This window comes from Numenius arquata, chromosome Z (genome assembly GCF_964106895.1).
Source record: "Numenius arquata chromosome Z, bNumArq3.hap1.1, whole genome shotgun sequence".
In the NCBI taxonomy this organism is placed as follows: domain Eukaryota; kingdom Metazoa; phylum Chordata; class Aves; order Charadriiformes; family Scolopacidae; genus Numenius; species Numenius arquata.
This window is the reverse complement of record NC_133616.1, coordinates 40,083,853-40,155,941: the sequence shown is the minus strand read 5'-3', so window position 1 is coordinate 40,155,941 and position 72,089 is coordinate 40,083,853. Positions and strand designations below refer to the sequence as shown.

The following is a 72,089-nucleotide window of genomic DNA, read 5'->3' as shown; positions in this document are numbered from 1 at the left end:
TTGAGCCTCATCATTTTCCTTTTCTTATTCACATGTCAAAGCAGTGGCTTTCATCAGTTCTGCAGCTGATTAGGTTAGATTAGCTGATTAGCAGAATGCTAGCACTCGAGGGCCACTCCTTTGCAGTACTTGTCTGTTGCAAGTACCTGCACAATCTGCAATCCAACACTTTCGTCTGTAGGTCAGCTTTTAGGCATATTAATTCACTCTTCTGTAGAAGTTTATTTTGTGTCTAGGTCTTTTACAAAACAAGGAGAAAGGAACAACAACAAAAGTAAAAGACAAATTCTGCAGAGAATCAAAATAAAGGAGGAAAAGAAGAAAAATTATTTGTTCCGTAAGTTTCCCAGAAGTAAATCGTGATAAGAAAAAATTCAATTACTCATGAAGTCCAATATAAACAGGGAAAGTTGGATAGTGACATGCATGGTTAACTTGAATAGCTTGAAGTTATTTGATGAAAAAATAAATCTTACTTCAAAAGATTTTTTCCCCAAAATCTCCATTCAAGGTTTATTTACTTGTTGCAGAGCTATGTGACAGAAAAGTTTATTTTCAGGAAAAGAAGTTTCCTCATCAATATGATGTGTGATAACTCCAGATTGAACAAACAGAGAAAAGCCTTCTGCAGCAACAAGGGGATGAAAACAGAGTTTGGATACAAAAGCTTTTATGTCATTATCTCCCATGTAAGGGAGATAATTTCATGAATCTGATCATACTTCAGATTGAGCAAATGAGGGCCCAAAAGAGCAGGTGTAGTGCATGCTGCATATGAGCACTGAGAGCCAAAGTTACCAGCAGGATGCTGCAAGTATTTGTATCTTTAAAGATATGTCTATTTGCATCCATTTTTACTCTGTCTTGTGGACAGTATCTCAGTATCTGAACAGTACCTCTTGCCTGCAGAAAATAACATGTTTAAAAATATTTGTATTGTAATAACTACCTGTCTAACAGTTCTCTCCTGGTAAAAGCAACCATCAAAACTCTTGCCATAATATGTAACCAGCAATTATGAAGCATGAACACCTAATTGAGAAATAGAGTTGCTATATATGCCAAAATAAATGCCTTTCCCACAGTAAAGCTTTTTCAAAATGTCGTCACTTCATCAGATCCTGCTAGTACTAAACAGGGTCACTGGAACATGCTCCCCAGTTCCCAGTCCCCAGGGGAGTGGTTATGGCACCAAGCCTGTCATAGTCCAAGAAGCATCTGGATGAGACTTTTAGTCGTATGGTTAGACTCAATGATCCTTATGGGTCCTTCTAACTTGAGATGTTCTATGATTCTATGAATCATATTCTAGGTGACTATGCCTGGAGATCTTCATGGCATCAGCATTGCAGGGTAACGAAGCTAGGTCTTGAGGGAAACATAGTCTGCTGCTCTTGGCTCTAAACTGTGTTTGAGAGCGTTTATAATACAGTGTTGCCTGCTGGGTTAAACGTGTGCTTAGATTGTAAACTAGTGGGTTTGAAGGGCATACTTTTGTAAGCAGTTGCTTTTGGGCTGACTCAAGATTTTACTCTCCTTACCATGCCACTCTTTTCAGGTCAAAGTTTCCAAGTCTCAGCACAGAGAAGACTCTTCTCTTTAACCGGTGTCGATATTGAATAAATTTTCATAAAGCCTTGATTGCCTTGTACCCCACTTAGACTAAGAGAAACAAACCTCTGCTTGGAGAATTAAATCACATTAAATCACAACATCCAGGGCCTGCAAACATTTGCTGGCCTCTCAGCATTCAGAAGACAGGTATGCAATTTTCAGCTAGCTCCCTTTATATTACACAGTGAAATGTATGTTTTGTCATCCAGAGAGTTTCTAATAGCTAGACTCAATGTGTGTGCACAGCAGCAGATGTTACAAAAATCTGTTAAAAAAAGTACTTTTGAGTGGGCTAACCAAAAATCTGCAGAACTGCATTAAAGATTGGGAGAAGAAGGGGAGACCAGAAAGAAATCAGGAAGAATTGGTGGATTTGCACACAAATTTTAATGAGAAACCACAGCCAATGTTAGGTGTGAGGGGCAATTTCTTTCACAGCTATCAGGTCTAAATTAGGCAAAAGCGATTACAGTATAAATAATCAGAATTTAATAACACCCTTGTAACACTTTTAAACGAAAACCTAGCCACCATCATAGAGTCTGCAATATTTGTAAAGGGAAGAACATTAAGCCCTGAAGGAGCAATTTAAACAGTTTGCAAGGAAAGAATCAAATAGGATTGATGGTTTAAATGAATTCGTATATTCCGAGTCATCAGCATAATCAGTGTAATCGATATGGACACTGGGAGAGATTCTGCCTCTGCAGGAGGAGTATGTAAGAAGAGGAGCTGATGGGGAAAAAATGATGAACCTGATCATCTTTCTGTTTCCTGACATCCGCACCATAGTCTCCTCACCCACTCTTCTGCCTTGTGGAAGCTTGCAACTCCATCTGCCAACAGCCATGGCAGAAACGTGCCACAAACCTGTGGCTGAGGGGAGGTCTCATGGGTATCTGCTTGGACACTGGGTGCTCTTGCCTGAAGGGCACCTGGACACCCTTGTCTTGCCCTGGGAGAGCCAGCTCCACCACCAGCCCTGGTTGCCCATGGCCACCGTCAGCAATGCTGCACTGACCCCAGCTCCTGCTTATTGCTCCCTGGCTACTCCTGCAGTCGATGGGGCCCAACCTCGTGCATGTGTTTCCCATAGCCCCAGCACCTACTCTGCACCACAGCTGCTCATCTTCACTGTTCTCCCCCCCTCAGGCCACCTCTTCCTTTCAGACATACCTCTGTGAAATGCCATTACATGAAACTCGGTGCTTTCTGCAGTCTGCTGAAGCCTGACAGGGCACTGCTGTGCTTTCATGGGTGCAATTTGCAATTTAACCCACAAGAAACGCACTCTTATGTGACTGAAATGCTATTTACACTGGCAGAAAGGAGTTCTAACTCATTTCTGTTGCAAAGGATTTGCTATGAAATATTAGAACTCAACTGAAAAATATATTTTTTTGAGAAATCCATAGGTAAAAATGACAACTTGGCTACATAAATTCCATCTTCAGATGAAGGAAAGGTTTTATACCAGTCATGACAGGGTTTGTTATCATCACCGTGACCATCACCTGTTCCTTTTCAAGCCAGTACAGTTACACAGTGTGTGTTTTTTCCTCCTTCTCCTTACCATAACATTAAATCATTTAAAGCTTAAGAAGTTGAACATCTCACATTATTTTCCATACCTCCCATTTTATACAGGCCTGGGGGTGACAAGTAAAAGGCAGTGTAGTAGGTAGGATCTCTTTGTACATTTCACAAGACACACACACACAAACAATTAACAGAGTAGGTGGCAGCTATATTCTAAGTGTTCAGTGTACAGAGGTGAGACTGCTTTCCTAGGAAACAGCACTACCTACAGACTCACAAAAAAATGCAACAGGGAGGTTTTTGAAACATGATGCATCATTCAGAATCAGGAACAAATGCTGGGGTCAGTATGGACTTGAAGGTGCTTGATTCTGCCATCCTGTCCAGAGAGGTTACTGCTGGGGGGCAGTGGGGGACTGTACCAGGCAAATGGAGCAACCCGGTGAAACCCATCAATCTCATGAAAACAGCAAGGGTGGTAACATATCAAATGAAAAACAGAAGTAAAAAACAAGACATTGTTCTCACATTGTCACAGAGCATCCCTGTCAGCTTCAGCTGTCATGTTTACCCCAAAATCAAAGACATAGAAAAGGTCAGAGAAATTGAACTGCTTCAACTCTTCCTGTGGGTGCAGTGGGTGGAATAGGAACAACAATTAGCTAGAGGTCACTGTTGTGTGGCGTATGGCTTTTATGTGCAGGTAGATTTGTTATTTAGTATGTTTTGAACAAAAAGTTGTCTCATTAGAGGGATCCTGCTGACAGCTTCTAGTAGGCCAGCCTGTCAACAAGGTGGTGGGCAATTTTGCCACAAACTTTTGGCTACAAACAATGCGTAACTATTGTGCTTGCCAGTTATGTTACATGCCCATGGGGCTAGCAATAACTCTCAGGACATTTGACTCCAGCATGGTAGGACTCTACCCTGTTGCCCACAGAAAAGTCCCCTTTTTTGTATTACCTGTTTCCGGAATTGGCATTAGATGCCTGTAAACCACAAGGAGCCTCACATTCGCAGAGTGTTTTGGTACAAGCAGTGTTTAAATGGATCCCAACCAACACCAGCTGGTCAACTGTACAGAGTGTGTCACAGGGTACAGAAAATAATAGGTCTCTAGCATCACATCACCCCTTAGTACCCAGGATTATAATCCTGTAGTCTAAAGCACAAGTGACTGGTCCTCATATTTCTGCTTTACAAAACCAGCATGTTTAATCCCAGAGAGGGAGGGAAAGAAGACTCTTAGAAAATAAGTTGTTTTTCCTCAGATATATGCCATCATCAAAGCCAAATGGAGATATATTAAATAAGCTTTCCTAGTTGGGGAACTCAAAGCAACCATTGTACCTTGTGCCAAGTAATGTATGATCTCTGAGGAATGCAACTATGTCCTTTGGATAAAATAGCTTTTGCATATAGTTTTGGATATCATCCACTCAATAAAGAAAATTTAAAGGATGTGGTTACTAGCCTATATGACCCTTTTTTCTTTATCCTGACCTCATCTTTTCATTGTTAACTGCCCCTCGTTCTAGTTGTGAGAATCTCATCATGGAAAGTTCCACCACAGAGCAAGCTGACGTAATGCCAGACATCCCAGCCCAGTGGGAGAAAGGCAGCAGACACCCTCTTCCTCACTGTTTTTTCCTTGCATCTCCCTCATTTCAGCGAATCCCTAGTGCTTACCTACTTGCTCAACGGTCGAGACTCAAAACAAGCCTCAGAAGCCAGTGTGCTGGTGCCAGCATGCAGGAGCCAAGCCCAGAAGGAAGCCAGGGGCTGCCTGAGGCTCGCAGCACAAGCTCAGCTCCCAGGGGAAAAGAGAGTTGCCAGTCTGATGGTCTCTCCTGGCCTCCCCCAGGTTTAATTGCTGTGTAGGTGGGTTTGGTGCTTTTGGCCTGTGTGGGTGACAATGCACAGAACAGCAGGTTGTGCTTCAGTGACTTGTGTATATCAGCGAAGTCTGGGAGTTTTGAAGCAGGTTTCTTTTTGTTATCCTCTGATATAGCAGCTGCTGTAAAGTCTTTGTTAAAATGCTTACACCAGGGGTTGTACTGTGGTAAACTGTGTTACCCTAGAGGGAAAAAAGTCCAAACCATTATTTAGCTAATTTTCCCCTACAGAAAAGTAAGGAGACGATTTATTTTTTTTTAAATATATTAATTCCTTGAAGTATTTTTTCTCACTTGCTTCCAGCCTTTTAGCCATGAGGATGAGGCAGTGATTCAAATGGAGAATAAGTAAACCCTGCATATATATATAACTCTGTCATTTAAGGACTGACACTGTGGAAAAATGGTATAATTTTTTTCCACGCTCAAGTAGCCCAATTAACAGATTGAATTCTAAGTAAGGTCACAGTGCCCTCTGCTGAAATATAAAGCCCTAGCTGAAAAAATAAATATTAAAAAAACATAAACTGGCATAAGAATAACATAATTCCTATTCAACAATAAATGCTAAAAATAGCTTAGAAAAGCTATTTGGGACCTTAGGCTTTCCCTTCACAGTAATGTAATTGGGAAACATTTGGATTCCAACTTTGTTGCTCTGCTACGTAAACTGCGTAGCACGGCTCACGAAAAAAACTCAGAAGCATGACTGACATTAGTAGATGTAGACATAAATGCCGGCACAAATGTCTTTCCCTTACATAGAGACAGGAAAGAAAAGGTAAACTGGGGTAATCTTTCAACATAGGCTGTAGAAAGTCCAAAAACTTGATTTTTATCAAATCTATTCTGTTACTAGTTAACTTCACCCTTCCATTGGAAAAGGAAGGGTTAATAATAAGTGTCATTTTGCTGACTGCCTTTTTTCTTAATGGGTGTGGGAAACCACAATGACTAAGAACAGGAGAGAGAAGAACATCTAATGGATGTTTAAGGCTGAACTAATGTCGACTAATGAGCTTTAGACATTTGACATCTGGAGAAAAACTGATCTGGGAGGAAGAACTCTGAAACAGGCAAGGAAGAAAGAACTCAGATGACAGAGGTGGAAATGGCCCCTGCTGATGTGCTGTGTCAGGAAATGCACAAGGCCTGAACCCCTGCACAGTGTTTAAAGAAGATACGTAGGCACTGGGTTAGGAATAAACAGCTCCATAGGGTCTGTTATAGCATTTTTGGAGCAGGCTGCTATTGCAATTATCAGCTGGCACCAAATATCCCAATGCAGTTGCCATCCTCTGTCTCCATCTGTACATTTCAATCTGGTACTGAAAGACTGAAATTATCATTATTGCCATCCAGCTCTGCTCTTTAGAGTCCACAGATTAATAGCCGTTACTTTGATGGAGGCATAGCTTTGCAAGAAAAAAATCTAGCTAGTAAAGAAAACCAGACTCCTACCTCCCAACTGAGTCTAGTTTCTCCTAGTCTCCAATGCATTGTTGCTGTATTTTATTCAAGAGGCAACAGCTTCTGAGGTTTTGTTGCTGTTTTTAATTACAACGTAAAATGGCAAGAGAGCTATGGCAGAGCTATCTGAGAACATTTTTGCTGGTTGATTAAACCATGATCCTCAGTCATGCTGAGAAACAGACTCAGATTTTACTCAACAGCCTACTCACAGGTTTTTGTTTGAAGATGGACATCTGTTGGAGATTTTCAGTGGGGAACATCTGGAATTTAATGTTCAAGATGGAGGCAAGAAAAATCTCCTCTTCAGTAATTTGTGTTGTCTCTTTTAATCCTTCCTTCATTTCCCCAGTGCTCCCACCCAAGATACTCTTTCATCTGTGCTCACAACAACCCACGCTTTATGTTTCTTAATGCAAAGCTCGGCAGATAGCTCCAACTAAGTTCACCTGGAGGTTATTTTAATTCCCTCCATCGAGATTTCAATTTAGAGGCTCACATTAACCCATTAATTAAAGTGACCCCTTTTTTATTATAGCAGCTTCACCTTAATCAGTTAACGTGATAACCAGCCTTTCTTTGTTGCTTTGCCTTGCAGGGAGATCTTGTTAAAAGGATGCAGTATCTGCTGGACAGTTGCCAAGTAGTAAAGAAACACCAGTTCCCTGCCATTTGCCACTGCTTTTTCTAGGTCCAAGCACGCTGGAACTGCAAACACCCCAGCAAGTGACTGCTCCTCCCAGATTTGCTCTCCTATCAGCTCACCATTTCAGGCTCCAGATGAGATCCACCAAAAAAAATTTTTGCGCATAGTTGCAAGCCTCCTAGGGTCTGACATACCCTTTAGTGGCTAATGCTCCTAAAAGGCTCAAAAAAAGTTGTGCTTCAAGAAGCCTTCCTCACTCCAAAATGTTTCACTTCAGAAATATTTGGCTACAGATTCTCTTTTATTTCTGGGCTGTTCGGTCACATCCTCTCTCTCGCTGGCTGTTGGCTCCGGCTGGGCAGGTGTGACACCTCTGCTGTTCTTGTGGGACCTTATGTACGTTTGCTCTGAGTGCAAGACCACAATAAGCACGGGGGCTTTTTCTGCATCTATTGGCAGTGCTTGTAAAATCGGTAGGGGTAGGTTTGGGGTTTGCACATCATAGCACTTCTTGCTTCACGAGCATTAGCTAACTGGAGGTACAAAAATGTCACTTCCTTCAGTCGAAGCACTCTAGCCTTATGCCAATCTCTTCTTGAACAATTTCCTTCATAAGAGAACTTCCCTTTTTCTGGTAGTATCTCAGGAAAATATATTTTGATAGCAAACATATTCAGCTCCTTGCATTTGTTTTTCCATAGCTGGAACCTTTTAATCTAAGTATCTCTTAAGATGAAAGCATGCATTACTCCGTCTGAATCAGAGGTGACAACTGTATCGAAAGCTGGAGTAATTGCTTCTCTGCAGCTCTGCAATATATTATGCTGTGGCATGACAGAGGAAGGAAATCAGTAGCCGCTGTACTTGTTTTGTTTGCTCTGCCACTGCCTTGGCCTAAGACACTCTGTTCCCTGGCCCCTTTTACGGAAGAGCTGTTTCCTGCACGGGAACCCATTCCTGTTTGTGACATACTTTATCTGAAAAAGAAAAGTCATACCAGCATTTACACACACTTCTTTCCTAAACTCGTTCTCTTCCATGAGGAATCAGCTGTCTTTCTGTGGGCCCACATTTTCTCTGGGACAGTCTCTACACATGCAATAAAAGAATCTTTTTGGACGAGCTTTGGCTACTTGGCTGGAAATTAAACTATTTCTATATATAATTACCATTTGGGAATTCAAAACCAGTCCTGGAGATCTGGGTACCCCATTCCTAATGCATTATGTATGTACATGCGGACTGCATTTTCTTGGTACCAGTAAAATTGGCTTCCCATCTTCCAAAAAAAAAGATATACAATTGTATCCATACAACTTATTTGTCTCACATGAAAAATAAGCTGTACTACTCCAAATGTTTCAATGCTAGGGAAGATGCCGACAAATCTGCAAGAGAGTCAGTGAAGGCAGAAAACTGACACTCCTCCCTACCCACTGTCACATTTTTACACCACACTGTCACTGTTTTACTGGGGGGTTTTGTCTCAAAAATGTCACTGATGGTTCCTATGCACACAGTTGCATTCAACAATTGTATAAAAAGGAGCTTTACAGATCCAATATAAAAATTTGGTTTTCAAGAAGTAAAACTTAAAGCAAAAGTTAACACACTACAAAAGAAGAAGCAGAATTATTAAACATTATCTTTAGGTACAAATTGCCAAATTACTTATGCAGCAATTTTCATGAACAAAAACCCAAAACTGACATTCAAACACTTGTTCCTATGACCTTAAGCTCATGCAGCTGATTATTCACAGGTTAAGAATTTATGTGATGACAAAAAAATTACAAAGATGTCAAGGGTAATGACCATCTTTAGAGATCAAGGATTTGCCTGCACCTTTATCATTGTGTCTTTGCCTAATGAGAAATGTCATCTCACTTTGTGCTTTCACATCATATATTTTGGCAAATGGCATGTCTCTGTTAAACTTCATTACTTTTGCATAACATTTCTGAGAATTCTTAATGTTTACAATGAGGACACAGAGTGCTTGAGTCTTTTAAGTGCTTGATCAGAATTTGCTTAACTATAGATGTGGGTTCACATACTGGTTTTAGTGGATGTATATCCACATGTGAGAGGGAAAACATGATTTTGACTCAAACTTGCAAGACACCGTGCTCCTGACAGAGCATTTGTTTCTCTATTAAGCTCTGTGCAGAGACTTCGTGTCTCTGGGGCCTTTTCCTGGTCAGCAATCTTTCTTAACAACTTCAGTATAGATTCCTGGGAATTTGCAATGTCATTTACCCTTTCACATATCCTAAACATCAGGCTTTCACAGGCAGAGGCAAACAGTTTGCACACAGAAACATTTTTGTAATTTTAGGATCTACTTTGGTAAATATATGAATACAGTTATTTAACACGTATTAAACACATACAAATCTAGGAACTGCAGGTCACTTGTATTTACTACTGGCACTACTGGTATACTGGTTTACTACTTGTATAATCAGTAACTGCTAGGCGCATGCTCATTAGTGTGAACAATTTATTGGGTTCATTTTAGAAACTGGCTTGTATGTCACTATTAACAATGATGTCGTGGAGTTTGTGTAGGACTGCCTGGAGTGGGGGGAAGAGTGCACAATGACTTAAGTGTGAAAGTAATGAAACAGAATCATCATAAGAAAAGAACCAGCCAATTATTCCTATAAAGAGGATATCAACATTTGTAAGCTTCGTATTTGTACTCATTCTAATTCTATACTCTTGAGTGTAAGTGCTTAATCTGGTTCATTCAACATCATAGCTACGGAAGAATTCAAATGCACCCTGACTCCCAGATTATAAAGGGACTGTTTAATGCGATGCAAGCAACACTGCACACAAAAATAGACAGTGGAGATAAACATTTTTCCACAAGTTCTGTGCCGATAACTCCTTCAGTTTTACACAGGCAGTGCCCCCATGCCTAACACTTATTTGCAGAAGATATTTCCATGCAACTATCTGATCTTGAACATGTTGCTACAGTGTGAGTCACGGGGAGAAGAGATTTTGACAGAAGAAGTATATTTTGGCTAGTAACTCTGTTAAAAGAGACAGATTACACTTTTAAACTCAAGTCAGACCGGTTAGACTAATAGGGTGGGAAAACAGGAGAGGTCCAACCCACTCTCCAAAATGCTTTGGAAACAGGGAAGGATGGACAATTACTCAGAAAAATCCACAGGCAACAAAACATTGGGAATATCAGAAACTGAAAATTCCACAGAACAAGATACAGCAGCCACAGCAGCATCCCAGCCCCTATGGACTGAGAGGTAACTGGTGAGGAAACCCTGTCCCTACAAAGCAAAAGGAGAAAGGTGTATGGCTTACTGGGAAAAGAGATTGTAAACAATTTTTTCTTAAACGTTTATTATTTTTCTCCCATATCCAACTACTAAAGACTGACATGAGCTCTTATTTTATATTTGCCTGCTAGCTAGCAGAAGGAACTCAATGGCAATTGTGCTTGCTGTGGTGATTCATGTGAGTATACATACTCATATCTTCTTATACTTTGCATTTCACTATTGTGAAGGGTAGAAAAATATGATATCACTTTAGGAATATTAAAAATAAAATTTAACCCAGAACATGCTGCAATATGGAAATTTGTATTACACTACTAAAATACTATTAAAAAGCAGAAATGTGCAATACATACTACTGAGTATGAAATACATACTACAAAGTGATGCTCATCATAGAATCATTTCTCAGAAACAGAAATAACATGAGACTACAGATAAGTGTCGTGTTGTATGCTGTCACTGAGAACATGTGCCAGTCATCTGCACCAGAGATGGAAGAAAAACTATTAGATCATAGTTCACACCCTGCAAATGGAGGAAACCATCTTCTGCTGAAGAACCTCACAGATATTAAAAAGATGACACGTCATCATCTGAGATCCATCCATAAAGCTACCAATTACACAAAACACACCCTGAACTGATCCTAGTGTATCTGTTGAAAATGTCACTGGAAATCCTGCACAGGAAAGAGATAGTTGTATTTCTAACAGTTTATAGCAGTTCTAGTACAAAATTATTACTTATAACCTTGCACACACAGAAATATAATCCTGAAATATCACTTTATGTTCTATTTAGAATAAATGACACATAAAGACAGGACATTGCATGTTCTAAGAGCATTTCCTCAGAAAAAGGCTATAAATCAGGATATTCAGCGGTCACCCTGTTCAACTTGGACGAAGATGAAACAAAGAATTTGCCTCCCAGGCATGGCAATTGAGTCTGCTTTGTATTTTCAAATACAATAGAAATCAGAAAAGTGAAAAAGTTGGCCTTGAAGGACAAAGTTTGTACAGACTGATTACTTTGAAATCTCTCTGTGATCTGACCAAGCCAATTTCTCACTAGTACACCAAATGCTAGGACCACAAACCTTTCAAGAAAAGCACAAGTCTCTCTGATTTTTTTCAGTATGGGTTAAGGGAAGGACACAAGAGCAGGCACAAAATGATGTATCAGAAAAAGCTAGGCTGATCTTGGGAGATCTCCAGATTGCTCTCTCCCAAAATTGTTCTTATTGTATCCCAAACCTATTTATTTTTCAGACTTTCATCACATAGAAAAGAAGAAATGGACATCTGTGGCTCGCCAGTTCCATCATTCCCAGTCATGCAAGTCAATGGCCAGACAAGTCTTTTTCTTTTTTTAGCAAGTTACAATAGTTAATACAATTTAATATGCAAAATTGCAGCACTCCCAGGCCACATAATGTAAAAGCTCATAAATGCACTCAAGCCAAAGGTGGTCGTATATACTTCAATCCTGAGTATTATTTCAGAATTTTAACTAGTACAAAACATAGGAAAAAATGAAGGCATTAGAAAAGAAAAATACACTTGTGAACTCTAGGAAAGGACAGAACATTCCCTGAAGTGCTAGAATAAGTATGACTAGAAGAGGTGGAGAAGTAATTACTGGGGAAAGGTCGCATAAATGCAGTTTTGAAGTTCAGAAGTTACTGCTTTTCTTTACACTTCATAGATGTTTGGACACTATGATGACACCAGGATCACCTTAAACAACTATAGCTGTGACGTACTCTTTTGACCTTCATTGACCACGGCACCTTATGATACAGCTATCATCAAACCAGCGGACTGGGCCTTTCAGTCAGAGTTGGGTGACTGCTCTCAGATGTACATCCTTCCTACATAACATGAAAAGGATTTCAGGGGAAGCAAAGGAAATCACAGGACTTGCATCAAGCAAGAAAACTTAATTTTGTCCTGGATCAGAAGTTATCTGGGGCCTTAGCTGTCACTGCAGTCCCAGAACATGCAGAATGAAGTCTGTCATTTCCTAAAGCATGTCCTTGCTATCATTCCGGCTCTTTAGGGATTGGTCTCCAGCCCTTTATATGGTGGATTCTCAGTGCTACCTTTGGCCAGAGAGAGTGCTTTATTGATAATACACTTAATCTGATCCCTGCTCCAAGTTTTTTATTTATTTTTCTGTTGTGTTTTGTTGCTGTTTTTAAAACATTATAACAATTACAAAATAAAATGCAAAAAATAATCCTTGCGAAATGGAGCAAGATTGTGAGCCCAGTTGTGCCTTAAAAAGCTCTAACGCATTACATTTAAACTCACCTTCCTTTCTCTAGCTCAGTAAGTTTTAATTTGTTTACTGCAGAATGACGTCATTTGAGTAAGGAATGGAAATCAATCTATTTGTATACAAAGCCTGACCATGAAGAGGCAATTACAATGCCTTTTGGACCAGGTTTGGGGCAGAGATGCCTCATTTTTAAGATCTCACCAAGTTTCATGCATGAGGTGAAAAGTGTGTGGCTCAGCCCTTGCAGGCTGCAGCAGCTGGTGCGCTTGGAAAAGAGAGGCTAGCTACATTGGTAAATTTAACTGCACACAACCACAGCAGCACCTGGGCTGGTAGCCACCTCTGGAGATGGCCCAGGACACTACATGTCTCAAAGCAGGGTCAGCTACAGGTGGTCTTCCACAGATGATGACTCTGCAGCCTCTCTGGCAACCAGTTCCAGTACTTGACCACCTGCTCAGTAGAAGGTTTTCTTCTGTGTATGTGGAATTGCATGCATTTCAGTGCATGCCCATTGCCTCTTGTCCTGTGCCACTGGGCAGCATCACGAATAGCCTGCCTCCAGGTGAATGACCTGCTACAGGACTTAGACACACACGAGTCTACAGGGCTAGATGGGATCCACCCAAGGGCACTGTGGGAGCAGACAGAAGTGCTCTCCAAGGCACTTTGCCTCATTTATCAGCAGTCCTGGCTAACCAGGGACGCCCCAGTTGACTGGAAGTTAGCAAATATGATGCCCATCTACAAGAAGGGCCAGAAGAAGGATCTGGGGAACTACAGGCCTGTGAGTCTGACCTTGGTGCTGGGGAAAGTTATGGAGCAGATCATCTTGAGTTCCATCACGCAGCACATACAGGACAACCCGGTTATCAGGCCCAGTCACCATAGGTTTATGAAAGACAGGTCCTGCTTAACAAATTTGATCTCCTTCTGTGATAAGGTGACCCACTGGGTGGATGAAGGAAAGGCTCTGGATGTTGTTTACCTAGACTTTATTAAAGCCTTTGACACTGTTTCCCATGGTATTCTCCTAGAGAAACTGGCTGCTCATGGCTTGGGTGGGCATGTGCTTCGCTGAGTAAAAAACTGGCTGGATGGCCAGGTCCTAGGAGTGGTGGTTAATGAATTTAAATCCAGCTGGAGGCCAGTCACAAGTGGTGTTCCCCGGGGCTCAGTACTGGGGCTGGTTCTGCATAACATCTTTATGGATGACCTGGACGAGGGAACCAAGTGCACCCTCAGTCAGTTTGCAGATGACACCAAGCTGGGCAGGAGTGTTGATCTCCTTTAGGGTAGAAAGGCTTTACAGAGGTATCTGGACAGGCTGGATCAATGTGCCAAGCCAATAATATGAGGTTCAACAAGGCCAAGTGCCGGGTCCTGCACTTGGGTCACAACAACCCCATGCAGTGCTACGGGCTTGGGGAAGAGTGGCTGGAGAGCTGCCTGATGGAAAAGGACCTGGGGGTGTTTGTCAACAGCCAGATGAATATTAGCCAGCAGTGTGCCCAGGTGGCCAAGAAGGCCAATAGCATCCTGGCTTGTATCAGAAATAGTGTGGCCAGCAGGACTGGGGAAGTGACTGTCCTCCCGTACTGGGCTCTGATGAGGCCACACCTCAAGTATTGTGTTCAGTTTTAGGCCCCTCACTATAAGAAAGACATTGGTGTCCTGCAGCGTGACCAGAGAAGGGCACTGAAGCTGGTGAAGAGTCTAAAGCTCAAGTCTTATGAGGAGTGGCTGAGTGAACTGGGATTGTTTACTCAGGAGAAAAGGAGGGTAAGAGGAACACCTTATTGCTCTCTACAATCACCTGAAAGGAGGTTATAGTGAGGAGGCAGTTGGTATCTTCTACCAAGTAACAAGTGGTAGGATAAGAGGAAATGGCCTCAAGTTGTGCCAGGGAGGTTTAGGGTGGATACGAGGAAAAATTTCTTCACTGAAAGGTTTATCAAACATTGGAACAGGCTGCTCAGGGAAGTGGTTGAGTCACCATCCCTGGAGGTATTCAAGAGACATGTAGACGTGGTGCTAAGGAACATGGATTAGTGGTAGTTTTGGCAGCGTAAGGTTAATGGCTGGATTCAATAGTCTTAAAGGTCCTTTCCAACCTAGCCAGTTCTATTATTCTTTACCCCACCCACTAGGTAGTTAAAGACATGGATAAGATGCCCTCAAGTAGATAATAATACTGCACTGGCCCCTGCAAAGCTGAAATGACTCTACAGTTAAAGGCTGTCTGAGCTGCTAACTTAGGTGACGGATTTTGGAGACAAACACATAACTTCAATCACCTTTAGTGTCTTCTTTCCCAGTACTCCCAACTTGTCTCTGAATGAAGAATAGGATAAGTTTCATAAACTTCACAGGTCTGTTGGTGTTTGAAGTAAAATAGTTAATAGTATTCACACAATACACATTACAAAATTACTTGATACAAGAACAGAAGAGACTTAAGATTTTATTGCCTTGTCAGGTGTAAAAATTTATTTATGCTATTTATCAAGTGTTTAAACTTACGAAAAGACAACACTTCAAATTCAGGCCCAATTGACCATCAGAAAGCCCTACATCAAAATACCCTTGACACTTCCAAGTACAATTTTTACAAAATGGCTTAGAACAGTAGAATCTCATTAAATAATGGCCAACTTCACAAGCCTGAAGGTCACCACCTCATCAGTATTTTTCTGCTGAGCATGACCCACAGAACAGCGGAAGCCTTAAAACCATTTTAATCCCCAAACACTATCACTACTGCACTCAGGGCATTTAAATCACATTGCCCTGCATTAGTAACACCAAACATTACAGCTAGTCTTAAAGATTTACCACATCTCCCCCTAACGAAATGCCTTTTTTTTTTAAATCATTGTAAGAGAACTGTGCATCAAAACAACTGCAAAATACACAAACATCCATTTGGCTTGGTTTTAAAATAAAAATAACATCAGTCATCTATTTGTTAACTTCATCTCTTGTGTTGTGCTCCTTTCCCCTCCCCTCTCACTTAGGAAACTATACTAGACCAGGCAGTTTAATTGTAGCACTGAGGTAGCATATTTTAATTGAACAGAACAATAGGTTTGCTACTGTGCCTCCTCTCCTTTAAAGCACAAAAAAAAATCCCCACAGTTTTTCAACTTCTTTGGAGAAGACAGGCGTATAGTTCATTTCCAACAGCCACTCCATTTTGAATTCAAAGCACAAAGCATCTCTGAATGCTAGATACATTACACCAGCTAGAATGAACGAGAACATATACAAGAAGGGACTATGTCAGTTTTATTAGAACTATGGTTACATTTCAGCTCTATGGCACCTATTGTTCCATATTATGAAATGCATCTTTACAGTCTCTGAAATTTGATTTCAAAGACTGGGATCCTGAAAAAGAGCAGCTGTGCCTCAGTTCTTCTAAATGATTTTCACACTATCTGCAGAAAGGTCAAATAATTGCAACAAAACCAAAAGAAATCAAATGGACCTGATATAAAAATCAATAGGAATTAGCAACATGAGTATATTAAAAGAATCGAAGTTAAGGCAAAAGATATAACATGCCTGAATGAACTGAGAGCATTTTCCATTCACTTAAAAGAGAGCTGGGATAGCCTTAAAAAAAAAAAAAAAAAAAAATCCCTGCAAGAGTAGAAGCTTAGTTTCATAACTAATTAAGAATAACAATCTCAGCTTTGCCCTTCTGGCTGAAAGCTTTAAAAGAAAAAGCTGAAATCAGGCTGTACACAAGAGTGCAGTCTTAACACCCAGGCTGATTACTGAAGTAACTCTTACAGACATTTGTATATTTATGGGTGAACAGTAAACAGCAACCCCAAAGAACTGGTTATTTTCTGCTCTGAATGTCTTTCTGGTACATATAGCCATGTTGGACTCAGTTGCACAACACACATTCCTCATCCAGCCCTGAGATGGATCTTTGAATCCCCCCTTCTCTATCTTTCATACAGCAAACCAAAAACTTTACTGCAGTTAAAAACCCCCGAGTCAGCTGTACGCATATGGGAAATTGGCCTTTAACACCTTGGAAAGCAGACTGAGAATGTAACTGAGCTGACTGCTAAATAAACCCTCAGGAAAACACCTAAACAGCTGAGGATAAATGTGTAAGTTATAATGACCAATTCAACCTGTTTATGGAGACTTTAATGTTAATCTTTCAAGTAATCCAAGATGCACTCCAACACCTGTTCTCAAAAATTTAAGGCTTTTATGAGCACCCTCTTACATACAAAAGGAGTATTAAACAGAAGGAACTTGTTTACAGTAAATACAAACATCTGAAAATTCTCTGAAACCTGTTTATACAAATACTAATAAATTCTTTAATATTTTGTACAACTAGAAGGTGCACAGATTGGCATTCAAGCGGTCGATGCTGGCAAACATCTGTCAGTCAATAACATGATTTACTTGGAAAACAATATAGTTTAAAATGCCATAAATTAAAAAATAAGTTAGTTCACATTTTTTCCCCCAGCTTTTATGTACATCTTAGTCTTTATTGAGATCGTGTAGCCTTCTTCAGAAGCTCGAGGTCTTTCCGTCGGCTTTTGATTGCTCTGGCACAGCCATACTCTTCCAGTTGTAAAGGGATATACTTTTCTATCTGAACGAGCCCATGCCCAGCAGGACCAGTAAACAGCTTAATCCAGGATGGCTTAAAGTTTCCTCTGAAGCCCAGAAAGGCCAAGCTTCCTGTGACAAAAACAGCTCAGTGTTACCAAACTAGTCCAGCCCGTCCAAGCACAACATAGGACCAGTTGGGAGGGAAACAACAGGCTCCTCTGAAATTCTTCCCACAGATTATTCAGGACATTAATCTACTCCCAGCTTCACATGCACCTTGCAAGGAAATACTAATTTGCAATTACCTTCTTCAATATTCAGTATTGAAATCTGAATTTGAAAACACAGCTATTGGGACAATTACAGAACCTGTTTTCTCAGGCAGAACTTGTGCCAGAGCCCTGAACAGACATGAGCTACCCCACGTGGCCTATAAAGTAATCATCCCTCAAAATAACGACAGCTTCTCATCTTCATCTTCAAATTTTGCTAGAACAGGAAATACTAGCCTGGCACAGGAGATTGTTTAAAAATAGATACACTGGGTGAGGCACAAAATACAAGATTTGGGAAAAAAGCCTGGGGCTCTCTTCTGCAATCCACAGGCACAAAGAACCGCTAGCAACTTCTCTGCTTGCAACAAGCTTCAGACAATGCCCTTTGGGGTAACAGAAAAGGTTTTCTGCCCCATCTGCTGAAGGGATGCCCATCCTCCACCTCTCAACAAGGGCTGAAACGCAGCAGCCCACCCCAATGCAAACTGGCAACCACCCTCCGCCAGCTGCATCCTTTTCACACACCCCGTGAGAACCCCATCCTGCCAACACAAACACACAGACCAAGGCGGTGTAAAAGAAATGTGCAAAGTTTCCACCAACCATTGCTCTGAAGATAAGGCGGTTTGGCTGTCCCCAGGGACATTAAGGCTTCTGATAAATTATTAGGAATTGCTACATCACCTCTTGTGCTCAGTAGAACGATAGACCTGCAGTAGAGATAGTGCAGACACAGCAGCTGTTATAAACTCAAAGTTTTCTTAATATTTGGCTACATGCTTTTATGGCTAGCTGGCCTCATAGTCCACTTGCTTAAGAGTACTCATGACATAGACATAGTCAACCCTCTCTGAAAGCACTACCTAGAAAAGCACCCACCTAGATTATTTTTTTGTTGTTGTTGTTTAAACTGACTTCCAAATTTAACTTGAAAATCATTGAAAAGTGTTATTTAAATACAGTTTAATATTTTCTATTAAAAAATGAAGTTTAGATATTAATCCAAAATAAGAATATTAGAATGCTGACTTTTCTTACCCTAACCTTTTAACCTTTCTTTAATGATAAGCAATTTTCTCCTTAAATAGGGAGAGAACTGTATGATATTTTGTCAAATAGCTCTTGTCAGTGTCCTTCAGTGACCTTATTAAACAAAAAGTTATTTTTGTTTTAAGCAAAAGTGTTATTACATGATGCTTAGTTAAAAAAAAAATTTCAAGGTGAAAGACAGGCAACAGTGGAAAATTGTACGTGTTCAAAATTTGAGTTGCTTTGTCTTCTCAAATAAGGCTAAATTGTCTGTGAAAATGCTTCTGTGTTTCTCCTTCCCCCTCAACTTAATGCATGTTTTGCTCACTTTCAGTGTATCATTATTCAAATCCTCATTAGAGAGCAGAGCTACAGCTTACAGGACATACTGAAAATAAATGATGATTACACATACCTTTGTGGAATTCCAGATTTTAAATATCCATCTACGCGCTTAATGTCTACTCCAGAAAATAATTTGTTTCCCGACACTGTGCCAACACAGGCATCAACTACAACAATAAGTATACCATTATCCTTGAAGGAAAATATAGTGTCATTGACCTGAATGGGAGGAAAAAAAACAGAGAACAACTTTTCTTTCTTAAATGTGAATTCAACAGCAATTCTACCACACTCAGTATTAATCTTCATCTAGTTTAGACACAGTGGTGTACTGATTTCCTTACAAATACTTGGTTCTCCCTAGCATGTCTTCATTTTTCTCCTTGAGGGAAGGCTTTCAGTGGAACTTGTGAAATTGCATGGGAGCCTTCAGTCCCTGGCTTCTACAGGGAGATGATACATTTCAGGTGACTTACTACCTGCCTCAGTCATTGCTCCCGCTTCAGGAAGCCAAAATTCAGATACTGAACCACGTGGACTTCTTGGCAATAGTACGGTTAAATCTGCCTCTGCAGCAGCCCAGTTTCTGCGCAGTTTTTTCCTACAGAGTGCTCTTACTGCTTTGGATATGGCACCACACATTCCCATAGAAGTCTGCAGCTGCTAAGGTTATGCTGCTCATGTGTCATTTGTCTGTCTAGATAACTCAAGAGTTTTACTATTTCAGCCAAGCTAACACACTGACATTGCAGAATGTAAACCACATACAGACTTGAAGCTTTGTGGTGTGAGGATGTCTGCAAATACTACTTCAGCATCACATGCAAGATTCCTTCAGCATCCAAACAGAAAAGTCGAAGTAAACTACTTTTAATACAGTATCACATCACCGGATTACCAGGACTCCATCAGAACAAATACAGAAATCTCTGGATTCTTTAGTAAATGCTGTTTTGAAGGAGTTTAGCAAAGCTTATTAGCTTGAATAACTCATCCCATTAACTCACCAATGTGTCAGCACAAAAACAATTTCAACAACATGGATTTAACTAACAGGTTGTTTGGGTTTTTTTTTATTTTTCGAAAGCAGCCATCAATAAATGTATATTCATCCAGATTTCAACATGAATTTGAAGATTTTTAACTCCCTTTTACTGGTACAAATTTTCTCTCAAGCAGGAAACAATCTGAATACAAAACAAAGCTTTGGAGCCTTATTTTCTGAGGTTAAAACATCAGCTTTTTGAATGTTTGATTTTTAAACTACAAACCAACACTTTTCATTGAAGTGAAGAAAAGTGAGGTCAGCAGTATGTAGAGCTGTACAGCTTCTGTAATACAAACTGCTAAAAAGAATGAGAGAAGAAGACTATAAAGAATACTTACAGAAATAAATGCTTGCTGACCTCTGCTTAACTCTTTTTTACCAGATGAATTAATCTGCACAAGGAGGTAGTTTTTGTGAGGATCACTGGTGAATACCATCTGGATACCAAACAAAACACATTAAGTACACTTATCAATGTATCTTCAACACTTCATCATGCCAGACAACTTACAGCAGACCACCCGTGCTCCAAAGCAAATACATCCATTTGTCAGTGGCATTATTTTTGGTACTAGCAATGCTAATAAATATGTAGAGTGTTACCCATTTTATTCCTTACTTTCAGTATTTTTCTCAGCTTGTATAGCTAGAACAGATAATGCAATTTCAAGTTCATGCTAATAATCAAAGATCCAAAAAAGAAGAGAGAAGGTTGGTCAATAGCATACACGTCTCTGTAGCAAAGCAATTCTACATGGAGTAAAGACTATATTGTAGTACAAGACATCAGATCTACCTATGTAGCACTCAGTGAGAGGTGAAGCAGTATTTTTCAAAGAACAAAAACTGAAACCTTTGTGCTACAAGGGACTCCCCGCCTTCAACGTGACCATTGCAAGCTGGTAGGTACAGTATTCTGGGCTGAAAGACTGAAATTCTGCCTTAAAGTGAGTAGACACCAACCCCAACTATACAGTTCATGAAAGTTTTTGCTTATTTTATTTTACCTGAGTTGTGCCGCATTTTGTACATGGTATAGTAGTTTTTACTGGCATCTGCTTTATGACAGTTGGTCCTTGATAGTACTTTGGGTAAGCTTTTGCCATGCAGTTACTGATTCCTTTTGCTGAATCTTTGGTCACAATCTTGATCCTTTCACATCCCTGAGATGAGCAATAACTGTGACCATCCCTATTATATTTGGCTTGAAGAAATAAAAACAGTAATCTACACAAAAGGGGGGGAAAAAAAAATCTAGATCAATTGCTGGAAAGATAGCTGTTAAGGTTTAACATAAATACCTACATTTCATGATTTTCAGAAGCAGAGAAACTACAGTATTCACTTCTGAACCATTGTTCATTTTTTTCAAAATGTTTACAGTTTGTAAGCGTTAGGAAGTCTCCACTGATACATCTGAAATTCCCAACAATTAAAGGAGACATCATTATGAATGCATATGCTTTGAAAAAAAGGCACCACTCCTCAAATCGGTAACTTGCAGGAAACAAAAACCAAACTGCAGAGCATAAATGTTTTCTTTGATCGTAGATCTTTGCAGATACCCAGCAGTAACTGTTTGGATATTCAGCTTCACCCACCAGCACTGGACAATGTAATTATGCTGTTGCAAATACTTGGAAATGCAATTAGGGGGTAGTGGTCATTAATGCTCACAGTACACAGAGACTGGAAATTCTCCTGTTGTATACTTGACTGTTAGGTCTTAGACAAAAGAAATGCAAATATCTTTTCAAAAGCTATGTTCTTCTGCATATTTAATACAGACAGACAAAGTAGCAGATAACAGAAAAAATAAATAAGAGAACAAATTATAAATTAAAGATCAACATTTGCAAAACACAGAAGCGACATATGTAGGACTTCTTTTACTTGAAGTTGACTATATCTTACACCTCTCAAACATATCTCAGTGGCCTCTGTATGAAGTACTTTTTAAAGAGAGACTAGGACTTTTAAGTCCTTTCAAGAAGGCTGAAAACAGATTAGGATTTTCAAAAATACATTCTTAAAGTGTACTTGGAACAGAAAAACTTCTTGGAAATTTCTAGACTTTTCAGTTTAACAAGGCAGCACAAATTTTATTTTAAAACTTAGAAGTTACTTCCTGAAAGACACTGCTCTGCAACACACCAGATACCACATTCTCCCCAGGCAGGGAGCAGGAAATAACTGCAGCAACTATAGTGCTCTTGGAAAAGTATTTCAATGACAATCACTGTATTTTGGAGATTCAAAGTCGCAGAAAATATTCTTTCAAATAGGCTTTGGGCTCCTTTCCTCCTATGCAAGTGTTTCAATCAGTTGCTTTTAGCACTATCAAACTGGACATTTTAAGGTTAAATAAAGTCTTCCAACAGGATGAAATTACAAAGAGTTACCCAGTACTGTTGTCGAAGTAAAACTTCTTGTCTGATCGGTTCTTTTCAAGCTCCATCATTGAAGATACAGGCATGTAGCGCTCTACCTTGCTTGACAGAGCGGATGACCGCCTCTGAAAGGCTTCCAACACTATAAAAAAATCTGTATTTGGTTGATAACAAAGACCAACACGAATCCAGTCATTCCTGAAAACAAAATAAAATGTACAATTCACCGTAGGAAAAGTTTGGCAATACACAGCAAAGAGATCACTCAAAAAACAAGTAACAGGAAGATAAAAATTTCGCAGACCCTCAAACAGAAGATCTTTATTTCCCTCTCTACACAGCGTTTAATTAAATGTTATAGTAACTTTCATGATCTCAGGATGTATTTGATTTTGTACTTTAGACATCTGACAACAAAATCAAGTATGTGAAACTATTAAACTCCAATTTTGCTCAACTTGACTATTTGCACACTTTCTTCTCCAGAGGATTTTCCTTAAAGACACTGTACTGGACAGAAGTTTAACTTCTGGTGCAGGTCTACTGCTTAATCTCTTGCTTTTCACCCTTTAGTATTTGTAATTGTGAAAAAAAACCAACACAAGATACAGTCTTACTGATGACTGCAAACTCTCACACACACTAATTCTGCAGGGCATTACTTCAGTATTGCCTTATGGATCAATGACATAAAAGAAAGTAAACATACTTGTTGAAGTTAATGAGATAAAGATAGGTGACGTTCGGTGCTTTTCCATTCCAATGTATTGTGTAGCCCTTTTGGAGCATCACTACTGGCTGGTATTGTTGAAAAACAGCTCTCTGATTAATACCTCGAAGAACCATGGGATTGGCTGGGTACTCATCTCGTACAATAGTCATGGAAAGATTCTGTCCATTCCAGGTTTGGACATAAACCTGTAGGATATTAAGGAGGATAAAAAGACAGAGGAAAGATTTGGACATTGTGCAAAAGGAAAGGAAATAGTGAAGAATAATCAGTACATTATTAGCAAAAATGCTGCAATTTGATGTTCTGAGTTAAGCAATACAAAAATATCTCCTGAAGAATAGGCCTATTTGAAAAACTTCTGTAGATTTTTTCCATTTTAAAGACAAAAAAACGAGGAGGGAGGCAGGGAAAAAAAAAGTAGAATCAGCTATGGTACTTGGCCAAACTCATATAGAACAGGCATCATAATGGGAATCACACCTATATGAGATTTGTATTCAGAAGGTGGTATTTAACATCTCCATTAAAAAAAAAAAAAAAAAAAAACAGGAAGAAATAAAAAGCCCCTTAAAACCCACTCCGTGAAAAAAAGACAGCCAGAACTCCTGTGGAAGAAAACACCTCCAAAAACAAAAAAAAAGAAGTTTTATGTTGCAGCCCTAACTGCTAAAAGTCCTGGCACGCGTACACATTTGGTTTTACCTTGCAGCATTTAATACTGTACTCCCAGTTTGCATGTTGAAGGAAACACGATATACACAACTGGCTGAAAAGTGTAATATGCATAAAAGTATTTTTAAAACATCAAAGAATTTTTAAGTCCAAAGGTAGGTAATTTTGTTGTTCTTACACTTCCCCTGCCCCCACACGTTTTTCATATTGCAGATTTGCCCCAAACAAAAAGCTACAAGAGTACTAACCTGTGCATAGGTCCCACTGCAAACCACTCCACTCCATTCTGTAATATTAATGCATTTGGGGTGTTGAATCAAGTAGTTATCCATTCTGCCCACATAGGTATCCTTGTAGTCAGTCACTGAACCATCTAGATCATGGAATATTGAGTTCTTGTCACCATCTAGGTCTCCTTCTTCAAACCAGGGACCAGGTTTTCCAAAGAAGGCTTTCAAAGAAACCTGGCAACAACAATTAAAATATTTTTTTCCCTTCAGGCAAAGCACAGAGTAACACTTGCACATCTGCAGAGACACAGGAATTTGTCAAAGTTGATTAAAAACCTTACAGCAAGGACTGCGGAATCTGGCAAAACAGACATTTTGATTTTTAGCAATAGGCTTAGGCTAGCTATAGCTTTTGAACAGTGTTAATATTTGCAACAGAAAACTCATTACTAAGGATATACCAAACCTTACAAAAATTTCCTTTTAGCTTTACCATTAGCCATGAAAGAGATCATTATTGCAATATATCCTGCATCTCCCTTGGCATTACATTTCACTCTGAAGACAAAGGATACACCTTGGGTGACTTCCAACCAAGAGAGAAACTCTACACTAGGAATGTATGGAAAAGACTATCTAAGGCCCTGGATGTTTATTTTAAATACAGCAAGAATAAAAGAAAACTTGTAATAAACTTACGTTCGGACCAAACTTCACAAGAGAAATGTTGTTTTTTGGTGTCATCTGCCATGGATTTTTCATCAAGAATCCAACTGCACTGGTAAATCTGTCTGGAGTTGGCACAAAGTTTTTGAATGTGCACTTGGTAAGGTGAATAGGTCCATCATAAATTTGAAAGCCTCTGATTGGAAATGTCCTGTTAATGCAAGCAAATATTTATAGCATCCTGTAATAAAAGACATGATAAGCCTGAATCTGTGTCATAAATATATTTCTTCTCAGAGGAACCAAGAAAGCAACATTAAGAGAATGACTTGCAGGTTAGATCTTGGTAAAGGAATTCCTATTTCTGCACTTATCTAATGAGTCAAAAAACCCCCACTGGTTTGAATTTTCCTGTAAGGAGAGCTATCACTGCCCATTTGCAAATATGCCCCTTTCCCAATACAGCAGGAGAACAATGTCACCTGCTCTTCGATTAATTATGGCAACTAGAAGTGCCCATAGACTGGAGGAAAGCAAATGTCACTTCTAACTTTGAGAAGAAACACCCAGGCAGCTGCAGGCTGGTAAGCCTCAGCTTGATCCCCAGGAAGGCGCTGGAGCAGCTAATCCTGGAGACAATTTCAAGGCACACAAGGTCAAGAAAGTCATCAAGAGTCATCAGCATGGATTCACCAAGGAACATTCATGCTTGACCAACTTGATAAACTTCTGTGATGAAATGACTGGCCTGGTAGCTGAGGGGAGAGCAGTGGACATGGTCCACCTAAACTTCAGTAAGGTTTTTGACACTGTGTCCCATAAGATCCTCATGAAGTATGGGCTGGATGAGAGCACACTGAGGTGAACTGAAAACTACCTGAATGACTGGGGCCAGAGGGTGGTGGCGTGAATTCTACTTGGAGGCCAGTAGTGCAACCCCAGGGTCAATACCGGGTCCAGTCTTGCTCAGCATTTTCATTAGTGATCTGAATGTTGGGGTTGTGTATAGTCTCAGCAAGTTTGCAGGGGGCACAAAACTGCAAGGAGCAGCTGATACACCAAAGGGTCATGCTGCCATCCAGGTAGACCTTGATAGGCTGGAGAAATGGGCAGATGGGAACCTCATGAAGTTCAACATGGGGAAGTGCAAGTCCTGCACGGGAGGAACAACCCCAGTGAAAAGGATTTATAGGTCAAGGTGGAAACCAAGCTGACCATAAGCCAACGTGCCCTTGCTGCAAAGAGGCAAATGGTATCCTAGGTTGCACTGGGAGAAGTCTTGCCAACAGATGGAGGGAGGTGATTCTTCCCATCTATTCAGCACTGGTGAAGCCACATCTAGAGTGCTTGTCCCTAGTACAAACATTTCTTGTTCATACAATATTTCTTGTATCATTTCTACTTCATTCACTCATAACATACTTACCGATTTCTAGGCAGAGTGCGCGCCTTGTTGTCTATTCCTCCAGTTCCCACATATTTATTTTGGCCACCTGGAAACCCATAATTCTTGCTCTCACCTATGAACAGGGACTCAGACACCTCCTGGCTGGCACCTTCATCATTTGGGAAGCTCCCATCACTATTAAAGCAGTGTCAGAGATAAGTTTTTAGCCAAGACTCTCACTTTTACTTTTACTTCTGTAACAGTGCTACTTCTACTGATTACAGTCCTACTTCTTTTGTAACAGCCCTACTTCTGTCCTGCTTTTACTTCTGTAACAGTCCTCTTAAAGCAGAGCAGTCTAGACTTCATTTACAATACGTAGAACAATAAGTTTAGACATAAACAGTATTAGAGGCTAAGCGTTTGAAGTGCCAGAGCGCCAAGTATTAAATCTTCTCCCTTTTTAGTGCAGCACTCTTTCTTCTACAGCCCACTTTTGCAATCCTAGAACCAGGAACTGAAATGGCAGCAATTTTGGCTTACTACCAAATTTACTTGATTCTTTTTTATTAGAAAGAGACTCTGCCCCCTCTAAATGTTCATCCTCTTTCTTTTTCTTTACTCACTTTCAAGTGTTCATGAGGAGAGTCAAAACTGCCTAAGGAATCATACAGTACTAAAATTACCTGGACAAACATAACCCTTCTGGTGAAGAGGTAGCAAATTGTTGTGAAAACCGAGCACAGGTTGAATCAAAGTGCAAGCTTTGGCAGTTGTGTTAGTTTACAGCCTTTATAACATCATCTGCACCACTGGAAATAGAATTGGGCCTTATGAAAGTATACCTATTAATTTTAATAGACGGATGTGTATCTTCTAAGCTTCTAGGCAAGAAAAACCAGAAGTGATTAACATGAAGTACTCACCTAGCAAATGTCAGACCTATTCCATTGTCTGCAAACCTAAAAGAAAGTTAAAAAGCTTCAGTCATGTTTTCTGGTTTATCCTACAATAAGCTACTGTAAGGGCACATCCTGCTATGCACTAAAGAAAGCCTGTATTTTTCTATTAATGGAGTTTATAACCGCCACACACTTAACTCTTATAAAAAAAAGTTGCTGTGTAAGAAAAAGAAAACGCAAATAATTTTCTATATGTTTTAAACAGGAACATTAGAGTTTCAGGGAAACAACAGACACCTCAGTATAAATTTACTGTCTCTACCAAATTTTAGACTTCTCTTTATTACAGAGTTTCTTTTTGCCATTTAATGCAGATTCTCCTTTAATCACATATAAACTTGTTCCATTTAAAGTAGTGGGATGGTGAAAGTGGTTCAAGACACTGAGAAGTTAGAGCCATGCATCAGTCTTCTTTTATAACCCCGTTGTAATGCACTTTCACAAACAAAGCTTCAGGGAAAACTTCTTAACGACATGCATCTGTTTGCTTCCGGATACCTACCCAGAGTTTTGAATGAGGATATCCCCTCCCCTGACCCAGGCCCCATGATCATTGTTTTTGAAAGAGATTAATCTGTCAATCAGGGCAGCAACGCGGGGCTTTTCAGGGTCTGCATCTTGATGAGGTCGAAACCTGGGACAGATAAAAACTCAAACACTCAATATAAGAATACGGTTTGTTTTATACGTGTCACATACGTTGGGCTGAGAGAGCCTGAAAGGTAAGCACTCATGCTCATCTGATTGGCAAAGTCCACTCCATGTTTGGAATGGCAGAAGCCAAAACCAGGTGCAGGTCTAGTTCTCTATTTCTAGAAAAGTGTCTTCAGGGTATAACAAAGCAAGAACAGAAAACTTCCCTTTTTCCAGTAATTCTCAGAGGCTTTTGCTCAATGTCGCCGAGTTACTTCAGCTGCATCTAACTTTCTTTTATCCCCTTGCTTTTTCTTTTTGCCCTTCCCAAAGTATCCCCTCCCAACTTGTAATGTAGCATTAATGTGAAAGTTCTATGGAGGGAATTAAAGCTCCTTGGAAGGATACATAGGGCTGACATGCACTATACAAAAAAAAGGCTGGAGGTTTGTCTAACTGCTCCTTCAGATCTTTCAAACTCTTCCGATCTTGAGGAGTGCTCCTTCTTTAAGCACACCTGAGATAATTTTCTATTCTAACCCAGACACTCTGCATTGTTGCCAAGACGGTCTAGCATAGTAAGCTATAGCTGGAATCTATTTTAGACAACAGGAAGAAAGAGCCTTATCAAAGACTGGTGGAAGTTTTCACTTGATTATTCCCAATATCCCAGAAAAAAAAAAGAGGAATACATTGAAAAAAATTATAAAAATACATTTTGAGTGGGTAAAGACATATATGCCCCTTATCCCAATCACCTTGTACTTTGGCTCTGTCCTGCTCCCACCAAGGGAGAAAGGGGAGAATGGGTGAATGTTTGGTTTTGACAGTCTCAAGCTCTTCAATTAACATTTTAATCCCTCCAGTCTTGTTCCACGTACAATGATTAGTGGCCTCATGTAGTTACAGAGTGCCTCATTACTTCTTTGGCTGCTGTGAAACATGTACCTCATCTCATGCACTGAGTTTCTTGCAACTTCTGTTGATGCCCTGTCAACACACTACAGGTTCTCACAGGGCATTATGCTCCTCATATGTCACTCTTGACCGCCTGTTATGACTGAGGTAATCCACAAGGGTTATATGGGTTTTCTGTCAAAACTTTAACTACCAAATTCATTTCCAAATCATGAAGTATTGAGTATCACCAAAATTGGGAATTTTCTGCATCTGCAACTATCACTTGGCTATCCTCATTCTAATACAGGTCAATCAGAAATAAAGATAATCTTATTAACTATATTTTCAGTCTTAATGCTTCGTCATCATAGTAAAATGCTGACAGATGCAGTTATCCAATATTGTCATTTGGCCACTCTCCCAGGCTATTTTATTTGAAGTTCAGGACAAGACTAACCATGCACAGTATAATCTGGAGTTTTCCTGGACTCTCCATTATTTTCTCTCACTCTGTATGCTAAAGAAAACATGGTGGATTGTACTATCTCTGCAAATAGCTGTCAGTAAAACTGTACCACTGGTCTATGATAGGAAGCATTCAGCAGTACGAAAGGCAAGTCAATATATCACTTGGCTCTATTAAGCCTTTCTCTAACAGTTATTAAAAACTGAGTCATAAATCAGAAGAGCAGATTTTGAAATGAGACTTTACTTCTAGCAGCAATTCCAGAAAACGCTTTAAGCATGACAGTAGAGCATGTTTAATAAAACGTCTTCTAAAAGGCTGAAAACTACTCTGAGCAAGGGCTCAGAAGAAACAGCCAACTCCTTTAAAGGCATACCATGCTGCTGTTTCCAGAACAGATAACAAATGAGGGAAAAGAATATATATAAACTTATTGTTTGGTTATCATTTATACATAAATAAATATTTTTATAATTATAAAAATAATTACTATTTTATAAACAAATTACAAATAATTACATTGTATTTAAAATGTTTTTCTCCCATGTGAATATAAGACCAATCTCAGAATTTTGCCATTTTTCACTCACTTGAAAGATAATATACTTTACCTTGCATTGTTGTCCAGACAAAGATATTCTCTTGGATCATCAACGCTAGCATTAGTTATTTTAACACCCTTATCAATGAACAAACCAGCCTGAAACAAGCAACGAAAGAAAATTCATAATATCCAAAACTGAAGATAGAGTAAACATAAAATTTTTAAAATTTAAACTTTACATTGCACTCAATGAATGTATTTTCCGATATAAGTACTCTCTGATCTTTCAGTTTGGCCTCAATTGATATATTGTCTACGGAAAAAACAGCATCTGTCTATGCTAATTTGGGCAGAGGAAAAGAATAGCCTGGGATTAAAAAAAATTAATAATAATGGAAAATCATTACAATTAATTTCAGATTTCTTTCACAACATCTATTTGAGGTTTTACACTTATTTCCAAATCCTGTTCTGGAAAATCTGGAAGCCAATCCTGTGGTGAATTCAAAATATTGTCACAAATGGAAAAAAAAAAAAAATACCACTGTGAAAAATGCTTTGTATTTCATTTTAAAACTAAGCTACCTTCACCACTGAAGCTGATTTTTGCCCAGGCAATCATCAACTTGAAACTTGTGAGAACCCGACAGAAAAACAGGATGATGTCTCAAAGCACACTTGCTGCAAGATATCTGCCACTCAATAATCCAGTATGAAACAGTTTACTTGAAAAAACAGAAGCAGAAGAAAGTATTTGTGTTATCTGCCTGAACTGCATACGCAAATACCTGCAGCTACTTTCACGTCTGATCCAAATTCTGATTACAACTGAGTGCTCCTACATGAGTAGATCCTCAGACCTGCTAGACCTCCTAGTGGAGTTTGCTCTTTTAACATGGAATTTTAGAACATAATCTGCTACCTTTGTTTAAAGATAACACAAGTCACACAGCTGAAACACTTCTTTCTTTACAATGCACTTTTGTATGCAGTATGTTTTAATTCCAATCTGAACAAATGCCCTACGGTACCAAACACACCGTTAACACAACTTCTATAAAACAGTGCATCATTTTGTGGTATCCCAGACACCCAACTGTCAAATAAAATCAGTTTCACTTAGAAAAAAAATATCCAATAGTGATCCTGATCTTTATTACCTAAACTTCAAACACAAATAAATATTTAAAGTTAAGTGGCTTTGTAAGTGTCATTACATTGTTATATATATACACACGCATAGAGCAGTTAGATTCCAAATAAAGTAATTAATTTAAGGATTTTAGCTTTGCTTAGCTGAATGTGGAAGAGATACTAAAAGCTACATTAATAAAACAATACTGAATGCTTGCATATAGGCTGAGAACCCTTTAACTCTTGCCAACGACTGAGGTCCTGAAAACAACCTGGAAGCTTAATCTCTAGTCAAAGACTGTGTCACTATGTGCAAACACCTGAGTTATTGTACATTAGAGACTCAGGAAAACAAGTCACAGCTATTCCAGGAAGTTATTGGATTAATCACAACTGTAATAAAATTTGATGCTTCAACGGTCACCTTTCCTCAGGAAAACAATGCCATCAGTAAGGGAGCAGCATCTGAAATGATACTTCTGAGAAAATGTATTTCATAAGAAATATTAATTGATTTTAGTTGTTTGGGCCTTATGAGGATATTAAACACAATGAATACTTGAAATGTGGCAAGAAACTATACACATGCTGATTATGCACTGTTCTACAACACCTAGATAGAATCATGCAGTTCAAACACAGCATGAATCCATCATCTAACCAGCTTAAAATGTAAACAGACAAGCCCTAATATAGAATAGTTACAAATAAAAAAAACTTTAATTTTTCTTTAATGAGACAGTACATTACCTTAAAATTAGAATGAACCCTGTTGTTATAGAAGATTCCTAGGGGTGTAAGCTCTGACTTGGTTTCAATGGCTAAACTATGAGAATCTCCTGTAGCAACCCTGTGGAACAAATACCATATTCCAGCATCCTGCAAGTAAGGAGAGAATGACATTATTTATAAGTAAGCCTGATACCACTATCAGTGCTGATGTATCTAATCACAAAATAAGCAAATACTAAATTGCACTTGGATATTTTAAGTAAGGCAGTAAGAACGTAGCCCAAACCAACTGTGCACAATGGAATATGTTTTTCAAAATAAAGTCTCTAAACAACTGCCCAGTGAGAAAGCAGAAGTTTGCAAGTAAGGCTATACTCTAGTGAACAATACGCACAAACAATACGCACAAACCAAAAAAAAAACATTTTGCTTCTCAGTGGAGCCATGTAACACCACACGTTTAAGATCCTCTAGTATTTCAAACCAGAAAAGAGTTAATGCAATTCTTGCATTTCAGTTACATTTCATCACACACACTTGATTTTCCTTTGTTTGCTAGAAAATCATACCATTTACAGTAAAATACATTTACCATTCCTCTCCTCCTTACTGTTACAGTCTGACTAAGGTTTGTTCATTTCTACTCACATCAGAATTTAATGACACAGCCAAAAACCCACAAGAGCTTTCAGAAGAAGGGAAAAAAAAAAAAAACACACATCAAGAAGTCTGGCCAGTTCAGAGCACTGTGCCAATAACATGCAGTAATAATTTCAGCATCTGTTCATTTTCTCCACTTCTTCAACATCCCTGGTCTTAAAGAAGTTGTATTTATCTGCTTAATGAGACCCATAAAAGTTCCCCTTTCAATCACAAGAGTGGCATAGCAACAGCACCTGCATACCAGATACCTAAAAACACGAAAAGTTTTGCCTGACTACATGCTCTGTGCCCTTATAAAATAATAATAACAAAGTAATCATTGTATAAGGCACATTAAAGGGTTAAACAGCAGCTAAAGAAACACTGCATAGAGTGTTCCATCTCATGCAAAATAGTCATCATCCTCCTGTTCAAGAAAATTGAATAAAGAAATTCACTCCAGCTTAAAAGATTTTACGCATTTCACTCTGAGGACACAGTCATTTTCCAAACAGTCCTGGAAATTCTGCTTCTCAGTAACATACTCTCATCCGTAATGATGACACACTTTGACATTGCTGGTGATTAACAATTCCAAAGCAAATGTGGATGTTCCATTAATAAAAATACCAAAATCTTACTTCATATATAATTAAAAGCAGCTCTGTGCTTGGCAGACTCAAGTAATTTTTATCCAAAACATATCCTGTTGCTTGGAAAAAAGTTTAATAAACTTAGAAGTTCCTTAAGCACTTGCAAGCATTCAGAAAAATGAAAAAAGTTTTCTCCCCCCTTCCCCACCCCCATATACAACTCAAACAAGAGAAACATCTATTGCCGAAACACCCTTACAATAGGCTTCATTGTGTAACGAAGCAGCTGGAAGGGGGGAGAAGGGGGGGCAATGGAATTATTTTATTTGCTTCTTAATTGTTACATTTTACACCCGCAAAAGCTCTATAGTGCAGATTTTGTACCAACACAGTTGAAGTATTCCGTTTCTGGAACACAGTAAGCTGTAGTCCCTTTATACTACCATGCTTACATCCATGCAAGGGAGGTATATCAGAGTGGCAAAACTTTGTAACGTGCACAAATGTTACTCTGACCACGCACATTCTGGTAACAAAGCGGAGTGACATTCACTGGGATATGCTACAGAGGCAGAAAAAGGACCTTGCAGGTTCTAAGCATCAGATCAAGCAAGCTGTTTCCTGTAACTTAGCCTGCAATGCTAAAACAAGGTAAAGGAATATTACATAAAGCAGGATAAATGGAAAGACATTGCGTTGGGAAGAGAAGAATTTGTTTGATTTGATAAGTGTATTCAGATACTTCCTAGTAGTAGGCAGTCAACCAAAAAAGTTTGTCCAAAACAAAACAAAAAACCACCCCAAAAACCAGACCCCAAACACAAAAGCCAGGCCACACAAAAAGCAGAACAAAATTTTCTAAATTTTTTTTGACATTCTAGATATTTCAACTCATTGAAATATTGACTTCTGTTCTATTAATAAGAACTTATTAAGTATTCTGTACCTAAGAATAAACTGACACACACTCATACTTTACTCCCTGAACTAGAGCCTTTGCAACAACAACAACCTTTTCTGTTTTCCACTCCCACTGATTTCTTCAGAAAAATCTACTCAAAACCACGCACATCTCAGCCTCTCATTCAATGTAGAAGTAGAACATAGTACAGCCCCTCTCCTCCACAACATGTACTGAGCAGTTCAGCTTTGCAAACAGCTGTGGTGAGATTTGCACTAATACAAGGTTCACTACAAGTAAAAACATATCAGTAGTCGCTGCTGGGAAACACATGACTAACAACTGACAATAAAAGTGTTTCAGCTGTTTCTCACACAACGAACATTTTTTGTAGTCATTTTTCATTCCATTGACTGCACCTATGAAGACTAATCTTGCAGACCAGTCACACAGTAAATTCCTGACAACCTACAGAAGATACAGAAGCCTTAAGATGAAATGCACTATAAAAAAAAAAGGATTTACTTCTGCATACACACATAGACACTACTGTCAGGTCTATGAACTACAAAGAGGAAGATGTCTCCTCTGTTCCAGCCACACCTAGACAAACTCTGCACTTGTGATGCCAATATGCTGCCAAATATAAAAATAACATATCCTGCTTAATAATCCTGCTTTAGCAGGGGAGTTGGACTAGGTGATCTCTAGCCGTCCATTCCAACTCTGACAATTCCGTGACTCCATGATATATAAAAAAGAAAAGTTTATGTATTTTTGGCAGTATAAATGTTTCGGGTTTTACAAATACCATTGGCATGAGTAGTTTGTGTTGAATTACATCCATATACCTCACCTGTGAACCTGCTGCTGCATTATTTATAAGATGATTGTTGGGATGAGAAATCCAGAATGTTGAAACTGCCCTGAAATATTATTGAGAAAGAAGTTACTATGGAAAAGGTGTAGCTGCTACAGAAATATCTCCCCTTCCTACTAAGGATGTCAGAAAATACTAAACTGATGTCTGAGGTCATTACTTCACATATGAAATAAAATTCACAAACTCTCCCCCCACATTTAGAAGGCAAAAATGCTTCTTTTTTTAGTTCAATTCACAGTATTTTATTTAATGTTGTTCAGATACTCCATGCAACAATAAACTGTTTCAATAAGCTTCTACAAGAGGTAAGTAGTATGCGGAAAAACTAGTAGCAATAACTTGAGAATTGCATGTCTTTACACAGAAGATGCACCCTTAAAAGCCTGTTGAACAAGTATTGCAAGAAACAATGATCTTCCTACAAAACAACTTATTTTCTCTCTTCAATAAAAGACTAAACACTAATTTCTTTGTTTTTCTTTAAATATTACTACTATGTGAACTACATTTAAGGTGTCTGCATTCATTAAATTATACATAAAAATGTTCCCATCTGTATATTGTCAAGACTTTATCGGCAGTTTAAATGCTGCAGCTGGTTTGGTTTTACTTTTTCACCATGAAATACTCACATGCAGTCTGTGGCTGGCACTGGGACATAACTTCCATACACTTTATCCCTAATACCAATGCACATGCTGCTGTTTCTATCGGTAGGAAGAAGAGTGCCTGGTTTCGTGACTAGCCCAAGGTTGTGGAAAAAAGTATTCCTCTGCTCAATGCCATCTTCTGTGAAGAAACAGTGACCTAGTGTGTCATAGCCAATGGTGTCCTTTATCTGCAGAAATACAAGTTCATTATGTCAGTAGCAATAGCATTTACTGAGATTTATTTGACAAGTACCATTTAGTTTTACTATCTTGGCACAGCTGCAGAGCAAAGCTTCAGTATCAGCAGTTCAGATGATTCAAGCATACAGTTTTATTTATCCCTTACAAACACACTACTATGTCTGGAGAGCTTAGCTGCCTGGAAGAATCTGAAAAAAACAGAATGGTGAGATCTGTTAAAAATAAGATACTGTCTGCACTTGTTCATTTCTTCGTTGCTATACAAAAACATCGCTAAACGTTAAAGTTGAAGAACAGAGGGAACTATTTTTGCTCTAAATGCTCTTTATAACATTTTAACACAGTATGTTTTATTCCCCTTGCACCTACCAGCAAGCCATTGGTTCCATGAACAGTCACACATCTGGAAAAACAGTGATGAATGGAAAGACCTTCCAGGTAAGTCTTAAAACTATAACCTCCTTTTTCATCCACATCCCCACAAAGGTGAAAGTGAACAGGGTAGCTCCCAATCTGCTGCTGGCCCATTTGCTTCAATTCCACATAGGAGAGATGAACAGATGTAAAGTTCTTCAAAATCTGAAAAATATAATGAGAAGTCCAGAACGAATAACCAACTATTTGCATTTCAATGAAGAGAAATTTAAGTTAATACAACATCTACACCAGATGCACAGAAGTTAGATGTACACAGTCACCATAGGCCAACACAATAAACGTTAGAACAACCATTACTGTCTCACTCTATATCCTGCCTTGCAAAACAGTATCCTTCAAAAATAAGTCCACCTGGCTAAAACACGGCAAATTTTCAACAGACATGTTGCCACACTGTTTGGTCTTTACCACCTAGCATGTTAAATATTCTTAATGTATAAGCACATACTGTCCAAATAAACATTAAGTCACCCATGCCAGGGCCTGTCTATACTGAAGCTATACCAGCGCAGCCCACCTGGGACAGGCTTAGCTCAATAAAACCACAGAGTAAGACAGATTCAGAGGAACCTGTTCAGATACCGGGTCTGATTGCCTGCTCAGACAGGGTCAGCTTAAAGAGCTTAAAGGCAGCTGCTCAGTACATTGCCTAGGGAATATCTCCAGCCACAGAGATGCTCATATGACACTCCCTTTCATTTTCCTGGTATCTAAGCAGAATTTGCCTTGTGGAAGCTTGCTCCCATTGCCTTTTGTCCTATCTCTGTGCACCTCCAAGAATTGCTCTGGCCTCTGAACGCTCCCCAGTGTCTGAACACAGCAACAAGATCCCTCCCCTGCACCTTCCCCACACTGAACAAGCCTTGTTCTCTCAGCTACTCCTCACTCATCATCACAGTGTATTCCCACAGGCCACCTTCACTGGACACACCCCAGTGCATTTACATCTTCTTTGCAATGGGAACCCAAAACCAGGCACAGCAGTCCGGAGGAACTCCATAGGTAAGGAAGATATGAAACTGCCTTCAGAATCATAATAGCTTCACAGTAATGCTACCTAATCCAAAGTAAAACGGTGTCTGTACAAGTAACACAGGAAAGCAGAAGTATTTTCTCTCACCTAACCTGCTATAAAACAGAAATCAAGCACAACAGCTAAACTGCAAAGAGCTAAGCTGAGAAAAAAATCCTTTTTATTATTTCATTAACTTACCTGTACTGGGCATTTATCAAAAATAACCATTTTCACAGGTACTTTGTAGTCTAGGGAAACTAGTAATATGGACTGTTTCCCCGTTCTCTAACTGCACTCCTAAGGTCTGTATGCCTAAAATGCAGGGGGATGGTCAAATACAGGCATCCCTGAGATCTGACTCTTAACATTTAAAAACACTAATGCAGTTGTAAAACTACAAACAACCGCCTCTCCTCACTGCCACTAAGCCTCCTTTTATGCTATTGTCCCAGCGACCAGCTGAAAATCCAGGATGATCAAAACCCCTGAGGCCCTAAACATTTGCTAGTGCCCAGGCTCCCTCTGCTTGAGCACGCAAGATTAACATAAGCCGAAAATGCTTTTAGTGCCGAAGTCTAGGTTTGGCAGCAGCTACTCAGCTACTCCAAACAGTCTCCTGGGAACTGTTTAACAACTTTGATGACTCAAAATGTTTGTTTTCTGTTCTGTCTTCCAGACATCTGAGGGGTCTGCTGTATTTGCACTGTTGTGGCAATCAAGGTCACACTTCGCAAGATTCACAGCTTGTCATTATCTTCTTTCATTACATTATCTTAAACACAAAGGAGTGCCTTCAGCCCACCTACTTAGCTTCCACAAAACAAAAGCTGCCACGCAGTAGGGAAAGGGCATATTTTCTTTCCCACCATTATGCCACTATAAAATTGAAATCTGCATCCAAATACCTTAGGAAGAGAAATTTAAACTGTGACCAGCACAGAATGAGTGCAAACGCATTTGCATTTAAAATACAGGGACTCAAACTTCTCCAGCATCAGTGAAGAGCTGATACACTGCTGCTCAATCCTTTCATCTAAAGGATGAAATTAATACAAGTTTAAATACTAGTGTGAATACAAGTTTAAATACTAGTTTCTAAAACACTACTGTCCCTCAGATTTCTTTATGGTTATACAAGAAATTAGACACAGTTTCCTTTACATAACCTTACTACTTTCGCTTTTTTAAAAAATTAAATAAAAAATCACCAAGGTCCAACTCAGTTTCTTTCTTCTCCATGCTTTTCTAGTGCCCAATTTCAGATCAGGAAGATCAGGGAGGGATAACTTGGGGAGGGAGAAAAGCAGTGAAAGGAGGGAAGACAGAGAAGGGAGATCAAACTTTATTCTGCAGTATTACCGGATGCACATGCATGGATGTCACTTGTAAGGTTTAATCCCTGCCCTATAACATTGCAATATATGCTGGATACCTTACAACATTTCATGCATTGATATCCCTTCCTCCAATTCTGCAGATTAAGTCTTGTTGGGTTAGATGTAGTTTTGGGAAAGATGAGAATGAAGTCACTTCTATGCAGAGCAAATGCATGAAGTGGTGTTCTTTTAAGTTTTCAAATCCCTCCAAGTTTATCTTTTTGTCCTCAATATGCCTTTACATGACAGAAAGCTAATTCTAAATGTTTTCCAGACCTTGATATGTCCACCAAATGTATCGTAATTGAAGAACTGACACTCCTTTTCATGATAGCAGGTATTTTCTGTCTCTCCCTTGATTAAGATGTTCCTCGTAAGAACTCCGACTTCTGCCCTCATGTCCACTCCATCAATAACTTCTCCTACATGAGGAAACTGAGGATTTTCTGTCAAAAAAAAAGTTTTGAAGAGAAAAAAAAAAAAAGAAAAAAGAGTTGTCATTGATTAAAAACTAACTTATTTTATATAAGCCAGCTAATTGCAGCAATAAAACCCCTGCATTCTAACAGCTTAACGTGCTGTCCTCCCTTAGCTTTTCCTATGCTAAGGCACACAAAAAGCTTGTTAGATGATAAACATTAACCAGCTAACAACAAGCAAATTCAAGTCTTCCAGATTGCAGTTGACTCAATGATAGTGAAGCATCTTGCAGGATGACAAATCAAGTATGCTACTCCATGTTTCCTTCCAAAACAAAGCGCCATCTATGTAATTTTTATTTTAGTAGGACAACTAATCCTAAATAAATCCCAACATTTTATTTGCAAGTGCATCTTAATTCCAGTCCAATAGTTTGTGAACAGAAGGGATAAAAACCAAAGAAAAGTTTAAATGAACCTAAGGTGTCAAGAAAACTTTTAATAAAACATAGATGCAGGTTTGCTTTAAAAGAAAAGATGCTAGCTGCTTAATCTGTTCCAAGGAAAAATTAAGAACTGAAAATGAGGCCAAACACCTTTAGAAAATACTGTATTCATCCCCCTCTAAAAGAAAGAGTGATTTGCTCTTCTTACTAAATTTGCTTTTTCCTAGACGGCTATTCTGAAGACACAAACTAAAATTAGGGAAAACAACATACTCTGGTTTTACAGTTCTTCCAAAGAAACAACCAATGTCTGTAAATGGGACTGCACTCCTCTCCTTGAAGGCTTACCTTTTCTTTTTCCCTATGTTTGACTAGCATACATAAATCAAACAAAGAGTGAGCAACTAGGCCTCCTGCAAAACAATCCTACTTAGCTTTCTCACTACGACAGTGCCAAAATAGCTAAAAACTTCACAAGAGGTACAAGAAATAATTTCAAAAGATGACAAGTTCTTCAGCATGTCAAGTTTGCCATTCCACAGAAAATTCATTCTTTGAGGAACAAATATATAGGGTGGTTTGGGGATTTTTTAACCAGTATCTGTAACTATGACAAAGGAAACTTGATATTAGGGGCAAAAAAAAAAACAACCCACAAAAACCCCCAGGTCATCTCCTTTAACATCTTTTAAAGAACTATATATAGTTCAAATAGCTTTTACTTTCCAAAAAAAAAGGCCAATATTTTGTATTTTATGCCATATTGTAAATCTTGTTAAAAAAAAATTATATCCTTTAAAAGCAGCTGCTTTTTCACAGCACGTGATTTCCAAGATGAAACAGAATTTGCACATATGCTATTCAGTGGTGACAAAAACCTTGTTAAACTTCATACTGCAACCTTTAAGGCAAGCTTGCTCTTTAAAATACCATGCTCAATAACACATACAATGTGGGACACAAGAACAAAACACAGGAAGTGTCATACTCAATGGCACTAAGTCAGCTCTATGGCTTCACACACACTGGTATCCTCTGATGTACCATCAGGTGATCTTAGATACCCTTTTTCCATATCTGGGACTTCACAATGCAGTAAAACCCATACCCGACCCGTGCTAGCGAATGCTGTGGGATGCAAACTGCACATAGAAACTGACAGTCCCTTAAGACATGGAGGAACAAGAAAGTTTGAGCACATTCACAGAAAGCTGAGAATGAAGAAAGAAGAGTGGTTTGAAGAAGAGGAAGTCACACTGTACAGAAGTGAATAGGACAAAACCAGGCCTTGAAGAGCACTCATGGGCTGCTGCAAGGTAACACTGCAAAATAACATTAGTCTGTGCTACAAACTGATGCTGCAGCCCACCAGAACAGAGTGAGAGGGGAAGCTCAACGCCTGAGGCTGGTGGACCACCAGGGAGAAGGGCGCTGGCACGGATGGGGCATGAGGTGGCAGAAGGGAAACACAAATGCCAGCAGAGCAGGGAGCTCGTCCCACGGGAGGCTCTTGTGAAGTCAGGCAGCATGACTCAGATAATAAAAAAGGAAATGGTCAACAACATGCATGGCCATTTTGCGTGCATCACACCCAAAGGAAAAACAGATTGCAACTACTCAAGGATATCCTGTGTGAGCAGAGGCTTGGAAGTGCCACCTATTTCATAAGCATTTTGCTGTCGGGGGCGGGGGGAGGGGGAGGGGGAGGAGGGGCAACTGAGCAAAAGGAACAAAAAAAAAAAGTTCAAACATTGCCATTTTCTTTTTTCTTCCCTTCCCCTCCCCCCTTCTCCTTTTTTAATCACAACAGAAAAATTTATAATGATAACACTTCAAAAGATGGGAAGGGCGCTACAGGCAAAGGAAACAGTAATGGCCACAACAGCCATTCAAGTATATATAAAGAGAACTAGTGAAAAGACAGAAAGAAGCCAAGCGAGGAAAACAAGCACAATCCCCTTGGAAGAAAACTGAAGTGTTCAATGAACATAGGAAGAAAGGGGAAAGAAAAGTTAGCATAGTGTGAGGCAGACCTGACATTATGCAGAGCAATTTTATAGCAAGGAGAAGGACACGTTCCTGTATATGGCAACAACGCAATACAGAGATAGGTGAACAGGCTGTTCTTTACTCCTCCTGTGGAAAGGGACCGTCCGGGCTGCATAACTGTGAATACGTAGTCCACATGAATATTCAAGTGGTGACTGTACTCAATACCTTTAACTTTGACCTGATGCTTGGTACACTCTGGACAGGGAAGGAGGGTGAATTCCTCCGTCTGATACATTGAATAGTCTGTACTTGCGACGACAATGCGGTCTCCAGGCTCCCAACTACTAACATCATCCACAAGATTCAGTATCACTCCACCTACAGCTTCTACCTGGAAGCCAGAAATTGGGACACCTAATTAAGAAAAAAAAAGTAAACACAATACAAGATTATATTCACCTTTATATGAAACCACATCCAAGAAGATATAAATAATAAATGCATGAGATTTCATATGGCCAAAGACCTCTAAAGTACAATTCTGCTCTGAAACATGCCAGCGTGAGATACCATTACAGCCTGCTTATTTGGTGGATCTCAAATAAAACAAATGGAATAGATAAGAACTAACAGTGATAGGAAAAAAAAAAAAGAATTTTTTTTTTAAACCTAATATCATATGGCAACAATCTGCAGGTCCAGCTACCTCTACTTGATTCAAGTGACATTTTTCTGCCATTTAGAACTCTACTGATGTAATCAAGGACAAAACAAAGTAGGGAGAGTTTCCTTTTTATTCACAACTAATAGGGACGTGGTTTAGTGGTGGTTTCAGCAGAGTAGGTTGATGGCTGGACTCAAGGATCTTAACGGTTGCTTGCAACCTAGATGATTCTATGATTCTATAAGAAAACAGTCTGGCAGGCTAAATTACACACATACTATTTCACTGCCTTGTGATGGATTGGCATAAGTTCAGCAACTGTGGCTTACTCTTGACCCTAACTCTACAGTACCAGCAAGTAAAAGATGTATTTTGATGGATTTTTTTTTAAATATATCTATACTTTTTCATAGGGCTATAACAAACAGTAAAGGAGTATTATCAAATAGCTCAATTAGTTAACAAATAAATATCCAACTACCTTAAAAAAATTCTTCTGAGGCAAATAGAATATTGCTTAGTAATTCTACAAACAGAAAAAGATCACTGTCCATAAAAAGCAAAACTCAGATCAAAGATATCTTAAATACAAAAATCAATAAAGGATAAAAGCAAATGGGTGGTAGTCCTTCCAGGCTGCTTATACCACAGATTCAACTTGGTATAAGAAAAGCTGCATAAAGTCCAGCAAACAACAACAGAAAATTGTAACAAAAATAAAACTTCTCTTGACTTCTATCAAGTTTTCTTTTTAGTATCATAATAATCATCTCAGAAGCTTAGATTTAAAATATACATGACTGATAAATTACTGAAAGAACAGGGAAAAAAAGTATGTTTCAGCCTTTTTTAAGAGCTCTAATATCTATCTAAATATATTAAAATTTCACACACTGTACACAAACAGATTGACAAAATAGGTTGTACTGAAGAACTGTGTTGTCATACTTCATCCACAGTATGGAAAAAAAACACTCAGAAGAAACTACAAAAAACTTACAGTAGCACTCAAATTTAAATTGCAATCAACAGTTACAGTGAAAAAAGCACATACAACATTTTTTACTTCTTCCCCAACTGCAGGATATCACAAAATGCTGTCCTACCATCATTCCACTCGCTGTAAGCTTTCACAACAAACTTCTGACCATCCACTGTGAAAAACTCTTTCTGAGCAAGAGCTTTCCCACCAGTGCTGTGATTTTCATAGTTTCTCACTGATTCATTACAGGAAGAATTTCCACCACCTATAACACCAACGAAAGCCCAGGCTTGCCTATGAAAAACAAAAGTACATCTTTAAATATAATGGTCTCATTGGCCAGTCTGGCCCAAACAACAGTCCTTAACAAATTCTTTATGAGCAGGTAAAGGACAAGACAAGGAGTCATATATAACCCTTTTGCTTGCTCTTCCAAAATAATTTTAAAATGCAACTTCAAAACACAGAATAAAAACGTGCAGACCTCATTGAAAAGAAACATAGTTTAAAATAATTGGATGTCCTATATACAAACTGGCAAATACAAGAGCTCTTAATGAAAAGAAAAGCTCTTAATCTGAAAGAAAAGACTTTCAAATACATTTTTAGTACAACATCCAACAAGATACACTTTTTCCAAAAGGCACATATGAGAGAAGAGCGAAAGAAGCGATACAGGATCCTACTCCCAAACAGCTTTACTCGGGGACAGGAGGACTAGAAGCTGGTGCCAACATTCCTACCGCGGCCTGCTGCCACCATGGCACCACAGCAAGTGGCATTCCAGAGTGGTGGCCAGGAGTCCCAGGAGACCACTCATGCATCAGCCAAGAGAGATGGACACAGCCAGCAGCAGATGCTGGTGATAGCTGTGCTGGACAGGCAATATATTTTGAATATTTCAAGATGTTCACACCCAGAAAAGGCACTGCATACTATTACACAACCTTTGCGTGAGGAGTCACCGATGTTTCTGAAGGCTGAGACCAAGGATTTTTTGCTTTTCCTCCTCACTGGCCTACTCAGTCACCTGAACATCTACTTGGCTGAACACTGGCATGGAGCAGGGAACTATCCTGGATGTCCTTCCCCTTCCTACAGCTCTGCTCAATGCATCCAAGTTTTTGGAAATGAAAAACACACTGCATGACACAGAAAGCTGCCACCAAGTTCAAAAAACAAGACTATTTTGCTGTCCGTTACTACTCTGTAATGCCATAATTATGTGTGCAGAGGAAGTAGTCGAGATCATCTATTAAAAAGCCAAACAATTTTGCATCATTAAAGTTGAATCATTTGCCCCAAATGAAAACAGTGTCAGCTAGCAGGACTGTCGCCTGTTGCTAATGATTGATTCAAAGTCAGATATTAAAACCACCTTCAACCCAGTTGCCTTTATTTCAGTGGCTTCATTATGTTCTTATTGATGGGGAATAAAAGGCCAAATGAAACTGTTTAGTGTTAACCTCTTCATAAGAATTGCATATACTGGTCCAGCTTTTCAGTAGCAGCAGCAAACAAGCTGAACAATTCACATACCAACATTTAAAAAAATTATCAAGATATTTTAATACATGCTATTTTGCAGGAAGAGGCAGAAGAGGAGAGGGATGTAAAGGAGTATTCACCTCCATGCCAAAATATCCTTCCTAGCTTTACAGTGACAACCCTGCTATTCCTCAGTGAGCATCCAGGGAGAACTTCTTGCCCATCTTCCAGAGTGGAACAAGTCAAATTTATGTGCTTACAGAGCCTCTACCGGCTAATGAAAATACATAACAATCAGTTCATCAGAGAAGGAAGAAAGGCTGCTTCTTCCCAGCTGGAGGCTGAAGTTCCTCATTTTAGACAAACCAGCATGGAGGTCACAGGCAGAGACGAACACCAGAAACCCACACCTCCAGGCCAGGTCGGGGCTGGCTAGTCGGGGTGGCTGAACAACCACCACGTGGGCTTCCCTGCTTTTGGGAGGTGGTACCTCTTACAGGACATCTAGGTCTCAGCAGCTCCGACCAAACTGCTTCAGAGGCAGTGCTGCAAGCACTTTCCATCCCATGAACGCACGCTTACAAAGCCACTGACACAAAGGTGCTCCTGTCAGGAACCAAGGTCAGAACACGCCATCCTGACTGACGCCCCAGCCCGCCTCTGCCAAAGCAGAGGGAGGAAACTAACTGGAACCCAGATGCTGGGGGATACTGAGGGGTAAAAATAGAACGGAAAAACTAAATGACCAATTTCCTGGAAAATACTGGAGAATGAATAGAAATAGGTTATACAACACCATCTTAATGGAAGCTGAAGAACAGACTGACAGTTAGTTGGGAGACTTAAGTGTCCCTTCCACTTGTATTGCTAACCCTGTGCAGCACAAAGTCAAGTTCAGAACATGCACCACAAAAAGTAATTTGCAATAACTAAATGAACGGAACAGCAGTTCAAGTTTCCTGCTTTAATAATTCCTATTATATCTCTTCTACTCTCCCACCATCCAAACCCTGACCATCTGAAAAGACCAGTCAAAAGATACAGAAACACCTTACAAGTGTACTTCAATGACAAAATATTTTCATAGATCAGTTCCCTTGTAGAATCAGTGGAGGGGTAATGTACTTTCATTTCAGCAGTGCACATGTATGAATAAGACACTGCTTGATATATAGGATTAGCATCCCTTCCCTGTATTCATATTCTAGCTTGGCATTCCTTGCTCCTTCAAATATAAAGTCATATGCACTAAAAGCTTCACTTAGCAACTGTTTTCTATCTGTGCTTTTGAATGAGCAAAAAATTTCTCGCACACAGTTCTGTGAAGAATAGTGAAAGAGAGCAATTACAAATAAGTAATAAAGTCTATCACACAGATACCTGTAACTGTCAGTCTCTGCACTATCAAAATACCACACACTGAATACTATTACTGCAATACTACGGGCAACACTGAGAATCCTCTGAAGACTTTAAAAACAGACACTGTCAAAGTTTAATCCCCCGAAGGCAGCAGAATCTGTACCTAATCTTTATTCAGCACAGAAGGAAAATAAGTTATTTACCTGTAGCTCAATCCTCTGACAAACTTACTTCCCAGAAGATTTTGAATAGTCACTCTGGTTTCCTCCAGTAGATTTTTAGCAGCTGAGTCTCCTACAGCAATAGCAACAATACGACCAGGACTTCCATTTTTCAGTAAGTTCTGGAGCTTCAAGCTTTCTTCTGCAAATTCATGAGTATCAAACTTCAGCACTTCCAAAATCTCTGCTGTGTCCTGATTGATCACTCTCACATTTAGTCCCCGGGAAAAATTCCTTTCAAATGTATAATGACCGTAGGCCAGCCCTGAGAAATACATAGTCTTTGACAGAAGAGTCCATGATAACTTCTGGTGCCCATGCAACTCCAGCACTCCTTCAGGGCCCACGCCAATAAATTTTTTGCCAAATTCTGGCACATCAGCACCTTCGTTTGACTTCCCATACAAAATAATAGTTGCTTTGGATTTATAGCGGCATTTCTCTGCTCCAACATGAAGCATTCCACCATCCTTTATCAGGATAAATCTAGTTCTCAAGGTAATGTTTTTAGAACCTTCTTTATCATCACCAAAAACAAGTAACCCTAAAGAAAAAAATATTTATATAGGTCAAAGCAAATTCAGATAGACTCAAAGAACCAAGTTCTGCAATAAGAACAACAGAAAAACTACAGATTTATTTTCCATATCCATTAATAAAAAATTACTAAAATACCATGGTCCCCATCAGAAGACAATCAGATCTTGTACAAGGAAGGCTATTACACAAGCCTCGTTTTACTATGTCCTACAGAAAACACATCAATGCTCCACTGAAAAGACTCTGCAGCATTCATTCATCTTTCTAATTATATTCCTGGCCTTGTAGCAGGCTGAAAAGTAAAAGCAGGGGAACTGATCAATAAGCAGCAACATAAAATTCCATTACATTTTTCATGTAATCACAGAAGTAAAAACTACGCAGTAAACTGAAGCGTGAGGTTCATCTTGCCATTTCATACCTCCATCCTGTATAACTATAGAGTGTACTGTAGCGTCCGAGTTCAGACGAAACAAATCCCCTTTTTTGATAAAAACTCTCTTTTCAGGATCTTTTCCAGGGCTCCAGTTTTTAAGACGAGGATTCTGATCAGGACAATTCTCTGCAATACAATGTGAAATTCATCTTTAAAGAAGAAAAAAAAAAAAACACAAACACAACAAGCATCATCACATCAATCAAGGCAGCACTAGGATGTATATGAGCAAGGCAGAGTGAGTCAGTCACAAAGGATTCCCACCTCCTTCTGTGGTTACAATACTGCAGACACTGATGCTACCATTTGCATTCAAGCAGCCAAATGATACCTGAAAGGTGGCTAAAATCTCAAGGGTGGGAAGGCATTCTTATACTGAAATAATATAAATATATTATATTTATAGATATAGTTTATAGAACTATATAGTTTTTATATATATATAGTTTATATAGTTTATAGTTTATATCTATAAACTATAGATATAGTTTATAGAAATAAACTACTGATGACCACAGACTGAACTGTCAACATATACTGTTGACAATAGATACTTTTGAATCCCATGTGATTTTTTTGAGATTTTCTACATCAACTCCAGCTGATAAGGAGAAGGAAGTGGGAAGTACTCAGATCCTTAGGAGTCACACTGAGCACTGGGTGTCCTAGGCCAGCTAACATGGTTGTAAAGCATCTAAGTATCTCACCCTCCCTCAAGGTCTCTCCCTGTGTAAGAAAGGCTAATCCCTTTTTGCTTTTAAGCATGCAAATCACTTCTTTCAGTGCAGGTTTGCAGGTAAGGGATAAAGGTTATTTAGTATATTTTTTAGTATATTGTTTAGTATATCAACACAGGAAGGACATGGACCTGTTGGGACACAGAGGGCCACAAAAAAGAGCACCTCTCCCATGACGACAGGCTGAGAGAGTTGGGATTGCTCAGCCTGGAGAAGAGAAGGCTCCAGGTAGACCTTATAGCAGCCTTCCAGACCCTGAAGAGGGCCTACAGGAGAGATGGGGAGGGACTCTTTGTCAGGGAGTGGAGCGATAGGACGAGGGGTAACGGTTTTAAACTGGAAGAGGGGAGATTTAGATTAGATATCAGGAAGAAATTCGTTACTGTGAGGGTGGTGAGACACTGGAACAGGTTGCCCAGAGAAGTTGTGGATGCCCCATCCCTGGAAGTGTTCAAGGCCAGGCTGGATGGGGCTTTGAGCAACCTGGTCTAGTGGAGGTGTCCCGGCCCATGGCAGGGGGGTTGGAACTAGATGATCTTTAAGGTCCCTTCCAACTCTAACGCTTCTATGATTCTATGACAGAATATTATTCAGAATATTATTCTACTTTACTGGTTAAAGCAGTTTCCTGGGAGACAAGGTATTTGGGTCTAAACTCACTGTTTGTACTCCTTAGGAAGCCAGCTTCAAATGTCAGGCTAGAAACCATGCAAGAGCAGAGACACATGCAATCGTTGCCGAAACCCTGATGAAGGTTTGGCACTGCAGAGGCAATAACACCATGCTACAAGGTCAGAAAAGGAGAAGCAGCAGCAAGAAGTGACAGGGTTGTGTGATTTCAGACGAAGTTAACAGCAGCTTGCTATTTACAACATGCACATCTTTAGCATATTAACGAGCTGAGTAACCCAGCAGCATAGATATACTACAAATGAGGAAGTATATCTCTTGGATTTTCTTACCAAAAGCAAAGCCAGACTGAAAATATTTTTCTTAAGCAAAAGACAAACAAAAAGATGCCAAAATAAACAGGTTAGCAGCCGAAATGAAAGTAATAGTCAGAATAGCGTTTTCACATCTTCTCTTCTGGAGAAAAGCACCCACACATCTGCAATGCAACTTCAGGGGCAAGACACTATTAGTAATAGTCCATTCTTGCAAAATCTAAAGAAAATGAAACCTATCCACAAGTATAACGCAAACCAGCCTTAGTTTTGCTGACAGAAATCTTTTTCCTTTAGTGTTACTCTCCACATTTCAAATCCTTTCCAACTCAGGAAACCCACATAAACCAAGATTTGACTACCAGTGGGAAAAAATTAGCAGAACTGTATAAGGGCAAAAGGCATTCAAGCAGTAATATAAAAATAAAAACAAAAGAATAGCTTTTTTGGGGATCCTAAGAAGACAGCAGTTAGAAAATTAAATTCAGCACATTAGGGAAAGCCAAAAAGCAAGAAGCATTGCAATCAGGAAGACTGCTGAGCTCTCCCCAGATAAATCCAAGTCTATTGCCTGACTCATGCGGAGTCACTAAACCCCCTCCACTAGACACCGCACACACAAGTTCTCTGAAGAAACACGTATTTCCTGGCTGGTAGCAAAGGGCAATGTGAGGAAACCATGAGTCAGCAACCTGATGATTTCTGCTTAGCGTGATTCACAGAAGAGAAGAACTAGTAACTGTGATTTTTTTCTGTTGGGTCAGAAAGAAGAGTTATAGCACAATAACTAAACAAAAAGATAACATTTAAATCTATTGTACATTACAATCCATCAAGGAAGCCATAAGCATCAGAAATAGGCACTCATACAATGCAAGCGTGCTTCTGAAGCACAGTGGGTCAGCTACTTGGCAAGCAGATCAGATGTGCTCAGCATAAGTATTTTGAAATTCTCCCTTAGCAATTGCAGTGGGGTACAGGGAAACATCAAATATTTAGTACTTCACCATATGTTACCTCCAAAATTACTGATCAGATTTTACAGACCACAGTCATTGCTTCTCAGTTAAGGTTAAATGAAAACAGAAGCATAGATCAGAAAACGTTAGGTAGTTACAGCTTTGCCAAATTTAACCACTCATGTTGAAAATTTTTCCAAGTCAAGCCTCTGCTTCAGAGCATTTTTGTAGAAATGGGTCAGCTCTTTAAGGTTTAGTAGCTTTTAATTGAGTTTGGGGGGAGGGAGGGAGGAGAAAATGATATTTTTGCAAACGGTGGGAAAAAAACCCACAAAAAAACACCCTGCCAAAAAAAAAAATTCTAGAACCTTCCATGTGCTGGAGCAAGGATATGAAATTTGGCAGGAAAAAAGGCAGGAAACAGTTCTCAAGATGTAGTTAAATAGTTGCTTTCTACCTGCTTAGCCACCAAGTCTGGAGCTTTTAAGGCCTCTGGGAAAAAGTTATCAGTGTTATATTATGCTCAGCAGAAGTTTATCACAGTTTGGCAGCTAAGTTTTCTGAGGATCCTGTTTATCCTGGGCAAGCTCCAGCCGAGAACTGCAAAGGCCAAGTAGAACTTTTCCCTGAAAACCTCCCCAGCTTGTCATCCTGACCCTGCAGCACAAGGCCCTGGAAACAGGGAAGGAAATTGCATTTCCAGTGCTCCCCCTGATCTCCAGTGTTCAGGACTCCTTAGAAAAAAAGATGATGACAGGAAGATAAAAGCAAGGAGGAAAAAAGAAACCAGCTGACAGGCAGGAACAGAAATGCAGACAAGTATCATTTTCCCTTTGGGAAAGGTATGCCGGAGGTTTAGGATTTACACGCAATTACTACTAAGTCTCACATTCCCTCCACTGCCTTTTAAACAGCCATCAAAAGTACTGACAATATGGATTTCCAATTAGCCCTTAAGAAGAACATACCTAGTTGGAACTAGTGTCATTGGCTGCAGCACCGCATGTGCTAGGTTGGAGCTGGGCATATTAACGTTTCAACCTGTTTGGAGACTTTTGGGGAGTTGCTGTAACAACAATACTGCAAGACTGAAGTTTCAACCAGACTTCCCTTGGTGCCTATCGAAGTTTCTCTTACATCAGGGTTTCCAAAGGATCCTATGGGTGCAAGTTCATTGTTTTGTTTGGGTTTTTTTTTTTAAAGGATAATGCAGGGAAACTTCAGAAAGACACAATACAACAATTAATGCTGAAAATTGGCTTTGCCTTTCATCGAGAAGCAGTGGGACACTGAAGGAAAGCAGTCACAACCTCGGGTTACTCCTTAGTCCTGACGTTAGTCATTACTGTAGACAAAAAAGCCCCTCTACTAAATCACAGCAACTCTTCCTGCAACATCCCCAGTACCCCTGCTGATCCATCAACCACGTGCTGACGATGTATTCAGTGCAAAAAATCCACATAACTCAATGCCTCTGGAATGTGCTACTGCGGATGAAGGAAAACCATTCCAAAACCACTTACACTTTTAAAAATGGCAAGCCTTCTCCTTCATATTATCAGCTTTTAAAGCATAGAAGGACTATTATTTTATGTATCCCATGGCACATAACACCCCACTTCTACTAAAGCCATCATCAAAATCTACAACTTTTAGTTAATTAAAAGTTGAAGTCTTGGTATAAAAGCAGAAACGTGGTTTTCCCCTCAAAGCACTTCTCAGAGTCAAATGGCTAAGTCACCCTTCAGCCTTCTCTTGAACTTGGCTGTAACCAAAGTACTTAGTGCAGATACGTACCTCTGTTACCAGTGATCTGGATCATGACATACCAACAACTTTCCATTTACTACTCCCTCAGCTGTTTTTTTGTTTGTTTTCCTTCATAATTATTAGGAAAACTCACTAACTTCACCCAAGAAGAGGCTGCCACGACCAAGGGTGTTCCAGTTAGATATGAGCATTCATTTTGTACCATCATCTGGAATCTTCAATTGATTATTTAATTTGTTCAGCCTGTGTAGCATTCACTTTGGAAACTGAATCTTTGGAGTTACTATGCCAAAGGCCACTGAGGAGTTTAAGGCTGTTGCATTACAATAGCCAACAGTTTCAATTCAAAACCCTGTTTAGCTTTTAGAAACCTGACTTCTGCGTTTAAAAAAAAAAACAAAAAACAAAAAACACAACACCAAAAAACCAAAACCAACCAACCAACAAAACAACCCATCTCCAAACTATGCTACCAACCTTTAGCAACTGTACCTCATAGCAATTCTTAGCAGTATTTGGCCAGAGGGATGTATACTGAGTGATAAGCAGTTAATCACATCACCTGTTGATGCTTTATAACCACTGACATATTTGGGAGGTTTTCCAAATTCCACGAAAGTTGCCCAGTTTTCTAAGATCAGCTGAAAGAAAATCAGGGCTAATAGATGAAAAAGGTCCCTGCCCAATTTGTGTATAAACAAAGCAAACACATAGTGTTGGTATAAATTCTCACAGATTTTTAAATGTTTTCACTTCAACACCCTTTTACTACCTTCCTCGGTTACCACTTAGACAGGATTTCATTTTGTCTGCAACTTGTGAACATCTTAGACAGCTTCTTCTGCAGACAAAAATAATTACACTTATACAACATTCATGCTTCTTTCCCCCTCACCAGTAGTATTTATTTACCGCTATGCCTTTTTGCTTCATGTAAGTAAATCAAATAACTCACAATAAAAACATATGAAAGTAACACTGATAACAGTAAAGAGCTGATCCTAGCCCGCAGACACCGCTTCTCTCCACGTTAGAACTGCAGTAAGCATCCTATTTTTGCACTTAACTTTTAACACTAATCCTGATGCTGAATTACTGAATTCTGTTCACAGGGACAGTAACTTCTAGGATGACTTTGCTTGCAGAAGAACTTACCATCTGGAGCATATTTTGAAGCTATTCCCAAAAAAATCCCCAGTGCAACAAAAAGTGAAAGGCTAGAAATGGCAAAGCAAATGAGAGTGTTTTTATGCCTGGTGGCTTCTGCCTGGCGGCGGTGCTGATCCACTGGTAAGGACGGGAGTCTTGTCCGGGCTTCTTGTCTCGCAGAGGTAAATTCGGCTGCAGCATGGCTCTGTGATGGCGGCGGGGGACGGAGAGGGGCAATTCTCCCTGGGATGTACCCCGAAGACCTGTGACTGCTCCCATTCTGTGGCCGGAGGAAAGCAGGGGAGCTCCCCCTGGCATCAGTGTCTTGCATGTTATAAAGTCACTGGAACATGCACACACACACAGAGAGGGAAAAAATAAGAGACAGGCTTTCAGAATACAGAGTACAATACATAAAAGAAAAAGAAAAGAAACAAACAACAATAACAGTAGTAGTATTTTAAGCCACATGCCTGCTTACCATGAACAGCCACTGAATCCATGGCTATTTACAAAGTATCAGTCACTCAGTTGCTACTGGTCACTTGCCAAGGTGTAACAGCTTGAAACAATAGCATATATAGCTTCAGCAAAATTAAACTCAAAAGCATCTGGGGTATGGGAACACAGTACAGCACAGACTATTTCTTCAACAGTTCCATGAGATATTTTTCACAGAATGTTTTCACAGTTAACTTGTATTATGTGATTAAGAAACAAGCTGAACAATGAGAAAGCTAGCAACCCCTTCTTCCCCACAGTTATGCAAAGAATGCCTAAATGTATTTCTTCTGCATGTAGAAGCTGAACAAACTCCTCATTGTTTTCCTTTACGGAAAAGAAGCTGAAAGAGACAAGCCTTCCTTCCACACTAGAAGCAGTAAAAAGCACTTAAATTTTATACGTAAAATACCAAACACATTTTATTTATATTCACACTGATGCAACTTAGTCAGCACTTTTAATTACATGAGGCACACAGAGCCCACAAACTCTTAATCTGCTCACAGCAGGATCTGGTTGCAGTAAAAGCACATCAGGAATGGTCCTGTGAGAAAGTCATATGCATCTTGTTCAGCAAACCTCGTGGGTTTTCTCATTGCTGAGATGCCCGACTGCTCCAGATCTCTACCTATTGCCCAGAAGCGAGTGCTACTATTTTTTCCCAGTTGCTAGCATTGCTTCCATCGTTTTTCTGAAGCAACCAAGGAGGAAAGCCTGCCAAAACCATCACTGCCTGGCCCATCCTCACCAGCAGTTCTAACTTAGCACACTTCTCCGGTTTGCTTTGAGACATGCAAAACTGGATTTGACTGTTTTCTCAGGCTTTCTGGTCAATTGTGTTGCATTGCTTGGAGTATTCACAAAGCTGGCATGATTTTTTTTATTTTTTTTTTTTTTATTAACAGGGAAGTTTTGAGAAGACTGTTCAAGTTTCAGTTACCAGAAACCTAATTTTCTAAACCAAATCCTGAAGGGGATTTAGGTATAAGTCACATGTATTAAATAGCAAAATGAATTATGAAAATAAAAGCTACCAATAATGAAAGAGCATAAAGATCCTCTTTCTCTTCCATTAACAAAAGGGAAGTTTGAGCTATACTCTGAAGTACCAGGCACGCTGGTGAAGGAGAAGCATGACAACTGCAACCTTATTCTGAGAAGTGGCAAAGGAGCCTTTTGTCTCACATGCTGCAAAATCTGATACTTCACAGTTTCAAGGCAAAAGAGTTGCTATTATTGAATAAGCTGGATTATCCTTTCATGGGAGACAATGCATCTCCAGATGTACGTGCCATGACAATAAAGGCACTGAAACATTAACTGGAGTAGTCATCCCGGAGTGCAAAAATTATGCCAAGTCCTCCAGCAGTTTCTCACACCTGTTCGTTGTAGCAAATTGATTTTCACCATTCTCCTTTCTGTTCTTTGAGAAACTATTTCCCAAGCCTAATCCCCTGCTCTCAAACTTAACTGCCCAATGCATTATGAACACTATGGAACAGTTTGCTTTCAACACATGCTTTTGCACTCAACTAGTCATCTTTCAACAGTGAAAACTCAATCATTTCTAGGTTTTAGAAGTGCTGTTAAAAGCTGAGCTGAGAAGGAGCTTTTCAACTGATTCAAAGACAGTATTTATGTCTAGCTGAAGCAAAGACTGAAGTACCTTTTTGATTAAAAATTTAAAGAAATCTGATCCAGGATGTCCAGCATTGAGATTTTTTTAATGGTTTGGAGCACCAACTCCTCAAACTTGGTTACAGAGTTTTCAGATAGGGCATGTGTCTATCACAGTGACAAAATGACTACACAGTGTTCATGACAATGTGATACAAAGAGTTAATAAGTTTGTTAATTGCCTAGTTATAACAACTAAATCCAGAATGATTATGCAAAACTTACTTTTACAAAATAATTTTACCACTATTTTGCCTACTAAGGCCTTTAAAAGTACTGCTAGCCCTTTCAAGAAAAAAGTCGTTCATTACAATAGACATCAAAACCACTTTTTTCATATTTCAAAGATATTTTGTTTTGTACAAAGCATTCTGCCTTGTGTGCAAGCCTCATTTTGCAAACTGTAAAAGTCTTCCATCTGTCCCACTCAAGTGCAAACACAGGTCACCCCAATGACGGGTGGAAAAGAGACTGCAGAATCACTGTGTTGCCCATTACAAAATACAAATAATGAAACAAAGTCATAAGGAAATACTTTGCACAATCAAAAGATTTACTATATAGTTTTCCACTACAACAGCAGTAACTATTTCAACACTTTCTTCCCTCTATGTTACTTGAAATTGTCTAGCTGAAAGAAGGATCTTCTCTGTCCTGGAGAGCAGCTACTGACTTTTCTTTAAAATTAAGATATATCGTTAACCTGATTCAAATTAATGACTTGTTTATTTCCAGTCTGTGGAAGTCTTCAGGTAGCACCACAAAACTACAAGTGTAATGACTAGCAATATGGCCAGTTATGCCCAAGAGAATGCAGTTATTTCATTGCACAAATACAGTTTGAGTGAAATGCAAGGGTGGGGGCGAAAGAACACATTTGAACTACTTAAATACCACATTTCCTTGCAAGTGAATTTTTCCATGTAATGCTTTCTCCACCCAAAGTTAGACATAGTTCAAAAGGAAATGGCAATGCTGTGTTCCTCTACATATATGAAAAAAAAAGGGGGCAAAACATGTTTACATGCTGATATTAAAAGGCCACAGGAGATGATTTGTGATTAAAAACACCAGAGAGCACTGGCTTCTGTTACCAGGTTCTCCTACACCCACAGAAGTAGAAGTCCTCCTAAAGGAGCCTGTGACCTGGGCATCTCCTCCTGATGTTGCAGTCCTAGACATGAACACCACCACTTTTACAACTGCACTGTAATACACAGAGTGATGCAGTATCTTAGTTTCAGCTTGCTTCAGAATGACTTCAGTAATAGTAAGTCAAGTTCCTTCACCATATTTAACTGATTACCTTATGTAACAGAGCTTCACAGAATTCAACCTCTACAAATCTGTTATTTGCCATACCATTCTGCTGCTATCTCAGTATTCTCAAACTTCTCACCCTTCAGCCTTCAACAAGGTACTATGCAATATCCTTAAATCCATTATTCACCACAGCTTTTAGCCAGGGCCACACATAAGCCAGCTCACCACTACCAGGGAAGCTTCCAATGCACAGATTCCGCTAAAGCATCTCAGTGGCTTCATCCCACTATGTACTTGTCACTATCTGTCTGCTGGACGGCTACGCTATTTGCATGTCACTCTTTTGCAAGTGCAGTGCTACTCCACATAACCTAGATTTCTGCTTACACACCCACAACATACGCAAACAAGCAAGTACTTCATCACATCAGCCAACTCATCTTAAACTACCTTAAAAAAAAAAAAAGTTTATTTTGCACAGCGTCTAAGTAAAAACAGTGATTACCTACAAGCCTGGCTCTGCCAACAAAGCTTCTAAGCTGTGTGGACGGCAAACCCCAGCAGGCAGACAGCAATAAACCACTGAACAGGCTGCAACATCTCCAATCTCCTCACGTATTCCTTCACCACTTTTAACTTGTGCCACTACTACACATTCATACAAGCCCACATTGTTCCACACTGGCAGAAACTGGAAACATATGCACTGTACAACCATGGGATAACATCTGAACCTCCTGAGACGTGAGAGTGCGCTCAGAAGCAAGCAGCATGCTTATCTGTTACTCAGTTCAGGGCTCATTTCCTGGAAAAGGAATGGAATTCTTTCACAAGGTAATTCAAAACACCACCTGACACGACCCAAAATGTGGGAAATATACCAAGATGCTTCATACCTCTCTGCTGTCAAATGCTTAGTGGAAAAAAATACGTCAAATGCACTAAAAACCTCCTGCGCCCTTGTGCCTTCTCAACAAAGTACACTTACCCCCATACAGTGCACAGAAATTAATGCTTCCCTTAAAGCATATTTTAAGGATGCATACTTCATGGGTGTTAAAACAAAAGAGAAACTAGAAGAAACCTCACTTCTGTTGCCCTGAGCTATCAAACCCCACCAGCTGTAGCACTAACCTATTATCATACCATTTAATCTCAGAGTATATAATCACCATCAAGAAAAAGACTGAGGAATGGTGGGGGAAAACCACACACGAAGAAAAATATTTCCCCATGCAATATAGTGCCACATTGGTTACTGCTGCCTTCCTGGCACAGGCACTTGTCTGGTATGAGATCAAAGCACAGTGAGAAACCCAAGGGAAGCGAAAGAGACCAGGAGTCAGTATTAAAAAGCTCCTAAGTAGCTACAACTACGGAACAGAAAGTGGTGTAAAGCAAACTCCCAAAATATGACATGCACACCATTACAAGCCTCCAGGCTGGTCAACTCTAATGGAGATCCTAATTTCAGGACATTTCAAGTGCTTTAGAAGTCCCCAGTTCAACAAATCTTAACCTTACCATTAAGAAAATTAACAGTTCCCAGTAGACACATGCTCTCCTATCTAGTTCCACATTTTCTTCCACTGCCTTATTTTGAAATTACACCTATTCCCTACAATAATAGACAGCATGTTTGTAGGAGCCTACTTTTCCACCTGCCTGTGCTAAAGCTGGAAAGAATACATGCACAGTAAAACACATTAACATAGTTAAGTAACTGTTGGAAATCACAACCATGTTCCTAACAGCCTAAAAAAATCCCAGCTGACTTTAAAAAAAAGTGTAAAAACTCCAAACATCTTCTCTCACATACACTGTTTGCTATATGTCACCACTGAGTCTTCTCCCTTGCCCAGCAGCTTCAGAAGGACAAACAGCAACAGCCAGTGAGAAACAGATACACAAACACGGTAAGAATGATAAACTTTGCCCAAAATAAATTCTATTGCACCAGGTTTTCTGAATTTCTTGTGTAGCAACTATTAATTTTAGTGAAGTTTTTAGCAGAAAATGCACAAAATTGCATGATACGCAACCACTAGAAACTACTCGAGCTGAGGACCATATTTCCTAAAACAAGTCTTTCCAAAGAACCACAGATAAAGAGACAGAAGTACAAGCGTGCATATTTACAGTAAAAGACAATGTCTGTAGATAGAAGAAATCTTCTTCAGCTGGTCTAATGAAATACTTTGAGCACACTAATCTCTCTGAGTCAGAAGCAAATTTTAAACCTATATATGAGTAGGGAAAGTATAATTACATATGTTTAGGTGATACGCAAAACTAGTTTGTTATTACCTATGGATTAGAAAGGACGCTGGGGCAGGTGGGAAAGGACAGTAAGAAGACTGCTTCCCAAGGGAAGGAGACAGGTAATTTGTAGCCTGTGGAATATGAGTTTACCTGTGGGAGCAAGTATGAAATTACAGCACGCTGAGCAAAATTACTCTCAGGTTCACGGCTTGCAGCATACAGGAGAGCCATGAATTCAGTTCCCGGCCTCTCCTGAAGGCGTTTGGTAGATCTCCATTAAGGATGAGGCTGAAAGGTCAGAGGCAAAGTGGGTTTTTGTATAGGAAAAATGGTTCCCCTCTCCAATCACAACTGGGCTTTTGTCCTTCACCCACAGTTTGTGTGAATCAGCTCTGCAGCAGCACTTGGTTTCACTGACATTAATTGTCAGGAAAGCATTTGATACAGCAGATGAAACATCTAACTTTTCATAAAGTTCATATACTAAATTTAGGGATTTTATTAGTTCTTCTGCAGAGATGCATCTTGAAACTGCAGAGACGTGTTGGTCTTTTCCAATTCCTGGACACTAAACATTATCTTGCAAGCAGCCAAGTGCTCTTAACCGGCATCAAGACACTGCTATTTTCAGTCTTCTCTAATATGTTTTAGCATCTTCAGATCTCGCCCATTGAAACAAAAACACAAGCCAGAAACTACTGCATTTAACCATGGTCTTTCCATCTAAAATGATGCCTGACACTTAGGCTGACTTCAATTTTTTTTTTCTTTCTTTTTTGTTTCTTTTTGACACAGTTATTCTTTATAAATCACTTACATATTGGGGAACTGTACTCTGTTTTTCATTCATTGTTAAAACAATAGCACGTTCTGCTGGAGGAAGTTATTCTGAAATCATTTGTTTCTTTGCATACAAGTGAATCGACCAATGACTTAAATACAGAGAATCCAAGAGAGCACATAAGGAAATACAACACGTGTGCTAAAATAGGCAACACAAATGGAGTATTTTTTACTGTTTCTCTCATTTTCAGAAATTAAAGATTTAATAACTTGCATAAGACATCAAGAGTGGAAACTTGCATTTTAATTATGCATCTGCCATTAGCTTGCTGCATGAGTCACAGCTTATTTGGGCCCCAAGCATGTAACATGAGAAAAAAAAGTGGTCACTAGCCTCACAGAGACATTGCGAGGGTTAGTTTACAGAACACTTTGGTCTCCCTCAGCTCAGCAATGCATCTGAGTACAAGCCTACTTTTAAGCAAATAAATAGCTCTGTTTAAGTCAACAACTTCCACGCAAAAGTAACGGATTTGCAGCATTCACCTTAAGAGAACCTTGAAGAAGACTGTAGGGATAAAAACTAAAAACACAAAAAAAGAATTTTTTTAAACTTCTCATGTTGACACTAAGAAATGGTATCTACAGATATGTGCAGTCTCTAGAAGTACACAAATTCCATCCAAAACATCTACAGCTTAGGACTTCACTGAAGAAAATTTTTCTATGTAATGGTAATATACTTCAGATACGTGGAGTCCAGAGTTCTACCCTGCAGTCCATTCAAGAGGAAGAAGGTGAGACTAGATATCTATTTTCTTCCTATGAAATTAGAAAAGCTCTCATAAATAGATTATAAGCATATATGATAGCACAAAATACAAGAGGCAGTAGGGAAAAGTCAGATCCCATATTTAGCTTTGGTCAATAAACATAAGCATAAGTACTCCAAGAAACCCCTGAATGTATTGATAGAATCACATAATCAGTGAGTTGTCATGTTTAAACTTTATTTAAAACATCAATCACTAGCATAACATGCTCTCTTTCGTATCGGTTTATGCAATTCTTTCTTCTTCATCCTGGTTCTTTGTACTTATCCTGGCTTTCTTCTCAGGTAAAGCTCTCAAGTTCTTATAGTTTTAGGGGTTTTTTCAAACCAACTCAAATTTCAGTACATGATATGCAACCCATTATTCTGCTTACTTAAAGAATTGTCTCTGTTTTGAATTGTCACAGTTTTTAACTGTGCACCAGCCACAAAGAAAATACTGCTGCTTGAGAAGCTGAATTGCTGTAGCTGCACACCCACATTCTTTTAGAGTAGTCCTGCATTTGTATGAGCCAAGTTAGATGAGTTTGCAGTAAAAGTTAATTAAGCTAAGAGCTCCAAATCACATCCACTGAGCAAAGAGCTGTGACATAGCACCTCTTAGCTGTTTGAACCCCCAAAGGATTCTTCATCCTGGAGAAGGATGACTAAGAGAGAGGATATATGACACAGGTCCACACAGTCAGAAGCAGTACTGAAAATGCAAATGACTATCTGACTATCCATGTCTCTTCCAAGAGGGGGGGGGGGGGCAAAAAGCAGACATACAGAGGTTTCTGAACCTGATTCAGTGGATGCTATGGACTTCAAGAATTTACGCAGAAGAATTTGAAAGAGCAACAAGGTCACAGAAGAGAAGTCAGTCAAGGATTGTTAGATAAATAATGCTGCCTCGAGCTTAGGAAGTCCTTGAACCCTAAGCTGTTAGAGGCTGGAAGCAGTAGCATCCTTATGCAGTATCTTTACCAGACATCTATTACTCATCACTGTCAGACATCGGGTAATAGTCTGGATGGACACTTTGTTTGATGTGCTGTAGCCATTCTTCTACTATGCTTTAAGGTGTCATTTAGCTGTTGTCTTCTGCCCTGACTTTTCCAAATTCACCTCCTCCTATAATGGCCCAATATCCTCTCAGCTCAGCCACTGCAATTGTCTGTTGACATTATCAGCAGAAAATACACCTTTATCTGATGGCTTAAATTAACTTGCCAGACTGACATACCGTAGACAAAACATAGGAACAGTTTTCATTTTGCTGTAGAAATGGTGGCCTCCAGCAGAAGGGTGGGGCACATACCAGCCTTAAAAGTAAGTCTTGTGAAAAGAGTTTCTCCAGCTAAGGTAGGGCAGGATAACTTGACTGTATATCTGAATGCCAACATCCTCTACAGCTCTAAGGTATCACAGGAGTCACAGAACTACATGAGTCAAGAGCCTGATGAATAACATGCAGCAATTTAACATACACAACAAAAAACCCTCTTGTACAATTTTAGAAAAGAAAAAGCATTTTCCATCATTTCACAGAATCACAGAATCTTCATGGTTGGAAAGGACCTCTGAGATCACCGAGTCCAACCATATACACACAAAAGACCCCCACAATCTCAGCCCCTGAAGTGCCGTGCCTACACGTTTCTTAAATACCTCCAGCGATGGCGACTCCACCACCTCCCTGCGCAGGCTGTTCCAGTGCCTGACCACTCTCTCAGTAAAGTAATTCTTCCTAGTATCTAATCTAAACCTCCCCTGCCGCAACTTCAGACCATTTCCTCTGGTCCTGTCATTATTCCGTTGGGAGAAGAGGCCAACACCCACCTCTCTACAACCTCCTTTCAGGTAGTTGTAGAGGGCAATGTCTCCCCTCAGCCTCCTCTTCTCCAAACTAAACATGCCCAGTTCCCTCAGCCTCTCCTCATATGACTTATTCTCTAGACCCCTCACCAGCTTGGTGGCTCTCCTCTGGACGCGCTCCAGCAGCTCAATGTCCTTCCTGTAGTGAGGGGCCCAGAACTGAACACAGTACTCAAGGTGAGGCCTCACCAGCGCCGAGTACAGAGGCACCATCACTTCCCTACTCCTGCTGGCCACGCTATTCCTGATACAGATCAGGATGCCGTTGGCCTTCTTGGCCACCTGGGCACACTGCTGGCTCATGTTAAGCCAGCTGTCCACCAATACCCCCAGGTCCTTTTCTGCTGGGCAGCTTTCCAGCCACTCTTCCCCAAGCCTGTAGCGTTGCCTGGGATTGTTGTCACCGAAATGCAGGACCCGGCACTTGGCCTTACTAAACCTCATCTCGTTGGCCTTGGCCAATCGACCCAGCCTGTCCAGGTCCCTCTGTAGAGCCTGCCGACCCTCAAGCAGATCAACACTCCCACCTAGTTTGGTGTCATCTGCAAACTTACTGAGGGTGCACTCAATCCCCTTATCCAGATCATCAATAAAGATATTAAACAAGACTGGCCCCAAAATTGAGCCCTGAGGGACACCACTGGTGACCAGCTGCCAACTGGATTTCACCCCATTAATCACAACTCTCTGGGCACGGCCATCCAGCCAGTTTTTTACCCAGTGAAGAGTACACTTGTCTATGCCATGATTCGCCAGCTTCTCCAGGAGAATGCTGTGGGGGACGGTGTCGAATTTCCTTTCCTTTTGTAAAAATCACAAACAGGGAATTTGGGATATCTCATAACAGAAGCAAGTCTTCAAAAAGCAAAACAAAGCCTTCTAATCCACCATTAAGTATGTATTCTGTTGAGCTGGTGGCTGCATTCATTTTGGATTACTGTGGTAAATTCCTTTCTAGGAAACTCCAAGAACTTTGCACCCAACAGCCAAGCCCTCCAATATCCTGCCAGGTATAGCTAGTCATTTTGCATGACTGCATTACTCTTTCCTTTGTGGGGTGGTTTTTTTTTTTTTTTTTTTATTTCCTTCTTCTTAATGCCATGCACCAAAAAAATAGAAGAGCTATTAGTACGTTCCCTTTTGTTAACCTATTCACAACAAAGGAATAAAATCAGTTACAGGTTCTAAAGTACTCATTCTTTAATGTCTTCAGTATTTCCTTTCAATACTGGCAAATACATCACTTTCCTCCGTCACATCTTTCTTCAAGGTATATAGTTTTCTACTCCCTCTCCAATTCCTTTCTCAGTATTACTATTCCAAGAAAACATTTCTGTGGATTTCTACACCCACATCTACAAACAATTCATTCCCAATTGTCTTGCCAAAATCATCTCCATTAAATCAGTAGTTAAACCCTTTTCAGTAAAAATAAGCTAGGAATGGATCAAGTCTAATCATGATTTAATTCCAAACAAGAAACTGTAATTTACAATACAGATTTTAATCACATTTTGATGTACACTTTAGCCAATTTTATAGAACTGCCTTGCTAATGCAAAGAATGAACTTTACCAGTATACTTTGGACTATGCTTCTATCACATGATTTTTTAAAATACAGAAAGTGAGATTTACTAGATGATAATTTTCCCACTGGGTTCTCTCATCAGTTTTAAATCATTGGTGCAGGAATGCAGAAGGTGAAGAACAGAGTCGCTGCAAGCACCGTGGGACAAGCTTCCTTGCCGAGATGCATGATGTGGACTGCTAGCTGAGGAGCTCCTTTAGCTGTGAGGCAGGGGTGTAACCCAGGGGTTTACCTCTACAGCTATGGGAGCTGTAGCGTCAGCCCCCAGTAAACACCAGGGAACAGTTTCCACCCCTCCCTCTCCATCCCCCGTGCAAGGCAGAACAAAGAGGAGGTGGAGCTCTGATCCCAGCATAAGAGGGTGGTCAGTGTCTTCCATTTGAATCAGACTGAAAAGCACCTGTCCCACTGCACCCCATCATTATTCAAGGAAATAAAACCTCCCAACCTCCAGTACAAGCTATTCAAATATGTATCAACTGAGATCTTAAAAAAAAAAAAAAGCAATAACACAGGAAATCCCACAATTTGTTCTTCAAGCTTCTAGGATCTCCTTGTGCTGTACCTATTTTTATATTCACGCCTTAGAGGAAAAATAACCTTTTTGTTCCCCTGCCCCATCCCCTGGTTTGTCAACTTGTAAGAAATGTGACGTGTGCCACTAAACGGTAACTCTCCCAGTCACGGGACCAGTTACAGCTCGGAAACCTTTAGTGGATTTTAAAGGGCCTGCTGGAAACAACATTTTTTTCCACACAGGGGTCACCATCCTCTACTGCTTAGTGTCTCAACCAATTAGCAACGAGTCTGATGAACAGCTTTAAAAGCTTGCAGCAAATCCTCACCACCTTCGCCACAAAATATTGTGGGGCTACAGTGTTAATGTTCACAATTAAAAAACCCTACACTGAGAAAATATCTATCCACACCTCAAAACGGCACACGCCACAGCTACTGTTCAGATTAGATGCTAAACTTCAGGAGACACTTCTGCAATCTCACTTTAGCAAGGACCGCAGTCTTCATTCCACCCACACCCGCCCCCCGCTTTTTCTTCCTGAATCCCTTCATAGCTGGGGGCATTACTTATGCTTTATATAAAACTGCTATTTCTCAGAACACTTTGCCTAGCTCGAGCCTCTGGAATACACTCTGCTGGATGCTGCATTAGTAGGGAGAGAGCAAGAGGAGCAGGCCCAAAAAACTTGATCTGGCAGATCAGGATTTCACATCCATGCAGGCAGTGCGCAGGATCCGTGTAGACAAAGCACCTCCGAGAGCTACAGACTCCTAAGAACAAAGATGAACCACCCCTCCTCCCTACTGCTACCCATGGGCCATTTCACAGCAGTAATATAGATAAACTGCTACAAATCTTTTTCTGTGATTCATCAAAACTTGACTGATGCCACCCAAAAATGTGAAGTATTGCTTTATCTTCCTTATTGTATTGTCTTTGTCCAGCCCCAGGCACTATTTCATTTTTATAGCTATTCAGGAATATAAAATCTCTTCCCTTTTAAAGAATCCGTGTCACTGACGTTTACAGTATGAACTGGGATAGCACCTTCAGCTCATACCCCTCAGGGAAGCTGCGATGTAGCACAAAGGCCGAGCATTCATCACCGCACACCCTCTTTGATTAGGAGGGCTGAGGTATACGACACCCACTCCGTCTTTTCCAAGCCTCTGGGCAAGCGGGAGCAGGCTGCTGGCTACCGGGCACGGGAGAGGCAACTCGCCACAGGTCAGGGCGCTGGGGGATGTCGATCGGGACAGGTCCCAGCGGAGCCACTGCCGCGGAAACCGCCCGAGCCCAGCCTTGCATCCCAGCCCCGTTCCGGCAGCACGGGATCAGGAGCGCCTACACAAGCAAGGAAACCCCGCCAATCCCCCCCGCTTTTTCCCCACTTCGCCGCACCTGCCACCAGCCCCCCGGCCGGGCGCGGAGCCCACACCTGCCGGCCAGCCCGGGCCGCGGCCGGGGCCACACGCCGCCTCCGCCACCGGGACGCGTCCGCACGGCCCCGGCCGGAGCCGGCGGCTCCTCCCGGCATCCGCGGCTGCGCCCGCCGCCAGCCCGGCCCGGCCCAGCCCTCCCCGCCCCGCCACCCCCGCTCCCTCCTCTCCCCTCCCCTCCCTCTTTCTCTCCCCTCCCGCCGGCCCCGGGAACAAAAGAGGCCGGTGCCGCCGCGGCCGGCCGGGCAGCCGCGGCAGGCCGGCCCGCTCTCCCGGGCGGCTCGACCGCGCCGGCAGCCCGTCCCGTCCCGCCTCACCGCTCCTCGGCCCCCGCCGCCCTTCCCCGACCCCCGGGACCCGGCCGGGCGCGCGCTCACCTGGGCCCGGCGCGGCGGCGCGCTCAGGGCGGCGGCATGGCGCTCCCCGCCCCGGACACGGCGGGAGGCCGCCCGGCTGCTCGCCACCTCCCGCCGCTCCCCGCCCCGGCTGCCGCCTTTACGCAATTGGCAGCGGCCGCAGCCCCAACACCCCCCCTCCCCGCCTCCCCCGGGGCGACGATCCCCGGCCCCGAAAGGAGGCGGCTGCGCCCCCGCCGCCGCGGTCCCGCCTCCCGCCGCCCCCGCCTCCCCGCCGAGGGAGGAGCGGGGCCGGCCCGGGACCGCCCGCCCCGCAACGCGCTCCGCCTGGCGCCGGGCTGCCCGCTCGGCCCGGCGACCACCGGCCGCACTCGACCCGACCGTCGCCGACCCGGCCACCCCCGGCTGGCTATCCTCGGCCACCCCCGGCCCGGCGGGACTGCAGCAGCCCCCCGGCTCCTGCAGCACCCGGCGCTGGGGTGGCGGGAACTTTGCCCCCCCCCGGGCAGCCGTCCTCCGGGCGGCGTGGAAAAAAGCTAAATTACAGCTAAAAGACCAGACACAGCGTTAGATGCCTATGTCCGGTGGAAACAAACAAACAAACAAAAAAAAAAACCCCACAAAAAAAACCCAAATCAAAAACCACCAAAAAAACCCAACAAACGTCTGTATGCGTATATATATATATATATATAAAAGTACTTCCACGATATAAGCGCAGAGGCGCTGCCGGAGGAGGTGTAAAAGGTTCCCATTGTGGGAGAGCGGGTAAAGGAGCAGGGAGGCAGCGAGGGGGGGCACACAACGTGCTGTCTCCGTGAGGGCAGCAGGCAGGGACCCGCGGAGCAGATGGGAGGCAAGGCTGGTAAAAAGCAGGGAGGTACGAGGCGGGTATCATTACCTGTAGTCTCACTGGGCTGAAAGGAAATAGAGAATGAAGTTACTTACAAGAGTCGTAGCCCGGGAAAGTCTCTGACCTGTGGAAAGAGCTGGCTGGAAAATCTGATTCCGCTTTCTGGGAATTCATTTTTTTTAAGTCTGATCTGGAGTAAAATCAAACTAACCCCAAAAATGTTCTGAATTTCAAGGAACAGCTGTTCTACAGCAAAGAACATCAAACTGATTTAGAAACTCTGATTTAGAAACTCATAGGTACTGTGAAGCTCCAGGACTTACCTTTGCTGGGGACCCAGCAAAGAGCTCCAGGGCACCTCAGCCTCCCAGGCTGTCAGCTTTGATATAGATCTGACAACGGGCTTCTCTTAAGTTTGGGACCTCCCACCGTTTCCAGAGCACCGAGGTTGGGCCAAACTCATTACAAATGAAAAAAAAAAAAAAAAAAAAAAAGAGAAAAAGAGAAAAAAAAAAAGGCACCCTGATCAGATTCGAGGGACTTTCAATGAAATGGTTCGGGAAATACAGCCAGCATTTTCCAACATAATTATTTCCCTGGGAAAATTCCAGACAGCAGGAAATGAAGTGATAATTCATTTATATTCCTGTAAACGCTGCTCCACGTAACTTTAGTTCTAGTGATTTCTTCTTTGTTTATCAGCAAGCATAGCCCGGGTTTGCTTACAGCATATGGAGACATCTAGTGACTAAATATTAAACTGCAAATCAACCTAAATTAGTCTGAAATCTTACAAGATTATACTAGGATCATTTGCTTGCAGTATGTCACTAGGACTGCAGCATTCAGGGTGGTACAACTGCAAACCACTGCACCACAATATAGCAGATGCTGGACGCAGGGACTGTGATGGAATGAGCAGCTGCATTAACTCAAGCGGTGACCGTGACTGCAGCTCCACTGCACAGCTTGAGCTTCAGGCCATAGCTTTCAGGACTGAGATTTAGAGTAATACTTCACTCGAGGCAGAGATCGTGTCCCAACACAAAAGGGGTTGGGACAGTTCCTAACTTGCCCTTCTCACTACATCACAGTGAAGGAAGCCTTTAGGTGTATAAATAAGGCATTTTCATCTTCACTTTAATCATGTCTCATGTTTTTATTCCTTCTAGTTTAGCTTAATTTTTTTTTTGAATGCCCAGGAGCACAGTCGTTCTAACACGTGTGATTGTAAATCTTTGCTTCATTTCAACAAATGCACATGCAAACTGTATATTTACATATGCCAATGACTTCGACTGAAATCAAATGGAAGATAGTTTATCTTTGTTAAATGTGAAATTCAACTATATCAGCTCAAAAAAAATGCCCATTTTTTTAAAAAAAAAAAAATCATTATGGCACCTGACACCCATTTTACACATGTAATATTATATTTGTCCATGAAACGCATGTGTCCAATTATTAATTCAGTTGTCTATTTGGATGGGTAAATTGTATTCATGTACACTGAAACTGCAGCAAATAAGTAGTAGGTGTACTGCTTTTACTGCATGCGCTGTTTTTAGTACGTCTGACCTTCTGAAAGTTTTTTTTTCGTATCAAAACACTCTTCAAATTATCCTTCCTCATATAACCCTGTATACAAAATGATGCTGAATTATTCCTCAGGAATGCCAATTGTAAGAAAATGTTCAGGCAATTTAACTTGTGGAAATCCCTGTGTTCCATAAATTATTTAGGGTTAAGTCTTTCCTCTCCTTTAAGAAATTATTTCTACGTAATTCAGTACTTCCACAAAAAAATATTTGAAAAGGTGATTTTGCCAGATAGATATGTTTTCTGTTCTCATTAAATAATAGAACTAACCTCTTCAAATGTGTTATTCTTCAAACACTTTTTTTTTTTTTTTTTTTTTTTTATTAACACAAAGTACTACTTATCCACTGGAAAGATGGGAGTCCAGTAACAGAAAGTATTTACTTTTTATATACCTATGTACAGGATGAAGAAACACAGGCTGCTGATCAGCATTCCCTCTCATAAGCCTGCAAAAAGCTCGTGTCACTGACAGCTGGGTAGATGATTGCTAGTACTACTATACAGGGGCATAAAGGAGAGACACTTACATACTTTAAGTAGTCTGAAGCTAAATGTATTGTATATGTATGTATATGCGTGTGCGTGTATGTGTGTGTATTTTAGACAACACACGCAACACATACTAGTCAGTCTTAACCAAATCACAAATATCTGTCAGCTGTAAAAACACTAAATCTCTAGAATGGAATTATCACCCAACAGCTATAATATTTTAAAGTGATGGATACATTTGAATAAAACAATCCCTAAACCCTGTAAGTATGCAAAAGATTGGACTTTAAGATTACCTGAGTGTTTGAAATCTCTGTATCGAACCCAAATGGGACACTAAAACATTACATCTCCACCTCATATGACTTCTTTCGTCATACTTCTTTGGGTTTAAGCAGACAAAACCTCGGCCAAGTGTACCACCCAAAGCTTAAAAATAGCAAAAGATAGTCTTGAAAGAGGTCATTGATGCAGTCACTATGGTCTGATGATTTCAAAATAAGGGAGAAGGAAGCCAACTTTTGTCTTTCTGAACAAAAAGAGGTACTGGGAGACGGGCGGGACAGCAGTAAGTAAATACAGTTACTAGTTAAAATTATGTCCTATTCTCTGAATTCCCATCCAGATCTTTGTGACTTAGCAAATCTTGCTGTTGGTCTACTGAGATAAGAGAGCAAACATACATATATCTTTCCTTATTTAAGCCTTTCTGGCATACGGCCCAGGTACTCTGTGGTAATGCCTTTTCCATATAGTAGCTGTGTTTTAAATTACCATACTAAACACGTGTATTTTTAATTACCTCTCTGGATTCTAGCACATCGGGTGGCAAAAAAAAAAGCTAAATTCCTGAAACAATACAAAGGCTGCCTAGGCTGAGCAGAGGTTTGCTCTTGGTAAAAGCCTGTTCCTACTTTGACATACTGTGCTTCAACCAAAGGTAACAGCAGTTAACAAAATATAACAGTTTAAAGGAGAAAGCAAGAGTTTAAAATGCATACTGATGGAACATAAAGATATTTTGTAACTGGGTTTTAGTAGGGAACAGTTTTAGTGTACTGTCTTCCCTTGCCCATTGAAGGAACATGCCTTTTTCTTTATGCGTATCAAACCAGACCCATATATAACTCATTTGCTCTTTTGCAGGTCTATGAAAAAGTGTGAGGAAAGTTATCAGAGAATTCATTTATTGTTACTGAAATTAATAACATTAAAAGCAAACAACAAAAAACCTGTGTTATGTGGCAAATGCATTCAGTCAGGAGTTCAGAAGTCTGGGTTCAGTCCTTATGTATCTTACACAAAAAATCTTTTAAATCACTGCCAATGACTCTCCCCCACAATAGTGATGCTGGCAGGAGACACGTGGCCTCAAGACAGCAGTATCTGCTTTGGATGTTTCAAGGATTTCACCAACTTCTCTAAAGCTTCCCCTAATGACCCATTAATGAGTTCTGCCTAGATCCTACCTTTCATTCTTCTTCCTCACTTTGGCTGTTACTAAAAATTTTACAGTGGAAAAACATGTCTGAATTTCAAAATTCTGGGTAATATGAGAAACCATTGAAGCCCGACAACAAGACCTGATAAAATTTTAGTGTCTTTTAGATTTTCTCCTCTGTAACCAGACATTGACAGTGAAACAGCAAAATAATTTCAATATTCCTGTTACTGAAGGGAGTACAGGTTGCACTGAAGGTTGGAAAGAGGATTCATAAATTCATTTTTAAAAAGAATAGTTGAAAATAAATACAAAGAGCAAAAGCGAATGGGGTAACTGCGAGGAACCAGATATGCATATATGGAAAACATGAAGAGGAGAAGATAATTGAGACAAAGGAACAAAAAAAAAAAAGAAAAAGAAAAAAAACACAACACAAATATGGGTACAAGGAAATTGTATTATGCCTTTTATATTTCTCCTAAAATGCAGTTTGATGAAAGACAAAATGCAATGAATATTGAGCTATTTTTTAATATCATCTGAAGAAAAGTCACAATTCCCTAACCAAACCAATTCATCCACTCACATTCAGAAACACAGACAGTATTTTCTCATCGTGTTTACATTTCGATTCAATGATATTACAAATGTGATTGTCTTCTGCATTTAAACACTTTTTCTTTGGGAAGGCTTCCCTTGAAAGGTGTCCACCTTCCAAGTCACTTCAACATTTATTTTAATGTGAATTGGGTTGACATTTATGCCATTTTTACTAGCAAACTGTAATAGTAAATTTGCCTTGCATTTAAGCGAAATATTGATGTAAACTGCTTGCTAAATGAGTTACCAGAAACAAAACCATAAGGACTATTAGTTCTATTTGTTTGTTTGGTCAAGAAACATAAACAATATGTAAGCACATAAACTGTTAGGCTAGTCAATCCCATGAGAGTTGAGTTTGGAGTGCTGTGCTCATAAGTCAAAAACCACAGTCTACAGACCTTTACACATCTGTCAGAATTTTTTTGATATACAGCAGATTATGAGACATTCCATAATCCATAAGGCAGACTAAAGATTGTTGAATACATAATTTCCTACAAATTGCTTGCCAGACTTTAGTTGAGACTATTTGGAATATTGACAATCATTTGTGTTTCATCTCATGTGATTGGTGTAATCGCTTTAGAATTATGTACATAATATCTTTATGCAATAAATTTATGTCCTGAATTTTTTGCTCTTTATTTTTGCCTTAACAGAGAATGATTTTGGTTAAGTCTCTGTGAAATTTGCAAGAAGAGCAGAGCTTAAACCACTGGCCTGCATTCACATTAGAAGATATATACAAGTAAACCAGACACATGACAAAATTTTGTTCCTTTAATCTTAGAGAATGAAGGAGAGTCTGACTTCTGTAGAAGTGCATTTTAAGTGCTTTGCTCTTATGTTTATTTATTACATATCTGATTGAAGAGACAATATAAATACTTTCACAAGTAGAAATGCTCAGGAATATCACATAATTAAAAAGCATTAATAAATACCACTGGAAAAAGAACAAAGCTATAATGCTTCTACATTGTTGCCAAAAACAGACGTGAAAAGTGCTGAAAACCTGTATTTGCTGGTAGCTCACTCCCTCCAAGAAGAACCATACGCAGGTAAGAATACTTTTTTTGTCTTTGAAAATGTAATAGGTAAATTGCAACCTTAGTACTCCACAGCAACATTCATTTCCATGAATTAAATCCTTTAAATCCAAATTTGAAACAGAACTTTCCATCAAACACTGAAAGACACATTTCTTGCACAAGATGATTTGCTAATGCAAATCTTTGTACAACGCTTTGGGCTCTCAACTCTGTTACACATTCAGACCAGTCCTCAAAATTATACTCTTTTATAAAAATTGGTCTAAAATGCAGTGAAAATGTTTGACACATTTTTAAGTAATATTGTAGAATAAGGACGTTATGTTGCTTACCTTGTTACCAAAGCAATCATATGCGTATGTAAAACTGAAGGGGTTTGTTTCCAGTACATTTTCAGTTTATCTGTCAACACAGTGTGTCACTAAATGGCTGACTGAACGTTTTTCCTTTTGGGAAAGAACAAATACAAAAGCTAATCACTGTTACAGGAAAAGTTATCTGTTGGGTTCCCTGCATAGGATATCATCCTGACCTTTTGTTTTTTACAAAAAACAGGAATTGAAGTGTCTCATATAAATGACAGCCAAATGTAAAAACAAGAAGTAGTTGTTTGCCCACCAGACATGAATCCTTTGATTCTCAGAGGTGCATT

General features: G+C 40.1%; 1 protein-coding gene across 2 annotated transcripts; it reads right to left on the bottom strand.

The window, feature by feature from the left end:
* Positions 1-15,230: 15,230 nt before the first annotated feature.
* Positions 15,231-52,639, bottom strand: CEMIP2 (cell migration inducing hyaluronidase 2). Of its 2 annotated transcripts, XM_074165909.1 has the most exons (23): positions 52,315-52,639; positions 46,735-46,875; positions 45,756-46,317; positions 42,827-42,996; positions 41,282-41,470; positions 38,476-38,645; positions 35,740-35,949; positions 35,152-35,357; positions 34,493-34,562; positions 31,519-31,647; positions 29,702-29,790; positions 27,594-27,725; positions 27,056-27,091; positions 26,169-26,324; positions 24,776-24,953; positions 24,095-24,310; positions 23,151-23,359; positions 22,454-22,639; positions 21,059-21,278; positions 20,390-20,488; positions 19,074-19,222; positions 18,233-18,339; positions 15,231-17,483 (listed from the first exon to the last, which is right to left on the bottom strand). In XM_074165909.1, the coding sequence occupies exons 1-23, from the start codon at positions 52,637-52,639 to the stop codon at positions 17,287-17,289; spliced, it is 4,146 nt and encodes a 1,381-aa protein (XP_074022010.1). In that variant the 3' UTR covers positions 15,231-17,286. The 2 variants fall into 2 exon arrangements, with proteins under 2 accessions (XP_074022010.1, XP_074022011.1); XM_074165910.1 differs by lacking the exon at positions 41,282-41,470.
* Between the last annotated feature and the right edge of the window lie 19,450 nt (positions 52,640-72,089).

Bases quoted from the DNA above. Each gene is read 5' to 3' on its own strand.
- CEMIP2 (XM_074165909.1), bottom strand. From the start codon at position 52,639: ATGCAAGACACTGATGCCAGGGGGAGCTCCCCTGCTTTCCTCCGGCCA. The intron at 27,726-29,701 runs GTAAAGTATATT...TATCTGTCCCAG, and splicing joins TGTCTGGACAACAATGCAAG to GTTTCGACCTCATCAAGATG. The intron at 22,640-23,150 runs GTATGTTTACTT...TTTTGTTTTCAG, and splicing joins TATCTCATTAACTTCAACAA to GAATGACTGGATTCGTGTTG.